Raw genomic sequence first — 72,089 nt, 5'->3', positions numbered from 1 at the left:
ATATATATATATATATATATATATATATATATATATATATATATATAAACCTAACAGCGTCCGTTGCCATGAATTTTGGAATGACTGATCGCGAGATGGAAAAAATGACGTTTTAGTCTCATAACATTGGTTAAGAAACGGCCGTCATTTCACAATAGTTTTTTATCAAAATGTTGCGAGAATCTCATTCTGTAATGGAAACGCGACAACTACATAGACTAACTTCTCAGAGTTATGTTGTGCAAAAGTGTTTATTACTAACCATTCAACTCCAGATTGATTCTTGAATCTTAAATCTTCGAGCATCGGAAACAATCCGTCCTCCAACGCATGCTTCATTGGACGCTCGTGTTTTGATTCAGATCGTGCTCGAAGAGGAGGGGCTATTAGCTGCTCCTCCTCCGTTTGTCAGTTTGTGAGAGAGGGAGAGAAGGGAGCAAGCTGCGCGCAGATCTACAATAAAATACAACTTTACCCATATTAAATAGTAAAAAAAACTGAAAATCAATCCGTGGCGGCCGCGTCGATATTGTGGCGGGCCGCCACAAATTAATGAACATATGGGAAACCCTGTATATATAACATTTTAAGCTTTCATTTACTGGCATAGTTTCGAGGGGCTAATGCGATTTCTTCTCTCAGTAATTTTTTGTTCTGTTTTCGAGAAGACCCTCTCAGAGGGAACGGATTATTTATATACAGTCTATTATTTAAAATTAAATTAAAATAATTTATTATATCATTATTACATAATTATTTAATTTCTATAGGCTATATTTTAACGCCCTGCAACGTCATCAAAGAAAGGCAAAGACGGGGTCGCGCAGATTATGATTAGTGGTGGGCGATTATCGGCGTTAACGTGAGACTCTTATCGGGCGATAAAAAAAATATCGCCGTTAATCTATTCTCAAAGTTGGGTTGGGAGCTGGGTCATTACTACGCAAGCTATGATGACTTTCGAGTTGACACGCACCCGCCTCCTCTCATTCAGTCCGATTAATCCTCTGAACATTGCGAACGCGTGTTCTGCTGGACTTTTGTTAGTATTGATGTGATGGGTCTGAATTTTGCGCGGGGTTGTACATAACGTTAATTCTACTCATTCCCGCAGATTTTGCGCTCGCATCTGAAGCGCACACACACATACCGTAATAAAGCCGCCTCTGACATACAAGTGCAAAAATTAGCTCCTTTTTCCAGCTTATTAATGGTCAAATACACTCAAAAATGTCTCAATGCCCATCTTGGTGAGTTTTAACATAAACACAGTCGTAACCAGCTCACAGGAACAGTGTTTGGGATCCATGCGTGCATCAGGTCTTAAAGGGACAGAAGTTATTTATTATTCAAACTACAAAAAGACAAACGATCACTAACGAGCACACATATTCTGAATGCCTTCAGCAGAATTCAAATGAGCCATTTTAATCTAGATTAATTCCAAGATTACAGTGAGATTAATCTAGATTAAAAAAATTAATCTATGCCCACCACTAATTATGATTTAACATAAATTAATATTGTAATGTACTTTACTTTCCAATTTAAAACCATATAATAAGCATATACATTTACAAAACACACAGTATGTATCTAAAAATACAATCAAAACATTGTCCATTAGTTTTATTAGTTTACATATACCTGACTATGAACAGATTTGAAGCTGCACCTGTCATTCAATATGAAAATACATTTTGATTTGGTTAACTATGTATAAATGTAGGCTATTCTTACTCAATGGTGTTTGTAGCATCTCATCTCATCAAAGATACATTTTCTGTCTTTTCTCAGTCAAGAAGGCACCAAATTCAAAAATAATTTCACATTTCTACTGCATAAACAAAGTTTTTTAAGTTTTAAACCCAGTTTAAATACACATTCATCTTCCCAGCGCTGAAGTGCCCCTTTAACATTTTCATAAGTAACTGTAATTTAATTACACTTTTTTTTCTCACAGTTACGTTTATTTTATAATTAAATTACATAACGCTGTTACATTTAACTAGTTACTCTCCACACTGAATGTGTGTGTATGTATATATAGGCTTTTTTTTTCTTTTTTTAAAGTAATCATTATTTTTAATAAAAGTAACAGTTTTATTGGTGTTTTGGCCAACCGTCAACCTCACCACAGGCTTAAAATCACATGAAATAACATTTTCAGGTCAACATTTACCCTCTTTTAACAGTCAGAAGCAAAGCATGACGGGAAGTAGAAATTTGTTGTAACTCATTCTGTAAAAGTGTGTATATGTGTGTAGATACATTCACATTAATATGGGAACATGCAATATATAGTAAGCTACACAATAAAGGATAAAACTTTATGAATATTGCATGTAATGCTATATTTCTTAATATGTTTATGTGTATTAATATGTACAGCCATACAAGGTCAATGCATATATTGCAGTATATTGAAAAATATAAGCACTAGTTTCCTATGGAAATGTATAAGGCTATGTAATTACATTATATTTTGCAAGTATATTCCCATATATTTTTGTTTCGTAATGTTAATGCTATTTGTTAACAGTAATATCAGCAACATTAAAAAATAATTAAACACCCTCAAATATTAGTTCTGTCCTCACAAACTGCGCATGCGTCAACATGCCCCAGGCGGAAATCGGTCGCGGTTTGCGGGGTTCATTGTCTTCCAGCAGGACCGCGAAGTGTCGAGCTCCAGGTAAGATTTGTGTTTGTCGTGCAGTGGCGTAGCGTCTTGGCATGCAGGGTATACTCGTGCATATGGGCCCGGGCCAATAGGGGGCCCCCCCATGGGGAACTTTTGAATAAAACGAGGGAATTAATTTTTTATTTGTGGCCACAATAAATATATATTTGTATTCATGTAATGTGTAGTAATTTCTTGTTTCTCCGTAATGTCTAATTCCTCCGTCATTTCTTGTGTGTGTTGATTATTTTTGGCATCCCGTGACTGCAGTAGAACTAGGTAGGCTAATCTGTCATTTTAATATATGACGCTGCTTTAATATAAGACAAGAAAACACATTGAGAGAGGTTATAGCGGCTAGACATCATAATTTCCCAGCTCGATTTTCAGCTTTGCGATCAGTTTCCGATTTGTTCAGAGTGGTGCAGCCACATGTAAAGCTGCAACTGAGGAGAAGAACGAAAGGGAACAGGGAACAGAGATTAGTGGAGAGATATAACAAAGACTTCTCCAGCCCTTCCACAACAATTGATCGCATTCAGTGCAGCCTTTCAAAGGCAAATCTTTGGGATGACAACAGTTCAAGATCTGACCAGTTTTTTGATCGTTGAGAATACCACATCTAGCTTCAGTGACGTGTACCTATTGTATTCTCTTTTTCTTACCATTCCTGTTCCCGTTACTTCGGCGGAGCGCTCATTTTCAAAACTGAAGCTAATAAAACATTATTCGCGGAGCATCACGTCGCAAAACTACCGTGATGTAGGCTATTGCTGCCACATACAAATTATATTTTTCCACTGAATTATGTCGTTTTAACGACATCTTTTCTCGTAATAACGAAATGTTATTGATGATGATATTTTCTCCTGGACATGTCGTATAGTGATGTGTACAAAACATGCTTTTATGTGCATATTTATTTAGAACATAGTTAATTACCATTCCCCTGTCACGTTGGGAGAGAAGGGCGAAATGTTTGAATTTGCATGGTGGTAGCTCAAAGTTTGTTTTTTGTTGTTGTTATTTTTCCTTGGAATTTTGTTTGTTGGAAATATGAACTAAATTTAGAAATGTGTTTGAAATTTAAAACGTTTAATAAACAAAATAACTTTTTTAAATGAAGACAGCATTTGGAGTGAATGCAAAATAATCTGTTCCCTGAATCCACGACATTTGTTGTTATAGAGTGTTTTTATTGAACATCTTATCAAACCTAAGATACACTTTACAATACATTTTCTTTTTATGTTAACCAACCCACCCAAGAACAATCCCCACCTGTTGCACCAATACACATATTAAATAAAAAGAAAACAGTCATTAACATATATTAGAAAAGAAAGCACAAGTACGTACAGTATATTACTCCTCTGAAATTGAGATTAGAGAGGGATCCATCTTTCTAATTTGTTCCAGAACCGGTTGCCAGATATCAAAAAATGTATAGTGTTATAATAATGATGAAATTGATTCTTTTATTCCCAATGCATGTACAGGAATGGGGCCTGATGTAGGGAGGTCTTGCTCCCAAATGTGTAACCAAGGATGATGCCAAATGTAGAGAGGCCTATGTCAGCCACACAATATGTTATGCATGATTTTATGATGTTGGAAATATATAGAAAGATATAGTGGAGGTTTTATAGAGAACCTTTATGTTTGACTTTATAAGAGTCACAAGTAGAATAGAAATAGCAAAGTGAAGTGAAGAGTTGTTTATATGGCCGAGAAACTTTTATAAGAAGTTTTTATTTTCTACAACTTTTATGTATAAGCTGTTTATAAGGCCGAAAAACCTAAAGGAGGTTTTTCTTATACAACTTTCATAAATGACTTTGTAAGCATGGAAAAACATGACAACATGATATTGTAAAAATGTTTTACTTTGGTTCATAGCAAGAATACAGACACATGATTTTCTAGAAATGTTTTATTTGGTTTTATAGTAAAGACACGGAAGCAAAGACTTTTGTAAAAATGTTTTATTTGGTTTTATAGTAAAGACACGGAAGCAAAGACTTTTGTAAGAATGTTTTATTTGGTTTTATAGTAAAGACACAGAGACAAATACTTTGTAAAAATGTTTTATTGAATAATTGAAATGAACACGCTGAGACATGTTTTGGGCAATCTGCTTTATTAAGAAGATGAAGAAAGACACTGAGCCATATGTACGAAAAATCATTTATTCATGTAAAAGACAAACATATGAAATGTACTTTGTATTAGCATGCATGCATGAAGAAAAGTATTGAACGAAGCAAGTTTTACCTCGAGCTGATGTCTTGCAGACGAGACGAAGAAGGAGGTCAAGGATCCAAGCAAGAAGAAGAAGGAGGAGAAAATATAGGGCATTATATACTAAAATGTTGAAGGAATTTAGGGAGTTGACAATAGTCCAAAATCTTGGATTGGATGACCTATGCCTATGTAATTGAATATGTAATGAAGAGGTGTGATGATGAAATGATATATAAGGTATTGACCTCTGTATGGAAATCAGAAGCTGATAGCGACATGCTGCTTCTCCATTGCTTGATGATCCGAGCCTGACATCTGCTGGTGACTCTCGTGAACTGACTTTTGTTACTTTGAGTTTTTCTTTTATGTAAATCTTTTGTTTATATGTAAAATCTTTTTGATACTGGAAAAATAAATCCTTTTATAATCAATCTAAAAAGAAAATCGTTTGCCACGTCTCTGCTTTCTAAACGAGTTGATCTGAACCAGACACGGAGGGGGTCTGTTCTTCTAGAGAGTGAGTATTAATTTATGTTTATGATCTAGTTAAGGATTTGACCTGCTTTACCTAGCCTGAGGTTGTAAACTAAAAATAGGTAGAAGGTGTGTAGGATCTAGGTAGATTGTACACCGAATAACAATAGGCACAGCCTGTTGTAGCATACCTTATTTTTTCCATGGTCAGATTGTATAAAAGATCAGTGAGCCACATTTTAAAAGTTGGAGGGAACTTGTCTTTCCATTTAAGCAGTATCTGCCGTCGAGCTAAAAGAGTAGTAAATGCTATGAGGCTTTTGTTGTTTTGATTTAAGTGAAAATGCTGCGGTACAATACCAAATACAGAGATCATAGCATCAGGCTCTATGACTGTCCCCAATGTGTCGGAAATAAATTTAAATATAGACTTCCAAAAATCTTCGAGTTTTGGACAGAGCCAAAACATGTGAGACAGAGTGCCTGGTTCGGCTTCACATCTATCACAGTGAGGATCTATGTCTGATTTCAATTTTGCCAGTTTTACTTTAGACCAATGCAGTCTATGAACAACTTTAAATTGAATTACTCGATGTCTTTGACATATTGAAGATGAGTGAATGTTTTTCAGTATAAATTCCCATACATCCTCAGAGATTTCTATAGCCAGTTCCTCTTCCCACAATCTTTTCACGTGAGCCAGAGGACCCATATTATGAGTATTCATTGCACCATAGATTTTACCAATGGCCCCCTTAGAGTATTGATTCACTTTTAGAACAGTCTCAAGAAGTGTCTCAGGTGGTAATGAGGGGAAGTGACTAACAGATGATGCAACAAAACTGCGAAGTTGAAGATACTTAAAGAAGTGAGTGTTGGGAATTTGGAATTTAGTTTTCACTTGCTGAAAGGTTGCAAAAGTGCCTTCAATATACATATCCTTTAGTACTCTAAGGCCATTTACAGACCAGACACCAAAAGAATCATCTATAATAGAAGGAGTAAACATGTGATTTCTTACTATGGGGGCATAGACTGATACATCATTAAATGAAAAATGTCTTCTAAACTGTCCCCATATTTTGAAGGAATGCTTAACCACTGGATTCAGAAAGTATTTATATATTGGATGAGGTGATGGCAATGTTGAGCAGAGCAATGCATGTAGAGAAGCAGGATGGCATGACAAATTTTCGAGGGACAGCCACTTAGGACCATCAGCACGTGAATTAAACCAATATAACATAGAACGAGCATTGGTTGCCCAATAATAGTACTGAAAATTGGGTAATGATAGTCCTCCATGCTCTCCGTGTCGCTGCAGAACACTTTTACGGATGCGTGCATTTTTCCCATTCCATATAAAAGCTGATACCAGCTTGTCTATCAATAGGAAAAACGATTTGGTTAAAAATATCGGGATACACTGGAACAGATATAGAAATCTGGGTAGAATATTCATCTTGACGGTGTTTATCCTGCCTCCTAGTGATAGCGGTAGTGTACCCCAGCGCTCAAAATCTTGTTTTATAGAATCTATCAGTGGAATAAAATTTGTTTTATAGAGGTTCTTGTAATTATTAGTAACCCATATACCTAAATGTATCTTTACTTAATTTAAATGGTAAGGAGTTAAATGTGATAAGTCTGGCTGCAGTGTTAATCGGCATAAGTTCACTTTTTTGCATGTTTATTTTATAACCTGATATTTTTCCAAAACGACCAAGTAATGACAATAGGCGAGGCAGTGTCTTAAGCGGATCAGACACATACAAGAGAGTATCAACCGCATAAAGGGACACTTTATGTTCAGACTCACCCCTCAGTATGCCTTTAATAGTATTATCGGACCGTATTGCCACTGCCAGGGGCTCAATCATCAGTGCAAATAATGAGGGGGATAATGGGCAACCCTGCCTAGTCCCACGGCTTAATTGGAAAAAGGATGATATGTTATTATTTGTCCGAATTGCTGCTACAGGAGAGGAATATAAAACATTAATCCATGATATGAATTTGGCACCAAAGCCAAATTTCTTCAAAGTATAGAAGAGGTAATCCCACTCCACCCGATCAAATGCTTTTTCAGCATCAAGTGACAGAAGCACCTCAGGTATATCGGGTGGAGTGGGATAGTGAAGGATATTCAAAAGTCTGCGTATATTGTAGAATGAATATCGATTTTTGATAAAGCCAGTCTGATCGTCAGACACTATTGAAGGTATAACAATCTCTAATCGACATGCTAAAAGTTTGGCAAATATTTTACTATCAACGTTTAACAATGAAATGGGTCGATATGAGCTACAATCTAATTTACTTTTACCCTTTTTATGAATTAAAGAAATAACTGCCTGTCTCATGGTTTCTGGTAACGGCCCTGAGATGAAGGACTCGTCATAGACAGCGAGTAAAATAGGGGAAAGTTCTGAGGAGAATTTTTTGAAAAATTCACTCGGAAAGCCATCTGGTCCCGGCGATTTTCCACTTTGCATGGTGGCAATTGCTTTCAATATTTCGGCCTTTGAAAATGGTCTTTCCAAATCTGAGGCATATTGTTCATCAATAGTGGGCAGAGTAAATTTGCTAAAAAATGAGTCAAACAGTGCCTCATTTCTACTAGATTCAGATGAATATAATTGCGAATAATACTCCACAAACCTATTATTAATCTCTAATGGATCAGTTAATTTTTTGTTATGTTCACCAATAATTTCGAGGATAGACTGGTCGACACTTTGTTGCCGTAGTTGATGAGCTAAGATTTTTCCTATTTTTTCGCCATGTTCATAAGACTTATGTCTGGATTTATTCAAAAGGTTCTCAATAAGTTTCTTAGATAACAGATTGAATTCTGTCTGAAGAGCCCATCGTTCCTTAAATAAATCAACCGATGGCGAGTGTGAGAGAATCCCATCAATTAGCAAAATATCACTTTCTATCTTTTTAAGCCTTTCCTTTTTTTTTTTCTTTACACGGGCACTATATGATATAATTTGACCTCTGAGATAAGCTTTTAACGTTTCCCAAATTAGACAGTCGGACACCCCTGGCGTCCGGTTATGCTCTAAAAACTTATTTATTTCCTTAGTAATAAATTTAACAAACTCTGAATCTGAGAGTAGTAATGTATTAAATCGCCACGGTCGATATCCACTGCTTGCATTAAGTCAAAGTCAAAGAGTTTTATTTGTCACATACACAGTTACATACAAGTATACAGCTGGCAGTGAAATGTATTTGGTGTTGTGCGAGTCACACCGAGTCGCCATTTGCGGCGGCATCTTAAGTTGGACAGAAAATACAGCATAACATGAGGATAGGTAGGTAGGGGTGAGGAGATGAAAAAAAAACAACCCCCAGACTATGCTCCTACGGGAGCACAGTTTGAGAACAGTAAAAAAACATCTCAGCAACATAAGCACACATTACGACATGAAACACGACTTGCAACAGGGGAGAGGAATTGTGGGGGTTGAGGTGTCCCAGCACAGCCAGGCGTCCCGGTCCTGCAGCCTTCTTAGGCGCTGGTCACAGACCCGCTTGTCAGACTGGGGGTACAAAGCGGCGAAGGTGAGAGATGGGTGTGTGCATAAGTGTGTGTGTGTCTGTAAAGTTCATGTGCATGTTTGTGTAGGCCTGAAGAGTCACGCCTGGCACCATAATCTCGGTCCTCCCGTTGTTATGGAGACAACCTTGATCAGATCCCAGTCCGAGTCAGCAGGTGGTTGGGGGATGAATGCAAGAGCGTCTTCCTGCAGTGCTCTTCTGGAGGAGTTGTTGTCTCAGCAGCGCCCTTGGCCAAGGCCGTGCTGGTTGAGGGAGCCGAAAGCAGATAAGATTGGAATTTGTTTGGTCTGGGAGCGAGTAGCCACAATTTATGACTACTCTCTTAGTTCGTTCTGGTCTCTGAAACCATTTTGCAAAGCAGTGAGCTTTTCCGTGATGATATCCATCTTGCGTTGCAACTCCATGATGTTATCCATGTTGCGGTTAGTGGTCCCAGTTTGGGAGATGACCGCTCTGCCCACTGCTTCAATCATGACGGGCAGCCTTGTGGAGCTTTGAACAGCTGTCACCGCTTTCTGAATTTTTCGATATCCCAGGGCAATGCCTGATCCAATCAGCAGAAACCCTGTTACCATGAATCCGAATAGGTAGATGTCTTCAATGTCCTCTACGGAAAGTGCCGCTAGACACACAACATGCCACCTCTCCCACGCGTCCATCGTGTAGCCAGCAGCAAACGTTCCGGCAGGGCAGTCAGGTTCCCCCGAACCCAAGCTTCTCGTCGAGAAGATGGTGTCAATTGCGTTGAGAGACCAGTTGATCAAATCCATAATTTTTAGTTCGAGAGCAGTGCGTGGAGAGTCTCCCAAAGTTTAAGACAGTAGACTAGACGAGACGAGAGAAGCAAGCAGGAGAGGAGGGAGTAAGGAGACGAGAGGAGAGAGGAGAGAATGCGACCGCCTTCGCTGAGAGCCAGAGGGAAACGAGGCAAGTTTAAAGTAATTAACAGTGGTGCATGGTCTGATATCACTATTGCCTGGTATTCACATTTACTGACTAATGAAAGTAAACTATTATCAACAAAAAAATAATCGATTCGAGAATATGTTTTGTGAACCGGTGAGTAGAAGGAGTAGCATCTGCGCCCAGGATTCTGAAAACGCCAAACATCAGTCATTCCGTAAGTTTTAAGAAGCTGATTAAGTACCACCGTTGACCGAGTTAGTTGCATGGTCTTGGGTGAACTACGATCCAGTGAGGGCGACAGTACACAATTAATATCTCCTCCTAATATGACTTGATGTGTATCTATATCAGGTATTCGGGAGAAGAGGCTGGTAAAAAATGCACTATCGTCCCAGTTGGGTGCGTACACATTCACTAGAACTACTGGGGTACTGTTCAGTCTGCCAACTACTATTATATAACGGCCAGCAGAGTCAGCATCAACTTTTGACACTACAAACGGGATAGTCTTTTTGATCAAAATAGCCGTTCCTCTAGATTTGGAATGAAAAATAGAGTGGAAATAGAGTGTGTCCTACCCATCCCCCTCTCAGTCTAAAGTGGTCAGATGTGTTTAAATGGGTTTCTTGCAAGAAGGCAATATCTGCCTTCAGTTCCTTAAGATGTGAGAGTACTTTTCAGCATTTCACTGGGTGATTTAGAGATTTAACATTCCAACTAACAAAGTTTATCTGGCAACTTGATACATCAGTATGAGCGTTCATTTATATTAGTGTTAAGTATTTATAATTTGTAGTAGTACGGATCCAGCCTAAGTAACATTTGTGCCACGTAAACAGAAGAGAGTCCCTCCACTAACCCAGAATTAGCAAAACAAAAAATAGGAGCAATCAGTTTAGTGCAACAGTAACTTCCCCAGTCACCAACTAGAACATGGTGAAAAAATAACCCCTCGCAAATAACAAATCCACACATAAAGTGCTTTTTTAAAGAACTCTAGCTCTGCGGCTTGCTCTGCACAGACATGTTTACAACATATTTTAAAATAACCCCAATATTGCAAATTAAATAGAAAAATAAAAGGAAGAGTGGAGCTTTTTATCTTCTAACAGACCTTAAGAGTGGTAGCGTGTATAAAAACAAAAAAAGAATAATAACAATAATAAAAAAGAATAACATTACATATGAACATAACAGTAATTGTTTTTTAAGGCCCTTAAAAGAAATTAACTGTAGTCCCACATCAATAGGCGAAGCTAAACCACCTCACGCAGAATGTTGCCCTTAACATACGCCATGGCCTCCGCTGCATCTTGAAACAGCTTATCCGTCCCGTTATACGTGATCCGAAATTGGGCTGGATGTAGAAGACCATAGCGGACCCCCTCTCGTCCTCGAAGTAGTTTACGGACCTCGTTAAACGCCGACCTGGCACGGGCTACACTCGGTGGGTAATCAGGAAAGATGAGTATGGTTGAGCCGTTGTGTTGTAGCGGACCAGATTCCCGTGCGATGCGGAGGATTTCTACACAGTCTTGATAGTAGTGTAATTTCGCTATAATCGCTCTTGGTTTGCCATCCATCCGTTTCGCCAGTAAAGTGCGGTGGGATCTGTCAATCAGCACGTCTTTATCCATTTTAAGGACTTTTTTGATCAGCCTTGAAACAGAAGCAGAAGTGCTTGAGCCATCTTCCTCAGCTACATTCATAATACGGATATTTGACCTCCGCATTCGACCTTCCATGTCCAAACATTTCTCCTGTAGATGTTGAACATTTTCCTCCAGCTTGCGCACAGAGTTTTGTAGCTCTGTGATGTCATCCGAGCATCCTGAGAGTCCTCTTTCCATGTCTGACACAGTTGTTCTAATCACTTCCAGGTCTGATCGAAAAGCTGATGTGTTGTTAGCTATCTCCTGCCTAACTGCTTGTAGCTCTGATCTAACTCCGTCAAACTCTTTAACCATGATTGACTTTAACTCGGTTTGGAAAAGCGTGGTCATCTCCGTTTTGATAGAGGACAATAACTCTTCCTTCATCTCCGTCGTCATATCAATCTTTTCTCCAGTTTGTTGAGCTTGTTCAGCCATCTCGAGTGTCGTGGTAGTTCCGTTGTTAACGCTAGGTGTGTCGGTGCTCGTCTTGTTAGCAGAGGCCTTGCCCGTAGATTTGTATTTACGCAAGTTGCTCGCCATTTACATTTATTTGGAAATAAATCGTCTTCGAAGATGCAGGACCATCTTGGATGGCCTTTTTGTACCACACAGTCGATTAAAGCACCATTTAGAAGGGTAAAAAAATATAAGTTTGTGCAGAGCTCTCTAAACTTGCAACCTACTCCATTGCCTGCTCGCTAGCGCCCCTCGATATTTTTTTTTATTATTATTATGAAAAGTGAGCAGCATGAGTAAGCTACATGGGGACATGGGGTCAGACATGATTTTGACAATTGAGTTTTGTTTTGTAGAAAGTATTTCTTTAAAGTGAATTTAGTTTTGTATAAACTGTATTTTAATTTTGATCTATATTTCATCAAGCTTGTATAGTTAATAAATAAGAAGCAAACCAAGACCGTCGAGAATGGAGTGACGTGCGGCCTGTTAAAATTATAGCGTCTTTCTCTTTTTAATACATTCCTTGAATATATGTCTTAATTACAGTAGGCCTAAAGTTATGATATTTGTGGCTGCACCGGGGTCTGTCATTACTAGGTTAAAGTTATGCCACTGAGGCGAATCATGAGCGGTTCATAAATATCTCTTCCATGTAGCCTACTTAGGGGGCCGGATTAGGGGGGCCCGTACAATTTATTGCCCGGGACTGACTTGCTACGCCACTGATAAAGTTGTTACTCGTTTTCCATATACGACTCACGTCTCTTCACAGATTTTTTTACCTGTGCGCCCTTAGTGGCTGTGATTTCCCCGGTTTTCCGGGGTGGTGTAGTCGACCATTGTAGGTGCCAATCATTAGTATAAAACAGACGAATATATGAAATTGGCCCTGGTGTTTAGCACCTCTTCTCTCCTCTCAGACCTCCCCGCTCGGTTTGCCACACATGCACTAGAGTTGAGATGTTTCATTAAACAGTGACCATTGTTTATAAAAATAAATCAAACCCATAGAGAACAACTGTAACATCCAGTAGTTTATACCAATCTACAGCAGATAATGCAAGCTACAGCAGAAAAGATGAATATCGCGCAAGAATTCGTGACAGGACAGAAGAGACTTCAACGACCTGAGTGCTGCCGTCACCTGACACCTTTGACCAAAATCAAACAATCTTCCGCTCCACAGGCCTGGCCCTCCGTCCAGCCCCCTGGTTCCACCTCCGCTCCACCTCCCTCCTGGACAGTTTAGGAGCGTCTGGAAGCAGCTCCTTTGAGGGGGGGCTATGTCACAAACACCAGTGAGAGTGCCCCTGATCACCACCTGAGGGCACTCCACCCCGGACTGTCACTCCATCACAAACTACATTACCCATAACCCTTTGCCCGGACTCATCATCACTCATTGTTTGCACCTGTGTCTCATTACCTCATTACCCCATTACCCCAGCCTATATAAACCATGTTCACTCTGTCATTCACTGCAAAGTCTTGTTTTGTGTACACTCCAATTCTTAGTGTTATCCCTGGTTTCTTGTCTCTGGTTTTGGATTACTTGCTTGTTCCGTGGATTACCCCTTTGTCTGTTTGTCCTGTCTTGTTTGCCTATTTGGACTGCTTACCTGTTATGACCTCTTGCCTGTTTTTGACTACAAGTGTGGATTACCCTTTTAATAAAGCTGCGTTTGGATTCTCAACCATTATCTCTCGGAGCAGTACGTTACAATGAGTTAATGGTTCTGAAATTTCTTCAGTTACTTTTTTACCATACTCATATCAATATTATTCCAGTCCATGGAAGATTTATTTTTACACTTTCTTACAATATCTATTATCTCATTCCTTGCCACTGCTCTAAGAGAAATAGAGCTGGGGTTTCTCTCCCAAAGATCCACAACCACCCCTTTCTGTAGTTTCTGAATCATTTATTATTTTTGCCAGATTTGGTCCCACATTTACCAAAAATGATTGAAACCATTAACCACATCTTCTTTGTTTTTTATTATCTTATAAGTTATCCGTAATATTTTATTGATAAAGATATTTTTATTTTTTATAATTATACTATTTAGAATGTTCCATAAACCTTTCATATTATTTATATTAATCTCTAATATTTTATTATAATATTCTTTCTTACACCTCATAATACTAATTAATTTATTCTTATACTTTTTATATTTATTTTCTGCTTGGGTACGATATTTAATAAAATGTCTATAAAGTGTTTTTCTTCTTACAGGCATTTAATAAACCTTTTGTGATCCATGGGCTATTTGTTTGGTTATGTTTGTTTCTATATTGTTTTACAGGACAGTTTTTGTCATACAATAATGTAAAAATATTTAGAAATCCATTATATGATTTATCAACATTATCCTCTTCATATACTATATTCCAATTTTGTTTCAGTTATTAATTCTTGAAAGCATTTATGTTTTCTGCCATTCTTACTCTTTTTTATGATGTGATATAACTATTATCATTAGATTTCCTATACTTACAGTGATAAACAATAAAAACAGGTAAATGATCATTAATATCATTATATAATAGTCCACTCTCTATGTTGTTATCCATAATATTTGTAAATATATTATCAATTAATGTGGCACTATGAGATGTGATTCTACTGGGTCTACTGATTGTTAGATACAAACCTATGCAATACATTATATTAATATAATCTTCTGTCAATTTGTGCTTTTTTGGATTTAATAAATCTATATTTAAGTCTCCACATATGAACATAGTCTTTTGAGATGTTTTTGTGAATAGTTTTTCCATTCAATCATTAAATATTTCAATATTTGATCCAGGAGTTCTGTATATACAACTCACAACAATGTTTTTTGACTTTTCCATACATATTTCTATTGTAATACATTCCAACAAGTTATCAACAACTGCTGTCATACCCACCACTACCTTATACTTCAGACTGTTATGCACATATATTGCCACACCTCCTCCACTTCTTGTTTTCTTTTTTTAGTGCATGGCAAATATGGGAAACATCTCAACCTGCTGTTTTTTTGTTTTTTTTTGTTTTTTTTTACTACCCCAGAACCAAATAAAGAATAATTATACAAATAGCTTAAACAACAACCCTACCCTAAGCATCCCAAATTATCCCGCAAAACCAAGGAAGAAAAAAAAAATGTTATCTCAGAATTCTGACTTTATAACTCGCAATTGCGATTTTTTATCTCAGAATTCTGACTTTATATCATGCAATTGCGACTTTTTATCTCAGAATTCTGACTTTATAACTCGCAATTGCGACTTTTTATCTCAGAATTCATACTTTATAACTCGCAATTGCGAGTTTATATCTCAGAATTCTGACTTTATAACTCACAATTGCGACTTTTTTATCTCAGAATTCTGACTTTATATCACGCAATTGCGACTTTTTATCTCATAATTCTGACTTTATAACTCGCAATTGCGACTTTTTATCTCATAATTCTGACTTTATATCACACAATTGCGAGTTTATATCTCAGAATTCTGACTTTATAACTCGCAATTGCAGCTTTTTATCTCAGAATTCTGACTTTATATCACGCAATTGCGAGAAAAAAAGTCAGAATTCTGAGATAAAAAGTCGCAATTACTCTTATTATTTTTTTACTTAGTGGCGGAAACGGGCTTCAATATATAGTTATCATTTATCTTCTTTTTATTCTTTCTTTACTACTGGGTTTATTGCATTACCTTATCTCATTTTCCTTATTGATATTTCTCCAGATCCCTAATAACTTGCACTTTGGCTTGCTCTGGTGTTCCATTCGTCTTGATGAATATTTTACAATTGGCTGTCCATGTGGATTGTATTTTTTTCTGTCTTCTAAGGAGTCGTTTTTCTTAGTCAAGTGTTCGTTCAGATACACATCCGTGCCCTTCAGCCATCTTCTTTGTTTCAACAGTTCCATCTTATGTTTCCTGTAAGTGAAACAAATTATTATGACTGGTTAATCCATCTTGTTTCTCCGTGGGAGAGTACTTTCAGTAGGAAACAGGTAACATGAGTGTGATATTAGAGGTGGTGTGTGACATGCATAATGAATGAATGCTGATGGGAAATGTGCAATCGCTACTGAATCTCTTGGTAACAAGCTTTTGAAAATGGAGGGGGAAAAAAGCCCACATTCTCTCAATCAGGGAAGTGTTTTCTAATGGCAGAAACCAAAGCCTTTATGAGACTCAGGAGAAGTGCTTCAAGTTCAATCCTTCATGACTGAAACATTAAAGAATGCATAAAAACGGTGCTGTTTATCATTTTAGCTACTATCATCTTTTAAATCATCATATGTGAAATATATGCTTCACGTGGCTTTTGTGTTCACTGTCATTATTTACTAAGATGCTGTTTGATTATTCTTCAAATGTGCCATACTGTGAAAGTCAGGTCCATATTTGAACATGAATTAGGTTTTCACCAATATTAACACATTATTTAACATTTGGAACGCACATGTTGTAATGATCTGTAAATCTTTAACAGAAATGCCCATTTCCCGTGTGATATACAGTCAGTATACTTTAAATTCATCACTACATCAGGTGTCAATAATTAAACATGGAGCCATTTTGTCTTAATTTTTCTCTCACTTCATAATCATAATCTGATAAACTTACAGTATGATCTCGGTATTATATCTCTGTATTTCTGGCTGTTCACATTTTCCTTTCTATAACACTCAGGGCTCTTTCTTTAAGTGTTTTTTGTTATGATGTTTGGTTTTGTTTGCTGATTGCTAATGTGGTTGCATGTGCATTAAGTGTAAATGATGTTTAATGCATCTCTGCTTGATGTTTCTGGAGTTAATTCAGGCTATAAAAGAGCACTGAGCAGCTCATAAACACCATCTTCTGATGAGCAGCGTCTTCAGTCTGATTCCCGGTAAGATCATGTCCTCTCTGCTGTGATTTATTGTGTCATTGTGTTCAAACGTCAGCACATGATGTTCAGCTTGTTGAAGAAATGAAAATAGAGTTGTTATATACAGCTTTGGAAGTTTTCTTTCAGGCCCTTTCCGTCGTAGTTGAGCCGAACCAGTTTTGAAAGTTAGACTGTTTTTTTCACTCAAACTACCATAGCTAGTTTATCTTTCCAGGTCATTATAATTTCACTCGTGGGATCAAATTGTTGTCTATAAACCTACAATAAGGAGGTTCTTGTTAAACTCTCTGATAAAAAAAAGTTAACTTACCCTGAGATGGGATGGGAGTTTTGTGTTTCAGAACAGCTGAATTGAGTTGGTTCAATCAACTCTGAGTAGACTGACTATATATATATTATGTATATTTTACGACTATTTAACTTTACCTTTGTAGCCTTGAGTGCTGACTTCATATGTTTGACTGAATTGTTTGCATTATTTCTTGTTTAGCTTCTTATACCTTTTACTTATACTTTTATAATGGCTATTATTGATCACACATAAGCTGACATTTAACAAAAAGAGACTGGGTTCTTTTTTATGTCATATTTAATTTTATTACAGTGATAATCATATTCACACTTATTGTCTGAACCGCATATTAATTATGTGTAATATTATAATTTAATGTAAATGAAAAGAGGCAGGGTTGTGTTTTATATTTTGTATTGTTATAAATATACATTAAGATAATCAAGGTACGTGTTCCCTGAACCACATTTGTGTGTCTATTAATATGTTTAAGATTGTTTTAAATGAATTAAAGTTCATGCATTACTTGTCGACTTGTCGGGACTGTTTTCCAAGATGGCTCCTGTCTGTATACGCGTAATGTTCTGTCTTTATAAAGTATCTTCTTATTAAACTGTTTGTACACTTACAAACTTCTCAATGCTTCGGTTTGCATGTAGGGACCCTCATTATGCTCCCGTGTTAGTGTGACGCTATTTTATTCTGTGCCCCAATTACTTGCGTTATAAGCAAATCTGTTTTTAGAGATAAAACTCTTTACATTCGATTTTCAGGAAAACGTATCCCAGAGAACGATCGACTCGACAACCATGTGTTAATTACCCCTAGGTTCATTTTTCACCTGAGTTGTCCTTTAACTATTAAAGGGCATATTGCAGGTTACATTTTTTTAGATAAATATATAAACTTGGATGAAAATACCATATGAAAAGGTAATGCAAGATTTAAAATGTTTTAAAAAGACATAAGAGCACAAATTTAGTAGATAAAGTGTCCGTTTCGTTGGCCGCTTGTAAAAAGCGCTTTTTTTTTTTCAAAATCAGTAATCACGTCATATTACGTCACGAGAGGGAGTCGTTCGCCGAGCTCTGCGTTGGCTCAGTGCAGAATAGGTTGGTATTCAGTACGATTCTGTGTATTTTACTTCTACTGATACAGCAAAGACCAGGGGTGCGTCTCAATCAGATCCCTAGTTCAGTAGTCAGGGCACTGATCAGGACATAAGTCAATGGGCTGATCCCTGATCAGTGCCCTGACTACTGAACTAGGGATCTGATTGAGACGCACCCGCTAGCATGCGCTTTGAGCTCGGCTCGAGCCTCGCGTGTTAGTACGCAGGCAGTGTGTAGCTTGCCTAAATGATGATATTAAATGAATAAACATCCACACGCGATTTTTCTTTGCCTTCGTGTTTACATTGATGAATACAAAGTATGTAAATTAACACAAATGAATATAGTCTCACACTTTTTCGAAAAAAAGTTTGGAATTATGTGCTGGTAATGTAAATATTTTATTCATGCCATGTATGTACATTCAAGTTCACTCAAATACATACTCATAACGTCATATACATCCTCACACTATCGGTGAATCGGCACAAAATAAACCCATAATACAGAATTAATGAATAAAGGATAAACACAATAACACTATAGTGTCTGTGGTTCAGCCGCCGGCGGGAGATGTGAAGGTCACAGATCCGTCAGAGATGCAGTTAGGAGAAAACGTGAACTCTGCACCGTGACGTGAGTCTTGTTTTTTAAACATTTGCAAAGTTACCAAATCAGTCGTGATGAGAAACCGCTAATGTTATATCACATAACGTTTAGTGTGGACGGATATTAATGAGTGTGATGGTCAAAGCCTATAAGTTTCTATTATTGGTAAGTAAATCAATAACTTACTAGATGACAATAACGTTACCAGCTTTGCTACTGCCTGAGACATGATAATAATCAGTACACTATTGTAATCTGAGCACAGTGTTCATATCGTTAGCTAGCGTAACGTTATATATATATATATATATCTATAAGCTAACACTTCTCTCACATAACGTTAGACACCTGCCGCTGTTCTCCACTGTTTCTCCTCACACAACAACTCAATTTGTCTCCTGTAATTGTTGTTCTGTCTAATCCTGGTCTGTCCCTAATTGTGTCATAATTGTATGGCTGTGGTCTGCCATATGAGTATTAATAAACATTTATAATGTCCTCAGCGTCTGACCTGTCATTGCGATTCATTGTTTTTTTTCACGTCCGGTTTTGGCATTTTTAGATGCAGAAGTAAAATTTTCTCACAAAAACGACTCCAAAAGCCTTAATAGCGTATTTATAAGTATATTTTATAGAAAATCTAGTTCCTACATTATTAAACTATGTTCCCTTGCTTAGAAGGGGATGTAGATAGATGGAAATCTCTTCCTATTTCATTAATTGGCCAGGTAAATTGTATCCAAATGACTGTTCTGCCAACATTTTTATATCTGTTTCAGGCATTCCCTCATGTGTTGCCAAAGTCTTTTTTAAGGACCTTCACAGCATTCTTTCAAAGTTCTTATGGAAAGAGGAAGTGGCGCGGGTCAAGCTAAGTTCACGGTTTATGACATTACAGAACGGTAGGCTCAAGTTGCCTTACTTTTATTTATATTATTGTGCAGCTCAGCTGCATTCAGTCTGGATTTGGTGATCAAAATGCATCTCATGGTATAGCTCTTGTTGCAATACCTTTTGTTCCTATAAATTGCCTAAATAAATTGAATTCTAATCCTCTGATTGTTGGTACCTGTAAAATTTTTGCAGACCTCAGGAAAAAGATGAATTGCAAACAGATGTTTTTTCAGGTCCACTGCATTTTATTATAATCTTTTTCTACCCCCAGCTCTTAAAGATGGCATAACCAAACAGAGGTACAGTTGTGGTATTCAGACTTTTGAAAAGCTTTATTAGTTGAGCAGCTACATCAAAAAATGTACCTCCCCTTTAAATGTTCCTTTAAATACCTACAAGTACATTCAGACACAGCAAGGTTGCCGTTTATCAAACCTCTCCCTTTCCCCTCTGAAAGCCATCCTATCTGATAAAAAAAAGACCCAAGAGTCTTATCTCATTTATCTATGGCAAGTTGTCCTAGTTAATAACTATTAATTTCTGCAATATTAAACCTGGAGTGCACATTTGGTGATGAGGAATGGGAAACCCTAACCCATATGTGAGAAAGCTCAGACTTTGTCTCTCAATAGTCATCATAAACTCATCCAATTTAATGTGATTCACAGAGTCTATTACACTCCAGTAAGACTACACACATTTAAACATATTCAACATTTAACACATATTCAGAGCTCTGTCCCAGATGTAAAGAGGACAGATGGACACTTTTAGACAGGCTGTGGTCTTGTCCTGACCTAGATGCATACTGGGATGAAATCATTGGTACAGTTGTTGGCACTAATATGCCCAGGCTTACCCTGTTAGGGGACACTTCATTACTGGATGAGGAAAAGGTGTTCAATATTAGCTCTTTTAGCAGCCATAAAATGTATAACAATGAGATGGAAGGATTTCTGCATACTAGGTTTTATGACTTTACAAACATAATTAAACATTTCATTTATAAACATCATTCAGTGTCTAATTCAGGGGGAAATCTGCATTTTTCGATTTACAATTATCTGGGTAAGACAAATAATCTTGTTTCTGTTATTTTTCAGTTTTGAAAGTTAGACTGGTTTTTCACTCAGCCTATCATTGTTAGTTAATTGTGTCCTTTCCAGGTCACCACAGTTTCACACGTTGGATCAAATAGTTTTTGTCTGTAAACCAGACATCAGATCCACAAGCTTTAAAATGTGTGTTTTTACAGTGTGTGCAGTGAATGAAGAGCTCTTCCAACACGTCAGTGTAAATGTGTGAAACATCTGTCAGTCTGTGAGCCGCCCCACAAACCTTCTGCTTTGACCTGCAGACGAAACACACAAACTACCGTCAGTGACGTAAGTTCTTCAATATTAATTCATTGTTTCATAAACCACTGTACAGTTGCAGTTATGCTTAATATTCAGCATGGGGTCAAATTTTTGCTCTCACGGAAAATTAATGCGGTCACGGATCAAAAAAAAGAAGAAGTGTGATTTAAAAATAAAAAAATATATTGCACAAAAGGAAAAAAAGAAAGGAAAAAACCCAAATATAATCATGAAGATGCATTTAAAAAATAACGAACATGAATAAAAATTTTAAACACATTGAAAATGATATTAAACACTTATGTTTAAGTCTTGTTATACTTAACAAGTTTCATGTAAATTAGGGCGGGCTTAAGCGTCACCATTGGTCCACTAATTCTAGATTGACAGCTCCTCACCTAGCCAATCAATCGAAGAGGGGAGTTGACATCACTCTAATGCGACTCAGGGCTACTTTACAGACAAGCACCACTAACTAGAATGTACATTTCCTGAAGGAAATGTGTTGTGCTTGCAGTGCACAACTACACTGTAGTGATGTGGAAATGAAGCCTCATGAAGCAGTGAGGCTTTACCCTGACTGTTTCGGGAAAAGATTCAAAGCTTCGAGAGTGTCAAGAACAGTGCCATCTGGTGCTTATTTAAAATAAAGCAGGCAGAAGTCTGTGGAAGGACCTCTGTCAGATGAAGCAACCACAACACACTCCATCGTTTCAATGCTATGTGTACAAATAAAAGCTTATGTTTGTGTTTAATGTGTCCAGTAAATAAATTAATTTACCCATTAAAGTGTGTCAATAAAATATAATATGAGCTTATATGATTCAATAAGATGTAACGTAGGCCTACTCTCTCTCCACACACACACACACACACACACACACACACACACACACACACACACACACACACACACACACACACACACACTAAGGACATTGTGTGATAGGATCATCTGTAATTAAATGTGCTTATGACACTTGGCAGTGATAGTGCTTGTGTAACAGTAGGAATGACAGTAAGGCAAATATTTTACCAAAATACAAAGACACAACTCCAACAAACAAAAAATAGTAAATAGTGACAAATAAATGTTTATCTAAATGTAATATATTATTTAACTTTCAAAGTACAGCACTCTCCTCACAAAACCATCAACCAGACTGAGGCAACAAGGACTTGTTAAGTAAGATCTGGGGGTTCGAACGAAGCTTCTGACACGCAAAGTGAAACGCGCACGTGATTGGACAGAAAGTGAGGCTTCATTTGTCATCGGTCACGTGACTCTAGGAAACCAATACACACCCCGATACGGAGCTTCACTACAAAATGTGTCGCATGCGCGATACGCGCATCGACGCTTCAGTGTCATACGTAACATCACTACTACACTGCCCCCAACACTTTTTGCATGTTTTTAGCAAGATGCTAACACGATTAGCATATTGCTAGAATAATGCTAACACGATTAACATTTTGCTATGATGTTCTTAACAAGATGCTAACATGATTAATGTGGCGGAGGGGATATGTTCAGTACTTAACCAAGGAGGACTGAGTGAGCAACAGGATCCTAGTCCTTCCACCCAATACTTTTAGTCTTTAGAGAGAATTTTCTTGTGGTGCCCCTCGTGCGTGGTGGGAACTGCGGCACTGGACTCAGTGTACCCTATTCGCACGATCAGTAGCAGCATTTCTCTGATTAAAGTTCGTTTGAACAGATTAAACTAAAACTGTGTTTGAAAACAAAGAAAACACAGGAGTTTTCCACTCTTACGGCAAATCACTTGCTTACCACTAGCAGGCCTTCTGTACAGCTGTACGCGCACACACAGACATGGCAGAAAACGTGTCTGTCACGTTCAACAATCAACTCATTATTAGGGTTGGCTGAAGCGAAACTGACGTTTCGGCACTTTGTCGAGATCCCGAAGTGCAGATGTTTCGAAACACCGCTCCGAACTGGGATTCGAAACAGGACGTTGGGCTTTGCGAGCCCTGGCCCATGCATGTCCGATCACGAAACGCAATGAACCAGAACACCACAAAGGGTTCCCCAGCCTGTGATAGCGTGCTAATGTTCAGTTAGACATGTACACATAATCAATCAAACGATCTTTAACGATGCAATACTATCACATATTTTTAAAAAATTTACTCACATTAGTGTGTTGCTTCATTCGTTCATGTAATCTCATCCTGTCTGCAAATCCAGTCTCTTGTTTACAAACGAATCTGTGGTTAAATGAAGGAACAAACACGCAATGTCTTCCCCACGTGAGCGGGATATTAATTAAAAATAAAGTTCATCCATGCATTCACAATATTGGAATCCGAACAAAGCTTATGCGATATCTTTACTGCTTAGAAATTCAATGCGGTTTAGCTCTATGTAGGCCTATGTCATGTCAGTGGCATGAGTCGGTGGGCGGGGCTACAGAATCAGGCGTTGTTCTTCTTCTGTTGACACTCTCACGTCACATTCTGTGATCTCTCGTTTTCTGGACCTGGTGTCTATAAAAGCTTTTCTTTGACTAACAAGGAAGTTTTCAGCTCTGAAACGTACAGGATATTCTTATATTACCATGACCTTTTATACATCAAAGGCTCAAGGGAAAGCTGATTTCTCAATTCATGACCTCTTTAAGAACAATAAATATCACATCCTTTAAAACTTTTCCTCAGGTAATGTTCTAAACCGTGACTTTAACTTCTACCGAAGTCATTTTCTGGCAAGATATCTAAACTTTTACTCAAGTGTGTCTTTCGAGTACTTTATCCACCACTGATTTTTATTATATTACCCAATTGTTCCCCCGGGTTACACATGTAACGTATTTGAATAATTTTAACATCACACAGATCTTCTCTAAATAAAATGGAAAGCAAACTGAGGAAACTGTTTTTCAACAATTACACAGAAAACACATTATGCCATACATATTTTCCCTGTTGTGTTTAATAAAGAAAAATATATTTTTACAATAGGAAATGTTGTCGTTTTTAACTAATGACTGGTTTGTCTTTTAGTGCTGCCTGTCAAGATCTGGTGAAACAATGGCAGAACAAAACGCCAGCATCAACGGATCGACTGGAGGAAATAATCATAGTGAGATGTGGGATGAATTGGCCATGAAAATTATGTTTGCAGAATCAGTATTTATCTGGATGATTTCAGTCGTTGAGATTCCAATCATGATCTTGACTCTGTTTGCGTTGTGTGTTCTTATCAAATCTCATCGCTCTGCTCCAGTTTTTGTTATTCATTTGATTCTTTCAGATCTCGTTCAGATCATTTGTATATTAATGAGGACATCCGTACACTTAAAATTCTCACGTGAACTGTTTAATGCATATTTTTATAGTTTTATTGTGGGTCTGTATTTTATGGCATGTGTTGCTGTTGAACGATATCTTCTGGTTTCTCATCCTATCTGGTACAAATCTCATCGCTCACTGAAAGTCTGCTGTGTTATTTCTGTGATCGTCTGGTTTGTTCCTCTGATCTTTGCAAAAGTAAACTCTGATTTGCTGTTTAACGATCTGCTCATATTGATCGCCTGTTTTATCCCCTACCCAATAGTCATTCTGTGCTTTGTTGGCACTTGGCGCGGTCTTTCACACTCAATATCTCTTACTCCTCTAAAGCGCAAATTAATTTTGGGCAGTTTGTTCCTGGTGCTGCTGAATTACACATTTATCAATGTCCCCAGTGGAATCCTGACTTTTATTCTAGTGTTTTTTCCAGAGTCTAGGGACAGTTTATTATTAGTTAAACTTTTCCTTTTTTTTAAATGCCTCTTGTATCTGAACCCACTGGCTGACTGTATCTTGTACTTGTTCTTGAGGCCTGATGTTGGTGGTTTAATGAAGTCTGTTCAGTGCTGTTGTAGAACTGACAGATGTCAGAATCCGACACACAGACGGGATGAACACTCACGAGACATTAGTGGCACGTTTGCCTGCTGTGTTTCAGTGCAGGAGCCTGCATCTCATTCACGGACCGCCTGCAGTTCAGTTTAAACAGCTGAAATAGAGCTGCACTGAATAATCAACTCAATGCCTTTCATCGCACACGCACTTCCTTTCTATGGGATTTAGCTTTATTAGAGGTTAAACCCTGTAAACTTAACGCTGATGCTTCTGCTGGCTTTCTGTAGCAGCAGTAATTCATCATTCGATGGAGAGGAACAAACGTTTGCCTTCATAAAGAGCGTCTGCATTGCAGTCGTGGGGAAATGCTGTAGGAACAATGTTCCCCCGCAGTAAAAAAGGCCAAACCGTCTGCAGGATCCTCCAGAAACGAGCGTGTTCAGCATCAGTTCTGCAGACGCACACATGCTCATAAAGAAGCTTTATTCTCACTTCAGCTCCTCCTTCAGCTAGACTGACAGATGCACAACATCAATAATTGAAGGTCATATTCCTGCTGGTCAGCTGCTGTTCATAATGCATGTACATTTTTCCTATAATCACTATTTACTCTATTAAAAAGATAGTTCACTCAAAAATTAAAATAATTGACTTGCCTTCATGTCGATCAAAAGAGGAATCATTTCTTCTGTGGAGCATAAAAGACAATATTTTGAGATTTTTTTGTCCTTACATTGGAAGTCAGTGGACAGTTTTGGGTGAACTATCCCTCAAAAGACTTGATTTGAAGTGCATGAAGTACTAAGTTTATATAAATATTATCCAGGAGTGTCTATAGAAGTGTTTCGTATCGAGTCAGAGACTGTCCTGTATTCTCTCTGTTCCATCATTAATATAATTAAAGAGCTCTCAGTTCTCCTGTATGTGTGTCTGTCTGTGCTTATTTGACCAATAACAGCTGATCTGAACTGTCAGTGTGTCATGGTTTTGGGTTTTGTCATGTGTTCCTGTTTGTCGTGTGATTCCCTTGTCCTCAGGCACGGATTAACACATAAGGCTTGTTCAACTTCATGCAGCGATGCGCAGACCGATCAGCGGCTGACTTGAAGCAGTGTATGCCGGTTAGAAATGTTGTCTGACTTGAGGTATTGCGGTGTCACATGTCTGTCCTGTCTCATTGAGCACTGGTGGTGTTTTGTTATTTTGGGCCATGTGCTCCTGTCTGCAGTCTTGACCCCACCCTCCTTGTCATCTAATTAGTGATTAATTTGCCCACCTGTTGTCCTCGTTACCTGCCTTGTTTGTCTCCTATTTAATCTCCTTCCGTTTTCTGTCTTGTGCTGGTACATTGTTCAATGTTACGTCTTCCGTTCCTTGTGTTCCCGGTAATTATGTTTCAAGTTGGGGTTTGGTTATTTTATGTTTGATTATTTCCCCCTCGTGGGTTTTTGTTTTGTGTTTCTGTTTATTTTGTGTAATAAATACCCTTGTTCCTGCACTTGAGTCCTCGCACTAGTCTTTCCTGTTTTGATTGTGACATGCGGACAAAACGTGACTGTGACGTATGCCATCAAAGTGCCGCGAGAGCGATTCGAGAACAGCCGGCTGGTGCATTTTGTGCAGTTTCTCCAGAGCGGCTGCACGAGCGCTAATGACGACACCGTTGTCCCAAACTTTATTCTCGTACAAACAAACGCTCAGCTGTATTAAGCAGTACATTAAATCATTAATCATACCCCAGTAGGCTTGGGTGGTAATATGGTATACTGCGGGATCTAAAAATGGCAACGGTATCAGTTTCAATACCGTCATAAAAAAAAACCAATGCACTTGTATAGGAGACAAGGATTAAATATAATTTATTTAATGCCCAGAAATGCGTATGCGTGGTTGTCATCGCGTGACAGCGTGGAGGAGAAAGAGAGAGAGAGATGGGGGAAAGATGGCGAGTCGCGCACCGAGTGACTTTGTTTTTCGAAAAAGAGCACAACTTCTGCAGTTTGGCAGTATTTCGGGTTTCGACCGAATGAGAAGGGAGCACAAATGGCGGAACGAGTGAAGGACATGCCCTGAATGAAACGCACATTCACTCTCTGACAGCAGAGGGCGCTGACGGAACAGCAGAAATGCAGCCGTTTCCCCGGTAACCCTCGTAAACAAAACTCATCACATAACCAAATACTTAATACTTAAAGACTTAAGGCTATTCATTTTCAAACTAAAACATTTTATATTTTAATCTGGACTAAATTACATGCCCTAGATATTGTTTGAATATGTTCTGATTGTTATTCAGTCACAGACTTTACAATAAGGCTCTATTATTTAACATTAGTTCATTCATTAATAAACTGACAATGAAAAATACTTCTAAAACGTGTATTAATCTTAGTTAAATGTAAATTTCAGCATTTAATAACATTATTAATATCAAAAGTTGTAGCTGTATTATTTAATGGACCTGTGCTAACACTAACAGTTGCTTTTTTTAACTAACATTATCAAAGAATAATAACTGTAAAAATGTAGCTATTTGTTGATGTTAATGCATTAACTAGCGAGACCTTATTGTAAAGTGTTACCTATTGTTCTTTATAATTCTTTAGCACTTTAATCTGTTTTAAATATTTGTTTACTTTATACATTTGTGTGTATTGCTTTAATGTATTTAAATGTTTGGTTCTTTTTGTTATAAGAAAGTTATTAAATCTGTTATAGTATGACAACACTTTTTTTGCAATGAATTTCAATTTCGTGATAATTTCGTGATAAAAGCTTCGGCAATTAATCGCAACACGAACATTTGAAACCGGCACATGCCTACTGTCACAATGGAGAGAGGACCCAAAAGCAAATGCAGGTTACAGTCTTTATTTGAACAGCAGATAATGGACAAATTAGGCTGTCTGCCGGTAACGTCTAGGCGGACGCAGATCAGGAGAGGGTAACAAAGAGACCAGACATCAGACAGGCGGGATGCCTGGTGCGAGAAACTGCTGCCGGAGAGTGCATGATAGGAAACGCCGAACTCTCACATCACTTGGCAGACACGGCGGTGCTGAAGAGCTGACTAGTAGAAAGCAGACTACAGGGTGAAATCCTCGTCAGCCACACACACACACGGAGAAACAGGACTAGACGAGCAGGACAATGACAAGGCATAAGTTACAGACATGCATGACCAAACAATAACCCGACAAAGAGAAGAGATAGCATGAGAACTAAATAGCAAGATGATCAAGTAAAAGGAGGAACAAGTGTGAGAGGTGCGGAGCGCGACCGCTGATTAAGATAGCAGACAGCTGTGAGAAAGCAAACGAGCAGTAAAGAGAGAAAGGAAAACAAGAGGAATCAAACCAAACTGCTGACAGTAACCCCTCCCCGATGGCCACCCCCGAGGAAGACTGACGGGAGCGGAGGAAGTCCTCGATAAGCGAGCAGTCCAGAACATCCCTTCTTCTCTCCTCTGGTCCGTATCCCTCCCAATCGACAAGATAATGATGCCCCTGACCACGGGGTCGGACATCTAGCAGCCTTTTAACCTTAAATACTGGGGTGTAGCGAGAAGAGCAGGGGGAGGAGAGGGAGGGGAACGAGAGCGAACCGCAGGCTTAATGCATGAGACATGGAAAATAGGATGGATGCGCTTAAGAGAATGTGGCAACACACACACACACACACACACACACACACACACACACACACACACACACACACACACACACACACACACACACACACACACATATATATATTCACTACCCATACACGTGATTTTATTTAGTTAAATATAAGCTGTTTTCACATGGATTTTGTCATATAATCACATAATATGCATATCATGATATATACAGTGATCAAAATTAGCATATTGATCATGCTTAATGTCAATGAATGGATACAAACACAATAGTTTATACTATTGTGTTAAAGTCATAGTTTGTAGACACAGGCTACAACTATACACCGTTTTTATTTTAAAAAATATTAATAAATGTATAACGTAAATTAATAAATTTTTCCCATTTGACTGTATAGATATACACTAGCGGCCAAAAGTTTTAGAAAGGTAAGATTTGTTTTATGTTTTTAAAGAAGTCTCTTCTGCTCCCCGAGGCTGTTATTAAAATACACAAAAAAATCAATATTGTGAAATATTATTGAACCGTAAAATAACTTTATTATTTTAATATATTTTAAAATGTAATTTATTCCCATGAGCATCACTTAAAACTTCAGTTCCAAAAGGCCAGTTACAATTATATTTAATTTAGACATAGGGCTGGACCAGAATATTTGAATATTCGTTCGATGGGTTGGTATTCGATTTTCAAATTTGTGATTCGAATATTCGTTGTTGTTGTTTTTTCGTGAACACCTGGCATCCCGCTCAAAACGGCTCTCATTCGCGCTTGCATATGTTTACACTATAAAATCACTATAAAATACAATACTTTTTTTCAATTATCTTATAGCCAAGCCATTTTAATAGCCTCGTTATACTTAATAAATATATTTGCTTCTTCTTAGTGTTCAGTGCACCAGAGCCAGGGGCGTTTCCAGCATTGAAGGACATCCGGGGCTTAGCCCAGAACATTTAATGCAAATACAGGGATCACTCGAAGAGGTTTTTTTTTTTATTACAGTCAGTAACACTTTACTTTCAGTCAAAATACATCTTTAACATTATCTTCAAGGCAGGCTAACATCCTCTCAGTGCTCAACTGAGCACAACCTTTTTTTTGGCTATGAAGAGCATAACCATTGCTCAACTGAGCATGATAACATTATACATCTTTAACATTATGCTCAATACATACACACAGAGTCAACATACAACATACACTATTCACCTCTTGCTGTCTATCTGGTATGTCCTTCTATATTAGTTATATTTCTCTCTCATCACTTGCTGTAGTCTCTCATCCACTTGCTGTAGTCTCTCATCCACTTGCTAGTCTTTCTCATCAATTGCTAGTCTTTCTCATCACTTGCTGTAGTCTTTCTCATCACTTGCTGTAGTCTCTCATCCACTTGCTAGTCTTTCTCATCACCTGCTGTAGTCTCTCATCCACTTGCTAGTCTTTCTCATCACTTGCTGTAGTCTTTCTCATCACCTGCTGTAGTCTCTCATCCACTTGCTAGCCTTTCTCATCACCTTCTGTAGTCTCTCATCCACTTGCTAGTCTTTCTCATCACCTGCTGTAGTCTCTCATCCACTTGCTAGTCTTTCTCATCACCTGCTGTAGTCTCTCATCCACTTGCTAGTCTTTCTCATCACCTGCTGTAGTCTCTCATCCACTTGCTAGTCTTTCTCATCACCTGCTGTAGTCTCTCATCCACTTGCTGTAGTCTCTCATCCACTTGCTAGTCTTTCTCATCACCTTCTGTAGTCTCTCATCCACTTGCTAGTCTTTCTCATCACCTGCTGTAGTCTCTCATCCACTTGCTGTAGTCTCTCATCCACTTGCTAGTCTTTCTCATCACCTTCTGTAGTCTCTCATCCACTTGCTAGTCTTTCTCATCACCTTCTGTAGTCTCTCATCCACTTGCTAGTCTTTCTCATCACCTGCTGTAGTCTTTCTCATCACCTGCTGTAGTCTTTCATCACTTGCTGTAGTCTTTCTCATCACCTGCTGTAGTCTCTCATCCACTTGCTGTAGTCTCTCATCCACTTGCTAGTCTTTCTCATCACCTGCTGTAGTCTCTCATCCACTTGCTAGTCTTTCTCATCACCTGCTGTAGTCTCTCATCCACTTGCTAGTCTTTCTCATCACCTGCTGTAGTCTTTCTCATCACCTGCTGTAGTCTTTCATCACTTGCTGTAGTCTTTCTCATCACCTGCTGTAGTCTCTCATCCACTTGCTAGTCTTTCTCATCACCTGCTGTAGTCTTTCATCACTTGCTGTAGTCTTTCATCACTTGCTGTAGTCTTTCATCACTTGCTGTAGTCTTTCTCATCACCTGCTGTAGTCTCTCATCCACTTGCTAGTCTTTCTCATCACCTGCTGTAGTCTTTCTCTCATCACTTGCTTTTTCACTTGCTTTGCTGGGTATCATTAAAGGGTATTTTCTTGGTTTGAGCATTGCAAATCGGTTCATGACACTGTTATGGTCTGTGACACACACAAGTCCCCTCTCAATAGACATCACTGCCAGGTAATTGAGCCTCTGCTGACCCATGGTTCTTCTCAACCATGTGTGTAGGCGACGCAGAGCACTGAATGATCTTTCGCAACTGCAGCTGCTGACAGGAATCGTTAGTGCTGCTTGAAAGACTGATCTCAGGCTTGGGAACATGTCAGGGTCAAGGAGCTTGTATACACTTGCCATATCTGAAATGACACCTTCATCTCTTCTTTTGATCAGGAACTGTCTAGCCACTGCAACCTCTTCTTTACTGACCTTCATGTTATAATGTTTGGCAATCAGCTCTAATGATTCTTCACACAGGAAGTCATTTGCTGCTGGATGGCAAGCTTTGATGCCTTTCATTAGCTCTGCACCAACACCACAAAATCTCCCCTCCAGCTCACTCACCATTCTGTCAAGGCATGGGTAAAATATGTGATTTCTTATCTTATCCAAAGTGCTCACATAAGCCCTTGTGCCAGTGGTGGACTCTACCACATAGTCATCTAATCGCTTCTGCTTGCGTTTTTGAGAACCTCCTGGAGCTGGGGTCTCTGACAGATGGTTGGCCTCAAGAATTTCTTTGGCCTGATTATAGAATTTCTCTGCCATTTCCTCTGTCCGCATGGACCTAAGTGTTTCAAGGACCGCATCTTTATACCATGTAGCTTGTGCTAAGTCTACATCCTCTTTTTGAAGGTACTTGTGAAGTCCCTCTGTAGTGGACAGCAAAGCTTTGAACATCACAAGCATATAGACATTTGAAAGTCTTGAAAGTTTGGAAAGCAGTCCAATTGCTGTGGTGGTATTGGTCAATTCTGTGAGGCACTTCAACAATTCTGGCAGATTTGCAATCACGGCAGTGACTGATTTGAGCTGGCATGCCCACCGTGTCTTCGAGAGCTGAACAAGCTCACTCTTCTCTAAGCCCAAGGCTTTTTGCATGTCAGAAAAAAACTGATGATTAACTAAAGACACACTGAAGAAACAGTACACACTCTCCAGTGTGTCGAAGAAATCAATGGCTTCTGGCACAGCCCTGCAAGGAGGTGTGTAGCTTTGGAGAAAGGGGTCGAATTCCTCTAGAAATTTCATAATTTCTAAGAAATTTCCCTGATTGTCAGAGGACTCTTTCTCATCATGGCCACGGAATGTGAGGCCTTGCTTTCCCAAAAAGCTAACGACAGCAGTGATACGACGAAGGTATTCTCTTCTTTCAATTATCTGGTCAACATTGGCCACATGCATTCGCTCAACTACACTGCCATGTGATAAACTGGCTTTGTAAGTCTTCCATGCAAGCATTGAAGCTTTGTGTCCTGAGCTACTATCATGCTCTCTAAAGCTGTCCAAGGCTCGTTTCCAGTTAGAAAATCCAACAGAGCTGGTTATCACATCTTTGTTAACTCTAGACACTTGTTTCCCAAAGAGCCTGCATGCAAAGCAGAAGGCTGCATTTCGGCTAGCAGAGTACTCTAACCAGTCAAATGTCTCAAACCATTTTTGCTGGAAGGACCTTCTCTGTAGTCCAAAGGTTGTGAGAGGGTATTCTTTTAGTTTTGCTCTGGCTGGGCCTGTTTCTACAGTCCCTAAATCTTCCACTACAGTACTAGCGACCTCAACTAACTCAGCCTCTCTCCTCCCTGAATCATCTGTGATGCAAAAGAACAGATACAACACATAACTAATTGCCAATCAATCAGTTTCAAACAATTTCAGCTTCAAACAACAACTAAGTTAAAGCAATACATGAATGACTTCAGTCAAAGTTCATTGACACACCATGGCATCGAACTGTATATCAATGTTTCACTTTTAACTTTCTCCAAAGTAAAATTGATTTACCACTAACCAGTTTCCATGTCTGATCCTGGCACAGCTGCTGCTGCTGCTGGCTCCTCCTCAGTCTGCAGCTCATCTTTGCTACCCTCTACAAAACCATGTGTATAAGTGTATATTTACTACAAACTAATAACACATAAGTCACACATACATGTTATGTTAACGCTTATTGGTTATATCCTTAGAGAAAACAACATCTGATAAACAAGGAAAGTATTCAGTAAAGTGGGATAAAACTAGGAATAAAACTTTTTCGTAAGCTACCCTTATGAAAAAGAAGTATACTTCAAGTTAATTTTATGAAGAAGTATACTTAAGTAATGTTGAAGTATATTTAAGTATACCAATATCAATGTGTACTATTTCAATACAGCTTGGGACTAAATTGGCCCACTTTTAGTATATAAAAGTATATGTTTAAGTTATAAGTGTAAGAGTAGTAAACTAGGCTAGGTAGGTGTCTCATTTTTAATGCATCTGTACTACAAGTTAACTCTTAAGTAGTAGTTTACTATTTTAATACAAGTAGTATTTTTTGTTTATGAAAGTACACACTGAAGTGTACTCTCAGTAAACTATTAGTTTAGTAGTGTATACTGCAAGTATACTTGCAAGTTTTCTTTAAGTCAACATAGCCTTTACTTATAGTTCACTATTGTTGTATTATGTTTGCACTTGCACAGTATACTTTTGTGTTTAAATGTAGATATTTTTTTTTATAAAAAAAAAAAAAACTTTAACTGTACCTTAATTTTAAAAACATGTCATTAGCTTCATGTTGCATTTTTTATCAACACTTGATTGTTGGTAAGTTTCATAAAGAAAGGCAACATTTTAAACAAAAAAAAGTTGAAGACTACACCTTGATCAGATTCAGAACGGATTCAGAATAATAATAAAAATACAGATGGAGTAGATCGAGTCCAAAGTCCAAACCTTCACAGACAGTAGTTTTCTAGGCTATTTGTGGGTTAACTTACCCTTCATTTCATCTGGTAATATTAAGCGTTTTATTTATTTTTTACTTTTGATTTACACACTGTTTAATAATTGATGATGATCACATTATTTTATATTTGATTGAGCATGGATTGAGCAATCTTCTATCACTTGCTAGTATTACTAACTTCTATCAGATGCTAGTAACATACAAGTGATGCTAGTACCCTAATAGCTAGTTAAACAAATAGACATACAGTGAAAGAAGACAGCCAGATGATGATCTTTAGATTTAAAGGATAAAAAAAACTGAATTCTTACCCACTGACTTCTTTCCAAAAAATCCCCAAAGTCTCGTTTGCTTCATTTTTCCTGCCCGCTGTCTGTTGTTATTAACACTCTCTCAGACACTTGACTTTGCTGCTAGCTCCTCCCCTACCTGCTGCATATTCAACAGGAAGAAACGACAGCAAAGAAATGTAGCCTATACTCTAGGCTAGATTATTTTTAAGGTCTATTTTTACAGGCTGTATGCACTATGCAGTACAACTTATGATTTCGCGGGTTTACATAGGCTTTAAAAAAAAAAAAAAGGGGAATTTTTTTTTTTTTTTTCTCGTTCGGGAATCGGGGCTACACTCAAAACATCCGGGGCTGAAGCCCCGGCAAAATCGGCTGGCTCCGCCCCTGACCAGAGCGCACAACTGCACAAGCTTATGTGGCAGAAGCCGTGTCTGAGCTTGCATTTTGGGTTAAACTGCGTTCGTTTGACATTGTGGAAAATAGAATAATATAATCAAAATGTATTATCCTTTTTATACGTTAGGGATGTGACGGTGAAAAAATATTCCCTCAGCGTTTCCCTCAATGCTGTGCTTGTGCGCTGAGCGGCTGAACGCATGCAGCTCTGCGCCGCGTTTACTTTCGGTTTGCCAATTCAGGGGCGGGTTGCTTGAATTGTGGGTTCATTAGCTATTATTCTATAATGAAAAACATAGCAACAAAACAGTACAATGACAAACTCCCTTAAGTAGGCGCTTTTACATCGCTTTAAAACCAAATATTCCGCGATCATCTTGTAATGAGAGCTCCTCGCTCTCGTGTAGAATATTATCTGACTGCTGCTGCTGATGTGCTGAGACGGCCGTTAGTTTGGCTCGAGTGGCACGTTCAGTTTTTTAATTGTAGTTAGTCTTAGACCCTAGCCTGGCCGTGTCCTACAGCTTACCAAAACTATCGGCCCGAGTCCCGTGATTTTTTATTTTTTATTTTATTTTTTTATCCTCCCCATTAGGCCTACACATCGTTGCAGCCATTAAAATAGTTCAGTTTTGTTTATAATGTCAAAGTTGTTATATTTTGTTTCGTTTCTTTATTAAGTTAATTTAGAAAAATGTTTAAAGCATTTTTTTGTTTGTTAAATTAAAGTTTTAGTTGTTTTAAAGTAATGACCAAGCGGACAGCAGCTGACAGTGAGTTAACCGCATGTTGGATCAATTTAGCCTCTCAAATCAACACTGGACTTGTCTTACTTGTAATGAAATCCATAGATAGGCTATAAAACACTTCAAGCATCACAATGTTGGTTTAAACATTTAGCCTACTATCACCACCACCACCACAGTAAAAAGGCATTTTTGACAAGCTGAGGCTGATGCTGCTCGCAACGGCGCAAATGAAACAAATAAAATGAAGTGACGTGACGTGTTTTTTTTAATTAATTAATTAATTTTTTATTTAATTTGTTTTTTTATTTTAGTGCCATATAGAACCTTTTTTTTTGAGTAAACATTCCTCCCTATTACACATTGTTGCAGCCATTAAAATAGTTCAGTTTTGTTTTTAATGTCAAAGTAGTTATATTTCGTTTTGTTTCTTTATTAAGTTAATTTAGAAAAATGTTTAAAGCATTTTTTTGATTGTTAAATTAAAGTTTTCTTTTTTTTAAGTAACGACCAAGCGGACTGAGTGAGTTAAAAACACGTTTGATCCATTTATCCTCTTAAATCAACACTTAACTTGTCTTGCTTATAATACGTTTTTTTTTTTTTTGAGGAAACGTGTTCAAAAAGAAATAAATAAAAATTAGGCAGGTTGTCTTAACTTACACCTCTCCGCAAAATTAATATAAATCCGATCTTCAATTCTTGCGCTATATGCACATTTAACGGAGTTCATGTCAACGAAAGCAACAGATATGAGCTGCATTATAGGCTATTCATCAGCTCATTTCAAGATCAAAGACCGTAATATCAGAACGAGTGACCTAAGCACTGTAAGAGCATTGAGTCTCATTAATGAAGATGATTGTGTTTTTGAGCATCTAAGAGGTTCGGCAGTTTGCGTGTTGGCTTGCTTTACTCATTTGCGGCGATACTCTAAACACTGCGAGCCATCTTGACAGTCGTATTTTCATAGTCTCATGTTGTTTCCACCAGCGCTGCACACCTCATTGTTTCTTTTAATTAATGAATGTCTAAAATATAAAATGAAGGAAAAAGCCTGCGTTTGAGGTATGACGTGAAAATTGGCCCGAAGCCCGGCCCCAGGGGCAGAAATAGGGGCTCTTAGTCTGTTCTATAACTGAACAGAATTATTTTTACTAGCTACTATAATATATCAAAACTGGGACGTAACAGATCTGTGTGTTTTGTATCACTAGTTCATTGCCCGTTCGCGGAGCATATAAGCCCTGCCCGCGTGAGGCGCGCCGCTTCTCCAGATTCCAGCCTTTATTAGAGAGAAGGATATGTTCAGCTCCTTCCCTCCGAAGCTTCGAATATTCGATGTTGATCACTACCAAAGCTTCGAAGCTCAAAAAATGGTATTCGGACCAGCCCTAGACATTTGGCACATTTTAACAAATTTACCATTTTCACACTGTTTCCTATTGACACAGTTTGCCACATGAACACTCATACCTGTGCCAAATAAAATAATTGGATCATTTTTTTACTCTGACATATTATGGGGGGCAATGTGAAACACATGGATCATATGAGAATATCAATTAAAAAGTTAGCAATATGAAAGGCAATTGTTATTGTGCTAGTATCAATGTGAAATGATGATGAAAAAAATAAACCCACAAGATTGACATTTGACAATACTGTACTTGGGCCCATTGTACATTCCAAATTTAAAATGAGTTGGTGTATGTATATAAACAAAAGATTACAGACAAATTTTAAAAAGTCAGGTCCACACCTATATTCAAGTCACACAAACTGGATGCCAGTGACATTTCATGTCATTGAAATCAACAAACACAACATGTAGTTGTGACATGAACAGTAAAGGTCATTGTTTTGTTTATTGAAGATTCAACAAGCACAAACAGTGGAGGAATCCTGGGAAGCTGTACAAGAGGCAGCCTCCAACCTCATACTTTTAGGGTCCCTAAGTGTCATTAGATGACGTGATGACATTTTGGAATCTTCCTTGAAGTTTTATTTGGAGGGGAGACTAGAAGCACCCCTGAGACAGTAAGTGTTTTTATTATTGTGGCAGTTGTTTCTGGTACTTAACCTTTTGTACAAGTAAATGCCCTGAGTGCTGTTTTAAAGGGTTAGTTCAGTTTAGTTCAGTTTTTTTTTTTACTTTTGCTGATAATTTACTCATCCCCATGTCATCTAAGATGTCCATGTCTTTGTTTCTTCAGTCGAAAAGAAATTAAGGTTTTTGATGACAACATTTCTCCATATAATGGACTTCAATGGACTCCAAACGGTTCAAGGTCCAAATGACAGTTTCAGTGCAGCTTCAAAGGGCTTTAAACCATACCAGACGATGAATAAAGGTCTTATCTAGCCAAACGATTGCTTTCTACTAGAGATCAGGCAGATTCATTCGTGCATGATCGATATATCTATGACCACGTTGCTGTTTTGACCTCACTTGGCGGAAGTTATGGCAGAGCTTAGAGATTCAAACCTTCATCTGATAAGAGGAGAAACTAGATAAGACCTTTATTTTCTGTAAAATACAATTTAATGACATGAGAGTATGTCACAAAAGTTTTGCTATGTGATTAAAAGTATGAACTTGCTAAAACTAAATTAAAAAAAAACTTTCCTTACAGGACCAGTAAATATATTTAAGGCTGAATATAAGTAGGTGAAATTAAAGGAAAGAAAAGGCCTGCCTATTCCACTTAATGTATGTTAATGATTTTCTAGATTTCATTTTCTTAATTCCTTTTTATATTTCAGGTGGAGATGCTGTGCTAAAAGAAGATGACCGGGAAGTTACAGTCACATTTGAAAATGTGCTAATGTTTGCCACTGGGACTGACAAAATTCCAGTCCTGGGCTTTGATTCAGAGCCCAGGCTGGAATTTATACATGATCTCATAAGTGGCTCAAAGAAAAAGTTTCCCGAGGCAAATACATGCGCCTTGATTCTGAGGCTTCCGATACATGCCTCATTTGAGAGCTTTTGCGAGCACATGATTTTGGGGATTGTACAGTCCCCACATTTCGGGCTAGCTTAGTTGATTGATGTTAATTCTTGTTCTTTTTTATTCTCATTCTTGTTGCTTTTTTATTTTTGTTATTCATGTTTTATATATTCATGTTTTTATTTTGTTATTCTATTAAATGTTTAACAACATTGTCTGTTTTGTATTTTTTCAAGTATTCACAATAAAAGTTTGTAACCATAAAATATGGTTTAAATGAGTATAGCTGAATACATAAATATATTAATTCAACATATAATAATAATAGAAAATAATCAAAGTTTATTAATAAATTGATCAAAAATGAACAATTTATTAGGTGCTTATAGGAAATGTGAATAAAAATGTCTTTAAGGAATCACTTGCATAAGTCAAAGTGTCAGTCGCAGAATGTAAAGGAAAACTTTTTGTGAGTTTTGAATCATTGACTTAAAGTGCCAATTGAATTTAAGTGTCACATTTCTATTGTTTTTTTTTTTTTTTTTTTTTTTAACTTAACTGCTTATTTTGAGTTTGAGGAAATTGTTCTCTTGTCTGTAAAATAAGACACAATAGTTAATTCAGTGAAATTGGCATATTCTAAATAAATATAATAAGTTAATTACCTTTTATTAATATAATGGTTAAACTCAAGTTGATTCACTACACTGACTTATTTCAAAACTATTTTTTCTAATTATTACTAAAGAAGACTTGTCATTTGCAAGATTTTCCTTCACCTAAATAACTGCTTTGTTTTGTTGTTTGTCTTGTAGTAAAGTGCTAGCATTTTGTATTTTAAGATCAGGGGCTTCATTTTTTAAATGTTGCATCTATTTTTCAGGCTAATTTTAAAACGTTTGCTGCATGGATAAGGTACATTAAATATCAGTCAAAACCCCGAAACTGCTGGTTTACTTTTAATTGCGTACACTCATAATAAAAACAAAATAGTCCTTTAATTTGTAAAACATTTCCTTTAATTTGTGGAGCGCATCAGTCAGTGTTGCCTACACTGTTTTTTGTTTTGTTAATGTGTTAATTATTTAAGTTAAACATTTTGTGTAAGCCAATTTATTAAGTATCAATGTATTCCTTATAATAATAATTATTATTATTATAGTATACTATAGCCTACACACTACCGATCATATCGTGAGAACGGTGAGATGTTTTTATGTTTTTAAAGAAGTCTCTTCTGCTCATCAAGCCTGCATTTATTTGATCCAAAATACAGCAAAAATAGCTAGTATTATTGTGAAATATTTTTACAATTTAAAATAACTTTTTTTCTATTTGACTATAGATATTTATAAGTGTGATGTATTCCTGTGATCAAAGCTGAATTTATCATCATTACTCCAGTCTTCAGTGTCATATGGTCCTTCACAAATCATTCTAATGCTGATTTGCTGCTCAAGAAACATTTATGATTATTATCATTGTTGAAAACAGTTAGCCTACATTTTTTCAGGATTATTTAATTAAATAGGACGTTCGAATGAACAGCATTTATCTGAAATATAAAGCTTTTGAAACATTATAAATGTTTATACTGTCACTTGAACAATTTAATGCATCCTATTTCTTTTGTAAAGTTCTATGCTCCCCCAAAAAACTTATTTTTAGCTTTCCATTTGAGATAAATGCTGTTCTTTTGAACTTTCTATTTATCAAAGAAACCTAATTTTCTGTTGTCCTATAATTATTAAATACCATGCTGATATTTTCACATGTAAAAATAATAATGGGTTACAGAAATGAAAAAAGTAGATTAATCTGCGGGGATAAATAACTTATCAGGGACAATAACTATTATCGGGATAATAATAATTATTATTATTAATATAACTAATTATTATTACTACTGATTATCAATTTCCACACCTGCAGTAGGCTTCTCCGACTCTGCCACAAGGTAAAGTGTGTACGCCTGCTCAGACCCTGACGTGGCGGTAAGCACTTTGCACGTCAAAGACCATCTTTATAAATATGAACTTTGTCGTAGATTTTATAGTCCCTTTATAGTACACACACTGTAAGATAAAAAATCTGTGCGTAAGCACGTTTTAGAAATCATGCCCCTGGTCTCCATGCTAAATTTTCTATTTCTTCCACACCAGAACCTACATCTCCAGTAGCTTAACTATTGTGTTGGAGTACGCAGGAACTACATTGGATCATCATATGAACTTTATTCTATTCTGCATTTTATTCTTAATATTGTTCATGAAGCCACTGTTCTTTCTAATTCAATTAGTAATAATGGTGCATTTAAGGAGATTATAGACCACTTCACACAACACCCGATTAAACAATGTCAATCTATCATTACCATTCACTGTTTTCCTAAAAGGGAACAAGCAGTGAAAGAAGGCTTCAAATAATGATAATTAAAACCAGCAAAATGCTGAGCAAACAATAAAAAACAATGGAAATCAAACAGCGATTAGTGGTTAATCAAGAGTTTTCACAATTTATCTGAAATGAGCAATTGTGTTTATCATATTTTTGAGGGACATGGAAAAGTCTTCAACAAGTCTCCATGTAATTGTTATGCTCCAAAGAAAAAAAAAGAAATGTTTTAGGCAACATAAAGATCCCAATCCTTTAACCCTATACTGTTCTGGGCCGGGTTTCCCAATAGCGATGTATCTTAGCTCTAAAGAGCGCGTTCTACGAGCGAAGTTACGATCACTCGCAGCAATTCCACGTGCGTTTCCCAAAAATGTACTTAACATGAACGCGCGAGAACGCGCTCTAAGTGCTACTTAAGAGTCGCTGTCCATTTGCGAAGTGCTGAAATATAACCTTATATGGAATCGTTTCCTCTGAACGTTTCACCTAATAATTGTCATCTGATGTGGATTAGCAATCAAAACACGTCTATATAAAGCAACTACCTACAGGCTGAGGCACTGACAAAATGGCCGAACAAAAAAAAACAAGAAAAGATACCTTTCAAAAAGACGAAATAAATATCCTTCTAGAGGAGGTGGAGCGGAAAAAAGATATTATTTTCAATATATATATATACAAAGAGAAACAAAACATCTGGGAGGACATTGCTACCAAATTAACAGCAACCAGGGGGGTTAAAAGATCGGGTAAAGAGGTCCGCAAGAAATGGCAGGATTTTGCAAGCCTGGCAAAAAGGAAGAGGGCACCGCAGAAGACTGCAATTAAAAAAACAGGTGGTGGGACCAATGAGTCCCCCCTTCTCACAGCAGAGGAAGAGAAGGCCTTGTCAATACTTGGTACAAGTGCTTCAGATGGCATTAGTGGAGGTATTGACATCCATGGAGCAGTAGGGTTAACTCAGCCTGAGCCTAAGCCAAGTCCTTCATGTTCAGAGGAACTATTTTCACCTGCCATTTCCCAGCACCTACCATCTCCTACTTCTCCAAACAATCCTCCCAGGCCTCAGCCTCCATCTTCAGTGGTCCAGACTGCAGCCACAACACCTCAGCAGTTTGATAATTTGTGTAATTGTAGTCAGGACTTAGTTCAGCTGGAGAGGGAGAAACTAGATGTCTTGAAAGATATTAGGCAATCCCTTAAAGAAGCCAACAAAAGGGATACCAATTTTCAACAGCAGCTCATTGAGCTCAAGAAGGCCAAGCTGGCATTAGAAGAGAGGAGACTTGCTCTAGAGGAGATGAGGTTTGCACGGCCCTCCATATCTGTGCCAATTATCTTGCCAGAAGAGTCAGGTAATATGATTATTGTTACATGAGGATTCATTAAGTTTCTGTAATTTCTTGTGTAATGTGACATGTTTTCTGTATATGCATGTCCTCTCACTGTACAATGTCTTTTGCAGGTCCTGGGGAACTGAATTACCCAAATGAATAAACCATGTTATTGCATTGTTTTTGATGTCCATGTGTTTGTTGAACCACACAAGGCCTAAGGCTTAATGAAATAGCATAGGAAATCTTATGGGTTCTTCCAAGTGTTTATGAAGTGAATGGTTAATTATTATTTCATAAGCATGTAAGTTTCAATATTACTAATATATAAAGTCTATATATTAAGGGTGAAAGTAGCACACATATATGTACTTCTTATAGCTAATACACTTCTACAGGTACAGACAAAAAAAAAAGTTTATTGCAGACATGTTTCACCAGCACTGTTCTATGTATACATATTAAGAAGCACAAATGCTGGTCATTCCAAACAGAGGATAGATTAAATGAATATATAATCTATACAATTTCTAAGCATGCCGCACCTTCACTTTCTTCAGGGCAGGGCCTAATGTAATTACTGAAATTGGTGACAAGCAGTGGGATATGTGAACATTATCACAGCCTGATAAGCTTCACATGGTTCCTTCAAATTAGTTAGTATTTGTAGAGTTTACACCTCAGTAGACTTGCAAAGGAAATCATAGCTGCACTACAACGCGTTCTTCAGTTAAGGGTCAGAGAAAGACAAAGACAGAGACGACCACGAAGTAGATTGGTGACATTAAATACCTTCATTAGACAGCATCAAAACCCCTTGGATATCCTTGATGACATGGCTATAATTGGGAGATCCCGTCTGGCAAGGGGACAAATAGCCCAAATGCTGAATAAAATTGGACCTCAGCTGACGCGTGCTACCAGGAGAAATTTTGCCTTGTCCCCTGAAGTCCAACTCTTAGCAGCATTGAGATTTTATGCAACAGGAAGTTTTCTCCAGGTACTTGGTGATGGGCTTGGATTAAGTAAAGCATCAGTGTCAAGAGCTGTTCAAGCGGTCACCAATGCATTACTTCCACTTGCTGTGGAACACATTAAGTTTCCAGCATTAAGACAGGACATCACAGAAATACAACAGTATTTTGTAACACATCGCATCCCACAGGTCATCGGAGTGATCAATGGTACCTTGATCCCGATCCTTACACCATCTGTGGATGGCCATGTATATATATGCCGCAAAGGTTATGCAGCTGTCAACTGCCAGGTGATCTGTGACCATAAGGGTTTGATCACAGACATTGTGGCAAGGTGGCCCGGAAGCACATACGACTCCTTCATGTTCACCAATTCATCTGTGGGTCAGGAGGCACAAAACTGACAGGGACAGTGGAGGCTGCTTGGGACAGTGGTTACCCATTGAGGCCATATCTCTTCACCCCTGTGGCTAATCCTATGAATGACAGGGACACAGATTTCAACGAAGCACACCGTGTTGCACGTAGTATTGTGGAACGCACAATAGGGAGGTGGAAGCTGCGCCTTCGGGCTATTCACCAGTCCAGCGGTGGTCTTCTGTTTGCTCCACAAAAGTGCTGTGCAGTAATAATAGTAACAGCTACGTTGTACAACATTGCGGTGCAGATGAGAGTGTCCTTACTTAACAGGGAAGATGAAGAGGTGGTGGAGGAGGAGGACGAAGATGGCATGGGACCACATGCTGGCCAACCAAGAAATGTCCAATACATGGCTGGTTTTTGCGCACGTCAACAAGTTATTGACAGATTTTTTTTTAGTTTATCTCTATTTTTCCCAGTCTTTGGAGTATATTTCCTACATTACTTATTTTATTCTCTTTTTTTTTGCTGTCATTTAATTCAGATGTGTATTTATAATTTTTTTGTTTGTTACCTGCCCTCATAAAAAAGTGTACAATAAAGTACAATCAAAACCTTATATTATCACAATGCAGTTGAATAAAGTTGAAGGTGTAATCTGCCGGTTGTCCTGTAGGTGACCTCATAACTCTGTCTTCTTACGATACACTTAGGAGCTTTATGATTACTCCAGAGCATGCGTAGATCTACGATCATTTTCAAGTGCTACTTAAGTTACGATGCTTTTGGGAAACAGACCTTAATATTAAGATCACTCGTACGATCGTTTTTACGATCAACTTAGGCTTACGATGCTTTTGGGAAACGCAGCCCTGTTCAACAGAGTTGAGTCATCGGTATTATTTTATTCTAGGTAGCCTATACTTTTATTCCAAATGGACGAAACTGCTTTTGAACTGATTGTGATTGGTAACAATTTAAAAACATGCCCATAACACTTGCATCAATTGGCTATATTTCTAAATATGCAAATGTTCAACCCTCACTCTGAGTGTGGATGTTCTGATGTCCACATAATGTCAAACATTACAAATTAAGTGCAATTAAACATAATATAAACAATCGTTTGCTCTTGTTCTAAAGTGTAAAAACAATTGTTAGGCAGCTGGCGCCATCTACTGCCATTTGTTATAGATAATGTAGGCTACATAGGTTTATAGTCTATACTTTTCATAATGTATTTTAATGGTGTTGTTCACTAAAACATGATTGCTCACTTTAGATTATTGCCTTGGTTATATATTAATAAGTGTATTTACCCATTGTATGGTCAACTGTGTTACATACAATTCTTACCATCCAGTAAAAGCTCAGAATGAATATTATGTGTATAGATTATAATTACTGAATTTATGGGTTCATCTTAAGTTGTTGTTAATAATTGTGAAAATAAAAAAAAAAGTAAACTGGTGTATAATTTGCACATAGGCCTTAATCTCCAGGAGAAAGTGAGTGTTTTGTTTTTTTATAAACATCTTTTATTATGCTTGTGAACAGTACATATATGACATTAACGATTTACCATTTTATATACACTGCACAATATGTATCAAGAATATATTAAATGTCATCAGAACACATAGGAAAGTAAAATCAAAATAGTTACTATAAAATAGCAAAGGAGGGATGAGAAAAGCTAGAAAAAACAAGGGTAAGGTATTACTTTATTTATTTAAAAAAAAAAAAATTTTATGCAAAAGAACAACAAGTATAGGAATAACAAAAGACAATAAGGGTTACAAACAATAGCTACTCCAAAAGCAAACTTTGTTAGCTTAAAGGATTTACATCATGAAAGAATCTTACATGCAATACAGTATAAGTTTTTTAACGAGTTTACATACATATCAAGATCTTTCCTGAAGGTATTACTTTATTGTTGTGGCAACGTATTTCTCCACGACGTTGGTGTCACATGTCTGTTGTGGCGACGTACCCCTTCTCTCACGTAAAAGTACACGACTGTCAACTTAGGTTGGTTATCCGTGGCACTATCCACCCGCCATAGCGCTAGCTTCATTTTCTTTCCAGAATGAGTTTCCAAATGCCGTTTCATCTCTGAGTGATATGTGAAACTCTTCTCACACTTCTCACTGACACTTGTAAGGCTTTTCTCCAGTGTGAATTCTTCTGAAGTGATACTCAAGGTTTACTCTGTTTGTGAAACTCTTTCCACACTGAGGGCAGATGTAAGGCTTTTCTCCAGTGTGAACTCTCATGTGATACTCAAGGTTTACTCTGTTTGTGAAACTCTTTTCACACTGATGACATACAACACAATTCTCTCCAGTGTGAATCCTCATGTGATTATTAAGGTGTGCTTTATGTCTGAAACTCTTTCCAAACTGAGGGCAGGTGTGAGGCTTCTCTCCAGTGTGAACTCTCATGTGAGTCTTGAGATTTCCTTTCAGTGTGAAGCTCTTCCCACACAGATGGCAAGTGTGAGGCTTCTCTCCAGTGTGAACTCTCAAGTGGGTTTGGGGATAGTGTTAAGGGATCTTACATTATTATATAAAATGGTAAAAGGGAAATTATACATGTATCTTTATGATATAAAAAGATTTTTACTCGTATAAAGATTTGTATACTTAAAAAAAAAAATTTAATGACGGATTGATAAATAAATTTAAAGTTTTTTATCTGTAAAAGCGTAATAATGCTACGTTTAAATGGTGCCAATACATCCATATTTTACATTTTAGCACAAACATACAAAAACTTACATTTTGTCTCTTTGAAAGTGAGACCAGGCTGCAGTATCATGTATGTACCAGACAGAATTGTATGCATATTTATGTAAGTGTTATCGCATGCTCTGACAGTGTTATTCATGTTTATATCTCACATTTTAAACAGTTTGTCAAAGTGCTTAAAAATTAAAATCGACAATTAAATTCAAGGAAAGAGTAAAAGACAAAATAATCATTGTTTTTGAGAAAGGTTGCCAGCCAGCCCCCCAGCACTTTTGATCATATTCACAAAAATTTCATGGCCCCCCCAATATATATTGTTGAATAAATACGTCAATATATAAAATGAGTAAAAAAAATTATTTAAAAAAACATTTAATCTGGTAACTTTAGGCAGTCTTGATTTTTATACTGTTGAATGTCTGATGATCGCGCTATTTAACTAATATTATTATTTATTTCATTATTTGGCCACAAGCGACAGACTGTACCTCCTACTTCTGGTTGTAAACGCCCGGCTTTAGTGGCAGAAACTTCCTGCTGTGCAAGTATTGAGCAATAGACGCAATACATGGGCATGAATAGCATGTGTTACACATCTAGAAAGGAGCAGGCATTGTTTCTGCTGCAACACGTTTGCAAGCAAATCGGCAAGGAAAGATATAACAGTATAAAGTCAATCACGAGGGGAGCGTCTCAATTCTTGTGTGTCACCTGCTCGTCTCTGCATTAGAGAAAACATTCTTGCAGATCTCTATTAAAATAAGTAAACAGGAGCCCAAGACACACTGTAAGCACTTTCAGATATTTAGTCTAGATAGATTTCCACCTCTGAACAGAAATATATACAATTCTCAATTTTTAAATGGTGGGGGTTTCGTTTTAATGACTATTCTTTACACTAGTGCCACATATAAAGTGTGATATTCTTGCTCATGTACGCGTCACTTGCAATTCCAACTTCCCGGTCCAGCCCTAAACCTTCAGTGGATTACAGGAGTAAATCGAGTGAATCCAGTGGGAGGAAAATGCTGTTGTGGCTTGAAAATGCGTTATTATACTGCTAAAATACTGTATATAAATATTGCTGCAAATATAAACAGTGACAGGAGACTTGAGTGTGTGTGTGTGTGTGTGTGTTGACATCTTGAGTGTGTGTGTGTCTCTTCCTTAAAAGCAGTTTCACTTCCTTCACTGAAGAAATGTCAGTTCAACTCGACAGTTCAGAAGAGGAAAAATAAAGATCTACGAATGGTATCTGAGGTGAGTGTTTCATCTTTCTTTAGCTGTTTTCATGTGCGTTTGTGTGTTATTATGTGTCATTGGGGACTTTAATGCAGTTGTGGAGTAATTCTGATGATTTTATTTAAACTTCCTCATCTCATGATCGAACAGAAGATCAAGTGCGTCTTTGTATTGGTACACTAATATTACAAAAAGCTTAACAATCTCACTAAATTGCTCCAAACATAAGATTGTTGCATATTGTAATGGTAGAATAAGTTCAATGAAATATCGTATTAACAAAAGAAAAAAAACTGTGATATTCATTTTTGTGACACTCTTAACATTTAATATACATATAAATTAATATAATTATTTGCTATTACGAGTTTAACTGTTTTTTTTGGAGTAAGATCTATTTCTCTTAGCTTACATAGCCTATTTTACTTCACTAACCTGCAGGGACGTGCAGAAAGTTCCTAAGGGGCAGGGGCTCAAATGTAAGAAAGGGGCAATATGTAAAAAAAAAAAAAAAACTTAAAAAAAAAACTTACAAAAAAAGTGTGGGCATGTTTTTGTGAAATATCAGGACACAAATGTGTATAATGACATGGGTATGACATAGGTATTACAAAAAGAGGGTGAAATATGAGGACGTTCCCCATGTCCTAACTTTTCAAAATGCTTATAAATCACACAGAACAAGGTTTTTTTCACAGAAAGTGAACTGCACTGTCTCCTGTGAGGGCTAGGTTTAGGGGCAGGGGCAGTGTAAGGGGATAGAAAATGCGGTTTGTACGGTATAAAAACCATTACGCCTATGGAATGTCCTCACATTTCACAAAAACAAACATGTGTGTGTGTGTGTGTGTGTGTGTGTGTGTGTGTGTGTGTGTGTGTAAAGTTTGGATACTATTTTATGTTTTTGCAAAGTCTCATGCTTATCAAGCCTGTATTTATTTAATCAAAAATACCAGAAAAAAACAGTAGCCTAATATTGTGAAATATTATTACATGATGTTCTTTTTAGCTTTTTATTAATCAAAGATTTATATAAGATTTAGCATCACATATCAAACAAGAGCTGCAAGTAATCTCTTGTAAAGTTTCTCTTTGCCTTTTGTTGTTTGATTCACATTAATGGGTCAATCGTCACCAGGTTTATTAGATGCTGCCCCTTTAAGACGAATGCAGATCTAATAATATCATTCTCCCATTGATTTCTCCCAACTATTTACGCCCATTTAAGCTAAACTGTGTTTAAGTGAATACTCTCCAAGCCGGTCATTTAGAGATATAGGGTATTTTGTTGTGTATTTCATGGTTTAGTTGCGCACACAAAGCATATGTGCAAGTCGGTCCGTTTCGCAGTGTGCGCACACACACACACACACACACACACACACACACACACACACACACACACACACACACACACACACACACACACCCGCCTTGAACTTGAAAACATCGTCTATTGCGCAGATTATTGTGCTTTTAATTTGATCAAACACGTTCTGCAATTTAGCCAAAGTGGAGAGTGCATTTGACAACAATCTCAGATTGTGCTGAATCTGACGTTAAATGCATCTTTGGGGAGAAATGACAGTGCGCGCTATGAAAGGAAGGAAGTTGCACTAGACGATGCGCGGGCATAGTTTATAATAGTTTTACCTCATATCTTCTTTTTATTATACTTGGAATCGAAAATAAAATAAGATTAATATCACAGCCCTAAAGTATAAGCAGACAAAATTTTTGTTTAGTTCTCTGGCCATCATCAATCTCTCTCTCTCTCTCTCTCTCTCTCTCTCTCTCTCTCTCTCTCGCCTGAAACGTAGCCTAACTTTATGGCCTACATGTCCTGAATAATGAGAGGCTAAGGGAGGATTTCATGCACTTAGTCAAGACTTTCAGAAAACAATTTCAATATGACGTTGGCTGTTGTGTTTTTACAGTGTGTAAGTGAATGTTGTGATATTACTGATCATGTGAAGATTTTGCTGTGGCGCTGCGCCAATACATTGTAGGGGAAACACTGAGCGGCATACAAATGTTGGTGTCGACACCAATGTGCATGTCCACTCGGTCACAGGGTTTTTCCTGGGTCAAAAATGGTCTTCGGTGGTGTCTGACAGACATGGTCATCCACACACAAAGTAAAAAAGTACTCTACCTACGTGATCTGTGAGCGCAATACTGACAATCAATTTAAAATAAATGCAAAGAAACCATTTGTAATTTTTGCTTATCTTATTTTGACATCTGATATTATGTATGATCTCTACCTTGATGTTTGTTTCTTTTGATCCTCATTTTTTTTTTACAATATTTACTGATAATTGTTTTGGTATAATCATATCAATATTAAAAAGTAGCATTAAAAAAATAATGCTACTTTAATGATGATATATATAAAATAAAAAATAATGCTACAAATAGCCTAATTTTCTACCATATACAATTTTGTACAATTATCAACTAGCTAACAACTTTGTTCTGGTCTCACCTCACTCCAGTCTACACTAGATTATATTTCACTACACATTGTCAACATAAATAAGCTGAATGACTGTGGATGATTAAACTAATTTTTACTATCCACTCTTGCTTAATTGGGTAAGCACACTTGTGTTCTCATCTCAGATGTGTTCTGACTAGGCTAAATGAATAAACTGATTCGTTCGTTCAGTGTTGGACGGATCAGTTGTTCTAACCAGTCGCTAAAATGATTTGATTCAAAGGAGTCATTGGTTCGCGAATCGGACATTAGCAGACGCTTTGTGTGCGAATCCCGGCTGTTAGAACATCGCAAAAGATTTGTCAATACAGAATACACTTCATAACTGAAAATAATGTTTTCCCGTTTATTGAAACTATGGTTTATGTCAGCTGGTCAGAGAAGAGTCAATGTTTTTTGAGCGCAGTTCACACCCAGTGGGAATTCAAGGAAAAAATTGTATGCAACATGGATTCGGTCTTGCGACCTTTTGATTTTGATTAATATGTGAAATATGAGCCAATATGTGAAATATGAGAAGACATCGACAGAGAGAGCGCGCGCGGGGGAGGAGCTCTCTGCTCGTTCTCTCTGTCACTCAGTTAACACGGCCGTATCACAAGTGCAAAAGTCATCTATTCTACACTCATAAATCACAATAACTCATCAAATAAGGCTTTGGCGGGCCAAAAATTTGTCTTGGCGGCCGCCAAAACATTTTCAATGCAGGAAAAACCCTGGGTCAGCCCTCGTGTCCGGCTAGGTGCCCCATGTGCATGGTTCCCTCGCTGGGCGACCCCCACATGTGTATTTCTACTGTAAGCCTCCTTGAGCATGTGTCTTTCCCTTGGCAAGCCATTGCCACTCCTGGGGAGTAAAAATCTTTCCTCCTTCGGCGGGTTTCCCCAGAGTTCTTCCATATGCAGCCCCTCCGTGGGTCAAATGTGTATCCTTAAGTCCTCCCTGCGGGCAGGCACTTGGCGCATGTTTCCACGTGGAATATGCTTCCCAGTGTACCTTGGTATTAGACATGTGCCGGTAAACGGTAATACGATATATCGCAATAATGAACATGCACAATATTGTTATCGTGGGCACTTCAAAATACAGTGAATAATTATTTCTTACGAATTATTCAGATTTTTAGAATGCATTTTAAGAATACTTTACCCATCAACCATTTAAAACGAACAACACGTCAAAACGAACGCACACTGATGTTAGGGTGGCCATTTCCATAACACCAAAAAGGAGGACACATTTTGCTGCATTTAGTGAGGCAAGAATAATTGCGTAGGACTCGCATGTGTACTCGCATGGTGTACTCGCATGGTGTACAATACAATTTTGTCCATCATATCGATGGTATCGTGATACAGTGATTCTGAAATAGCTACTCTATTCATTGCCAGACAAATTTGATCTACATTATATCTTGATCTAGACCTATGTGTAACAGAAGAGGCAAAAAAGTGTTTGTTCACAGTATTTGTACTTACTTATTTAAGATATTGTGATGTCTGTTTTGAAAACTGACCACTGAGATGAACCTGTCTTGCAAAGTGCACAGTGCCTGAAAACATAACATTTCTGGACTTCTGTAAATAACAGAAATACATAAATAATCAAATAATGAATGCGAAAAATAAATAAATACACATTTCCGTTCTTAAAGAAGTTCACCTCTGCAGCAGCTCAGGCAGCTCTTTGCAATCTGAAATGTGTATTTATTTATCGCATTCATTCTTTGTTTATTTAAAAAATGTATGTATTTCTGTTATTTACAGAAGTCCAGAAATGTAATGTTTTCTAACACTGTGCCAGATTATTTGGTTATGTATTTCTGTATGACTGATGATGCTTGACTGCATGATTATGATATACTTTACAAAGCTCTGCAGCAGAGATTTTGTCATCCTGAGGTGATGTTGCTTCTCGAAAAAATGACCTAAGGGAAGACTTACCTACCTGCGGCTCGTCGGTTACTTTTATGTTTTTCCGTGCTGTCATGACGGTCAATGGCAGTTTTCCCTTGACTACTAACGTCCACTTCACAGCGACCCAGAGTGCTTTTTGATATAAATTTGTGCTCTTTTGTCCATTCCGGATAAATTAGGTCTGAGCGTCTGACATTAAGGTGTGATGTGACGTAGCCAGCACAATGTGGAGGTTTGTTTACGTTTTTAACCAATGATATATCAGATATTTATTTGACACTGCTTTCAGCCAATTATTTGTTTGACAAGAGGTCATACGGCATTAAACGCTGTGCTGCTGCGTCCCAATAAAGATTCTACAGCAGGGTTTTATAGGCAGATTCAGCGCAACTCCAAAAAGGAGGACAAATGAGTGTCCGGCTTGAGGCTGTGCCGGACGGCGGACAGGGGCCTTAAAATCCGGACTGTACGGCCAAAATCTGGACGTATGGCCACCCTAACTGATGTAAACAAAACCCAACGAGCCGAGCACAAATGGCGGAAAGAGTGAAGGACATGCCCTGAATGAAGCGCACATTCACTCTCTGACAGCAGAGGGCACTGACGGAACAGCAGAAATGCAGCCGTTTCCTCAGTAATCCTTGTAAACAAAACTCATCACATAACCAAATACTTAATACTTAAAGACTTAAGGCTATTCATTTTCAAACTTAAACAATTAATATTTGAATCTGGACTAAATTACATGCCCTAGATATTGTTTGAATATTTTCCGATTGTTATTCTGTCACAGACTTTACAATAAGGCTCTATTATTTAACATTAGTTCATTCATTAACAAACTGACAATGAAAAATACTTCTAAAACGTGTATTAATCTTAGTTAAATGTAAATTTCAGCATTTAATAACACATTATTAATATCAAAAGTTGTAACTGTATTATTTAATGGACCTGAGCTAACACTAACAGTTGCTTTTTTTTAAACTAACATTATCAAAGAATAATAACTGTAAAAATGTAGCTATTTGTTGATGTTAATGCATTAACTAGCGAGACCTTATTGTAAAGTGTTACCTATTGTTCTTTATAATTCTTTGGCTCTATAATCTGTTTTAAATATTTGTTTACTTTATATATTTGTGTGTATTGCTTTAATGTATTTAAATGTTTGGTTATTCTTGTTATAAGAAAGTTATTAAATCTGTTATAGTATGACAACACAAAAATTTGATACCGGCACATGCCTACTGTCACAATGGAGAGAGGACCCAAAAGCAAATGCAGGTTACAGTCTTTATTTGAACAGCAGATAATGGACAAATTAGGCTGTCTGCCGGTAACTGGCCGTCTAGGCGGACGCAGATCAGGAGAGGGTAACAAAGAGACCAGACATCAAACAGGCGGGATGCCTGGTGCGAGAAACTGCTGCCGGAGAGTGCACATAGGAAACGCCAAACTCTCACATCACTTGGCAGACAGACACTGACGTTACGTCTCTGTTCCCTCCTGAGGGAACGAGGGTTATATTATAACCGGGATGACTTTCTTTGATCTCCCTGGAGCTGATCTTTGCCATTTTGGCTATTCTTCAGTTCATTCGAATGGTAGTTTTCCGTTTTCTTCCACGTCTTTCTGGTTTTGGTTGCCATTTTAAAGCATTTTATATCATTTAAGCTGAGCAGCCTATCATTTTCTGCACTTCTTTATATGCTTTCCCCTCTCAACATTTTAATCAAAGTAGGCTGTTCTTCTGAACAATGTCTGGAACGACCCATTTTACTCAGGATTTTCAGAGAGAAATGCACAGGACAACATTTGCTGCATTTGTCCTTAAATAAGGGCCACTTGTTTGAAACCACTGCTATTATTTTGAACACGCCCTTTTCAATTAATGATTCAATTACACAAAATCAGCAGCATGCATGTCAGGACTGCTGGGTCTGTTGGTTTTCTATTACTCTACTACACCTACTAGTAAAATATTTGCCATGTAGATATATAATTTCTACCAAAAACAGTGATTGATCTGGTTAGTGATGTTGGACTGATATTATTTTGAACACAAAATAATATCATCCATACAGAGACATTTAATAACTTGTCATATATTTTAATATTTGCCGCTTACGACTATTTTATTTACTTGTTTATTTTCAAATAGTGCCTGGTAACAGCGAAGCTAAACCTTTTTCTCATGTCCAACAGCGGTGCGTCAGTGAAGGACGATGGCATCTGCTGATCAGCATCGTGACACACTAGATGAGGTGGAAGAAGACAAGAACGGTAATGAAGAAAATAATATCAGTAATGTTAAAGTTGTCATTTAGGAAATGAGATTAATCTCTGTCTTCGTTCCAGTCAAGATGAGCAGCAGCGCTCACACTGGAGTCTGTGTTGATCTGAATGCTCAGACGGGAGCAACTGTAAATGCTCCTGTACTCTGTGGAAACACCATCACATCAGTGATCTTCAACTACAACACTGCAGGAAACGGTACTGTCACTATAGCTGTGCTTCAGTGGTGTAATGTAACAAAGACTCAAATTTTTGACTGTAATTTACTTGTTACTTGTTTTTATATTTCTGTCAACTTTTACTTTTGCTTTAGTTTTAAAGCTAATGCACTAATGTAAAAGTACTCAAAAGTATTTTTACTTTCAAAACTTAAATCAAATACGTTTAATATGAAAAAAATTATTTTCATACTTAAGTACAATAAATATACTTATACTATACTCACATACTTTAAAACTATTAGCTACTCAAGTAATATTCTAAACAGTGACTTTAAGTCATTTTCTGGCAAGAAAATCATCTCTACTGTTACTCAAGTGTGTCTTTCGAGTACTTTATCCACCACTGCTGTGCTTACTGACACACACACTGCTTATTAGCAGGCAGTTAATAGCTTGATAAGTGAAATAAATCTCAGTGATTGTGTTTTCCTTTTAAAGTTCATGTAAGAATTAGATTTCTCTGGTCTGCTTCTGATTGGGAAGAATCGCCACACGAACAGAATCCCAAATATTCAATCTTTATTGAGCAGTTTACACATGTTATACTTCCCATAGAAAAAAGTGACACCCCCATCCCAGATGTTGCCCTTCAGAGGTTGTGCGTAAATATTAAACAGGAACAAGCTGACTAGAAATAAGAGGAAAAGAAACATATAACGAGTTGTTTTTCACTGCAGTTACAAAAGAGGCTGTGTGACATTTCTTCACTCATACATATTCTCTATTGTGAATGAACATAATGAAGTGAATGGTGACTTATATTACACTCAGGAAGAGAATTAAAGGGAGGGTTGTATGAGGCTGCTAAATCTCTCAGCTCGATTTATGGTCAAGTTGTTCATAGGCAGACATGCTTTAGCTTCAGTATTTTCTTGAGTGTATCTGTATATTTTTCAAAAAAAAATTCTCTCTTCTCACAGAGCCACAAACGATCCCAGAGATAGCGGAGAAACTCACAGAAGAGCAAGGTACAGTCTTAACAGTGTCGACCAACACCAATAGACATGAGTGCCAGGTTTTGTTCTGTTAGGCATCTGTTAGTGTTGGGCTGTTTATTTTCACTGTCTGAAAATAATAATATCAATATATATACATCTGCACTTTACTTGAGAACCCGCACTCGTTTTAATAAACTTGTAACTAAGGTTCAGTTAAATATTTATCCACCCGATTAATAAAATAAAAAAGTATGACTGCAAATCCATTAAAATAATTTACTGTTTACGCCAAACAACTAATAAATTAATCTTTATCGCAACATTTATTATGATGAATAAATCTACATTTTAACAGTGAAAAGTAATATACAGGCAGTGATGCATGTGCCACAAATTCTTAATAAAACTTATTCATGATCATAATATAAGAATAGCACTTATCATTCTATTCATTTTCTGTCTGTCTAATTTATTAAAAAAAAAAAAAAAAAAAAAAAAAACTTCTGTCCTGTGTGTTCTGTGCTAGATTATCTGAGACTTGTTACTGCACTTGCATACTGTTGCACTTGACTGTTCTACAACCCCAAATCAGAAAAAGTTGGGACATTATGGAAAACGCAAAAAAATAAAAAATAAGAAGTGATTTCTAAATTTACTTTGACTTGTATTTCATTGCAGACAATATGAACACAAAATATTTCATGTTTTGTCTGGTCAGCTTCATGTCATTTGTAAATATGCATCCTTTCCTGTCATTCAGACCTGCAACACATTTCAAAAAAAGTTGGGACAGGAGCAATTTAGGGCTAGTAATGAGGTAAAATGGTTAAATAATTATGTGATTTGAAACAGGTGATGTCAACAGGTGATTGTAATTATGATTTGGTACAAAAGCAGCATCCAAGAAAGGTCTAATCCTTTGGGAGCAAAGATGGGCAGAGGATCGCCAGTTTGCCAACAAATACGCGAGAAAATTCTTGAAATGTTTAAAAACAATGTTCCTCAAAGAAAGATAGGAAGAGATTTGGATATTTCACATTCAACAGTGCATAACATAATTAAAAGATTCAAGGAATCTGGAGGAATTTCAGTGCGTAAAGGACAAGGGCGCAAGCCTAAGCTGAACAACCGTGATCTCCGATCCCTCAGGCGGCACTGCATCAAGAATCGTCATTCATCTATAAGCGATATCACCACATGGGGTCAGGACTACTTTGGCAAACCTTTGTCAAGTACCATAATACGTAGTTACATCCACAAATGCCAGTTAAAACTGTACTGTGCCAAAAGGAAGCCCTATGTTAACAGTGTCCAGAAGCGCAGTCGACTTCTCTGGGCTCGGAGGCATCTGGGATGGACCATCACACAGTGGAAACGTGTACTGTGGTCAGATGAATCAGTATTTGAGGTATTTTTTGGGAGGAATGGACGCCGTGTGCTCCGGACGAAAGAAGAAAATTATCATCCAGACTGTTACCAGCAACAAGTCCAAAAGCCAGGGTCTGTCATGGTATGGGGTTGTGTCAGTGCCCTTGGCAAAGGTAACTTGCACTTCTGTGAAGGCACCATTAATGCTGAAAAGTACATAGAGATTTTGGAGCATAATATGCTGCCTTCAAGAAGACATCTTTTCCAGGGTTGTCCATGCATATTTCAACAAGACAATGCAAAACCACATTCTGCACACATTACAAAGTCCTGGCTGCGGAGGAAGAGGGTACGGGTACTTGACTGGCCTGCCTGCAGTCCCGACCTGTCTCCAATAGAGAATGTGTGGCGCATTTTGAAGCGCAAAATGCGACAACGAAGACCCCGTACTGTTGCCCACCTTAAGACTTGTTTGCAGGAAGAATGGGACAAAATTACACCTGAAACACTTCATCACTTGGTGTCTTCAGTCCCTAAACGTCTTTTAAGTGTTGTGAAAAGGAATGGCAAAATTACAAAGTGGTAAATGCTTTACTGTCCCAACTTTTTTTGAAATGTGTTGCAGGTCTGAATGACAGGAAAGGATGCATATTTACAAATGACATGAAGTTGACTAGAAAAAACATGAAATATTTTGTGTTCATATTGTCTGCAATGAAATACAAGTCAAAGTAAATTTAGCAATCACTTCTTTTTTTTATTTATTTGCGTTTTCCATACTGTCCCAACTTTTTCTGATTTGGGGTTGTAGTTGCTTCTATTGCTCTCATTTGTAAGTCGCTTTGGATAAAAGCATCTTCTAAATGACTAAATGTAAATGTAATAGGCTTAGTTTCTATTAACATCAAAGGCTGTGTGCTTAATATGTAGCTCTGTTTGACACATTATGTATAGGGGATCCCTGCTCCATGTCTCTATCACCTAAGGGGCCCTTACCCTGAAAAATGTTAAAGACCCCTGACTTAAAACAAACGGAATTTAAATTAGTATTAGTCAAGGTGTTTCCATCACCATATATGTTTTCAACTTCAGAATAATCAATGTAAGATGTGCATGTAAACACACAGAAAGAGTGTGATTAAATTGAATATAGCAGAAATCAGTTATCATCAAACATGTGCTGTAGTTATTTTTTTTATGTGAACTGCAGACCAGGTTTTATAGGTTTCATTAAAGTTCCCCTGTAGTCAATAATTGTATCCCTTAAATCTCATCTTTGATCACCAAAATTACATATTTAAATGTTTTTACTTGGAAAAAAAACAAAAAAACATCATGCCTTAAAAACACGATTACTTAGTCTTTGGTGTCTTTGCCCCTCTTTTTTAAAGGCCAAGCTGCTCTTCATGATTACACCAAGACCAGCTGCAGACTGAAGGACATTTTAAAACAGGACTACGAGCGGATATTGGTTGGTAATTCACAGACAGGTCATCGGGAAAAGCTGAACGATATCTACACTGATTTATATGTGGTGGAGAATGAGACTGGAGGAAGAGTAAATGAACACGAGGTGAGACAGATCGAATTGAATCATAAGCAATGTGATGCCAAGGACTCACCAATTCAGTGCAATAATATTTTTAAAGTCCATAAAAAGGTGCTGACGATGGGGATCGCAGGGGTAGGAAAAACGGTCTCTGTTAATAAATTTATCCTTGACTGGATTGAAGGAAAAGAAAATCAGGATATAGCCTTAATTTTTCCTCTGCCCTTCCGTCAACTAAACCTGATTACAGAGAACTCGAGTCTCATGGGACTGCTTCACGAATACTTCTTTAGTGATCCTAAAGAACTGCCTTCTGTTCCTAAAGGGGATGGTAAAGTCATGTTCATTTTTGATGGGCTGGATGAATGTCGCTTTCCTTTGAACTTTAAAGAGGGTGGCAGATTTACAGATGTCCACAAAAAAACAACAGTGGGTAAGATTGTTACAAGCCTGATCAAGGGACATCTGGTTCCCTCTGCTCTCATCTGGATCACATCCAGACCAGCAGCAGCCGGACAGATAGACCGAAACTACATTGATCAGGTGACTGAAGTGCGAGGATTTAACAATGAGCAGAGAGAGCAATATTTCAAAAATAACAGCAGTCCTGAGGTTTCTGAAAACATCATCAGTCACATCAAGAAATCCAGGAGCCTGTACATCATGTGCCACATCCCTGTCTTCTGCTGGATTGTGCTCACTGTCCTTCAGCCTCTACTTGCTCAACAAAACTACAAAAAAAGCAAAGACAAAACTCCCACATCTCTCACAGGGATGTACACAAGCTTCTTAATTTCTCAGCAGCAACAGATGGAAGAAAAATACAGTGATAGTCCTGAACTTAAACCCAATGCCAGGTCTTTTTATGAGATTATTCTGAAGCTTGGGAAACTGGCCTTTAAGCAACTGGAGAAAGGAAACCTGATTTTCTACAAAGAAGATCTTGAGGAATGTGGACTAGATGTCAGTGAAGGGTCAGTGTTCTCTGGGTTATGCACTCGAATGTTTCAGGAGGAAAAGGCAAGAAACGTTTTCAGCTTCATACATCTCAGTGTACAGGAATTCCTTGCTGCTCTATATGTGTTTTTGATAAGCAAAGATAAGAAAACAAACCAATTTCTTGAATCCTGGACAGAAAAACTGGCATGGAATCTCTCCAAAAAGTCACTGTTTCAGCTCCATAAGGCTGCAGTCAACAAGGCTTTACAAAGTCAGAATGGACACCTGGACCTTTTCCTCCGGTTTCTTCTGGGTCTCTCTCTGGAGTCCAATCAGAGTGACCTGAAGGAACTACTGCCAGGACTGGAACTCAAAACAGAGAACCTGAAAAACACTGCTGACTATATCAAAAAGAAAATTGAAAAGGAGAAATCAGTGGAAAGAACCATCAATCTCTTCCACTGTCTGAATGAAATGAAAGATGACTTTGTGGAGGAAATCCAGAAGAATCTGAGCTCAGGAAATCTTTCAGCACAGAAGCTCTCCTCTGCTCAGTGGTCAGGTCTGGTGTTTGTGCTCCTCATGTCAGAAGAGACTCAAGAAACATTTGAACTGCAGAAATACAGAAGGTCTGATGAAGCAGTGATGAGACTGCTGCCAGTGATCAAAAACACCAGAAGAGCACTGTAAGAGTCTTTTTTACAATCATTTATAATCTTTTTTAATTGGGCCTTAATCTTACACAGGTGATTTGCTGGCCAAGACTGTATCAATGCGTATCAATGTGTGTGATGATATTAAATGCCAATGTATATCCACCATCAGGCAGGAACCTGAGTATTACCCATTTTAACATTCTTAATTATATAATAAATTAAAGACACTGAAAAAAATGGTTATTTAATAAAGAGACCATTTATTTAGCTTTGCTTACATCACTTTAGTCAATGTTATTTTTCCAAATTATGTGTACTTCAGATTATAAACCCTACCTAATAAACATTACTATTGCATTACTGTTGTTTTGTTCTCTACACAGGCTGCAGTGCTGTGATATCACTGCTGAGTGTTGTGAGAGTGTGTCTTCAGCTCTACAATCCTCAAACTCCTTCCTGAGAGAGATGGACCTGAGTAACAATGACCTGCAGGATGCTGGAGTGAAGCTTCTTTCTGATGGACTGAAGAGTCCAAACTGTCAGCTGGAGATACTGAGGTAAATGTTTGTTTTTTTAATAATTAAAGAAATACTATCACAATAAATGGTTTTGTCACAGAATGTGGCATCTGCTCTCAATGGAATGCCAGAACAAGAGACAAAACAAAATTTTCAAGAACGTGATTTTCTTTGCATATTTATAGGGATGTCTGTATTTTCAGAGTTGAGAAGTATGACCTACGTGAACTCCATAAGTCTGAGAAAAATATTGTTAGGGGTGGAGAGATGGGAATGGACTGTATGAAGATTTAAATTGCAATGTCTTACACAAGTATTAAAACTGTAAAATGTTGGTTTTTCAAATACATCTATTTCAATGCATGGTTTGCTTCCAATAGCACTGAACAAGCTAGTAGCGCCATCTAGTGGCTGTGTTCCTGACACCATTAATATCTCAACCAGGGTTAAAAATTAACACCATGTGCCAAATGGTAATGATATTAAACAATGTTACTCACCAGTTGGCTGGCAATTTTTTTTATGAATTCTAGCAGTACATGTTTGAGACAATGGGATATGGCTTAGTATGAATTTTGAAGATTGTGATGTTTACACAAAGCAGGTCATGGTCCTGTTTTTAGTGTTTTAGGTCAGCTCGATTCACAGTAAATCAACAGTAAATTTCACCTTACATTGCATTCGTAAACCGTCATAAAAGCTTACTGAAATGATTCAGACAAATCAATACATTAAAGTTATCATGCAATTCTTCTGGCGAGATTATTTTATTTAGCAAAATATATCACCATTCACTGATGCATCCAGGTTGCACTCACTCACCATTATAAGTGTTACATACGGAGAACTGGGCAGAGAGCAGGCCGTTTTCAATTCAAAACAATGAAAAAAAATTATTATTCAATGGAAATTACAATTTAGTTTACTATTTACACAGTTATAAATGAACAATACCTAATGAATGGCTGAAATAGGAATAAGTGTTCAAGTCATGTGGACTGTTGTTGTGTGTCTGTAGATTGTCTGGCTGTATGGGGACAGAGGAAGGCTGTGGTTATGTGTCTTCAGCTCTGAGTTCAAACCCCTCACACATGAGAGAGCTAGATCTGAGCTACAATCACCCAGGAGATACAGGAGTCAAGCTGCTCTCTGAAAAAGTGGAGGATCCCAATTGCACACTGGACAAACTCGAGTATGTGAAGCATATTCTTTTGATGAAAAAAAAACATCTGCACTTCTTACAAAACAGTTAGAATTTTTTTTTTTTTTTTGCTAAAGTTCTTATTGAGAATTAAGGATTTAACCCTAGATATGCTATTGCATGCTCTATTCTGATTGGTTGATGAGTTTTCTAAGGTGTGTAATTTATTTATCAAGTACTTACTCTAGAAATTATTTTATTAGTTCAATAGAAAATCCCACAGCTAAAGTAGTTCCAGTCATGTCTTGACTACATTACAGTTCCATATCATTGCATCAAATGATTTCACTGATTTCAGCCTTCACCTTAAAGCTTACAACAGCAAAAAAAGAAAAGAAAAAACACAAAGACACTGACCAAACAAATAAATATAACAAACAATAAGATAATAAATATAAACTATTTCCATGATTTACCAACAAAATTACCTTTTATTCTTCATGGAAAGTGCACTCTTTTCACACTGGATCTGATCAGCTTCATGTAAAGTATGAATATTTGTTCTTAAAGCCGCACTAGGTAACTTTTGCTCTCGGGCTCCCCCTACAGTTGTGAAACAGTATTGTCCTCTACTACTGTCGTAAACGGTCACTCTACATCAGGGGATGCATCGCACGTGCATTTGTTGACATGACAACTATGATAGCCCTGAACTCTGCAGGAGTTCACATGCAGGTGTTCTGCTTGCGTCGCGTGTGAAATGTCTTCATCCCAGGTACAGTGGCATATGTTTCAGCATGTCATATGAATACAATTTCATGGGTTTTATTTTTTTCAAACGCCAAATGATCGCGATGCTCACGTTTACAAGCCAGCGTCATTATAGTAGCCTAGTCTATTGGTTCCCGTTTTACAGAATCTATATGATACTTCAATTCAATGTTTGAGTGGTAGGTAATAACCATATATCGTCAATATTATAATATCAAGCTACCATAGATGAATCTGCAAATTCGAAAAATCGATTTGCATTAAAGCTTGAGGAAAGACAAATAAACCAATATCACAGACATGTTAGGTATCCTAAAATATGATTTTGTATTTATTACGTATTTACTTGCAAGAATGTAGCCCCTCCTCCTCCAGCTCACGTCAACGAGCAAACGCTGGCCCAATGTTGATCCTCGTCCTGCCTTTAATCCGATCACTTTCTCGTTTTCTCTTTTTGCTTTCCTCAGACAAAACCTTTGCTTTCTTATTTTTCTGTGCTGCTTCGGCCATGACTATAACATTCGGCAAACAAATGATTTGCGAGCGATTTTTTCACGCACGTCCGAATTTAAGGAAGTGGGGATGGTGGTGGAAGTGACGTATATGCAGTAAAGCAGTCTAATTTTGTAGTTCTTTTTGTTCTCGGGTTACTACCCGAAACCCGAAGTTTAAAAGTACGATTAAAAACGATACAGACCCCGTCAGGCTATGGCAGACGTGTCATTCAACCTATTGTAAGTCGATGTATCATCACAAGAGTTTTGAAAATATATTATGAAGGTTGAAAAGTTACCTAGTGCTGCTTTAACATAATGGTAACTTTCATCTTGTACACAACACAGTTGTACTTGGACTTTATAGGGTTAAAATATTCAACATAAGTGCATCATATTTCCAGGTATATGTATTGGGTTTGTGTGTGTGTGTGTGTGTGTGTGTGTGTGTGTGTGTGTGTGTGTGTGTGTGTGTGTGTGTGTGTGTGTGTGTGTGTGTGTGTGTGTGCGGAACTACAATAGAAAGAGAACTCACATGTATCAAGTTGTATCCAAAGACATTATTTACATGAACAGTTTACATAATCTTTGGAGACATTATCAGGTTAAATGTTATAAAAGAATTAAACTATGAAATCATATACCACCACCAACACCACCCAGTGGTGAGAAATGGTACATACTTTCAAACCCAGAACTGCTTATAAAGGTAATTTACATGAACTGCACATAAGCATAAACATCTTGTATATAAACTTCAAATAAAGAAACATTCAGTTACTATTATGTGTAACATATAGACAATAAAATACTTAAAAAATACTTATTTGCAGCTGTATCATACAAATAAATAGTTAAAAAATCATACATTGTGATTTCTGGATTTTTTTTTTAGATTATGTCTCTCACAGTGGACATGCACCTACAATGACAATTTCAGACCCCTCCATGATTTCTAAGTGGGAGAACTTGCAAAATAGCAGGGTGTTCAAATACTTATTTTCCTCACTGTATGTGATTTAGTAAATGAACTGTGTTTTCATGCTTTGGCTGGCACTGAGCCAGAGGTGGACGGGCTCAGCGGTTGACATATATCATGCAGTGTTTTCAACCATATGTTTATGCTAGGTTTCAAACATTTAAATACACATAACTACTTGTAAAAACAATACAACTACAGTTTGTAAAATACACATGTGTCTATGGAAGCACCAATAACAATCTATTCAAATATAATTTACCAACGTGTTATTCATATCAGATACACATAGTGTAAGTAGCTATAAAGTTTACTATTCTTCTCCCAGTTCACCGGCCACTTACTTGCAAGTATTTCGGGAGAAACTGATGAATTTGCGTGCTGTAAATCCAACTGACAGGACTCTCTGAACTGCGGTGCAAACAAACATGGCGGCTCCCATCTCAAGTTATAGATCAAAATCAAGATTTCAAGTAATCAAGAAGGTTAAAACTGCAAAACACACTCACTTACACATATTTGAGAATCGGAATATCAGATAGTTGATGACATGGTCAGCAAGTTTAGATAATATTTTGAATAAAAAAGGAAAAACGTAATAAAAGCGATACATCTGTCATACAGCGCTATTTTGGCTGTGGTGAGTCACGTGACAAGCATGACGTGTCACCATGGAAACAGTAGGGTGGGGAAAAAAACTCACTCTGGGAGGTCAGATAGAATATTTTAAATGTATGCATAAAAGGGTTCAAATGTGATTTTTATAAAATACATTTTAACAGTTAATCTTAACTTGATCGGTCCTTGGGTTCCAGCTGACCCCACTGGACTTTTCCTTCATTTAAAAAAATCTCAGGGGCATGAGACTATGCAACTTTCCCTAAATAATCTATCTAAACATGCACAAAAAAGCTGGGCTTGATTTGGTTGTTCTAAACTTGTGTAAAAAAAAAAAACTGTTTAATTCCCTTGTGGTCAGATTGACGACGCAGCCGTATACCAGGAAGTTTTAGAGCACTTCATGCTACCTGCTACTGACCAACTTTATGGAGATGCAGATTTCATTTTCCAACAGGACTTGGCACCTGCACACAGTGCCAAAGCAACCAATACCTGGTTTAAGGACCATGGTATCCCTGTTCTTAATTGGCCAGCAAACTCACCTGACCTTAACCCCATAGAAAATATATGGGGTATTGCGAAGAGGAAGATGCGATATGCCAGACCCAACAATGCAGAAGAGCTGAAGGCCACTATTAGAGCAACCTGGGCTCTCATAACACCTGAGCAGTGCCACAGACTGATCGACTCCATGCCACGCCGCATTGCTGCAGTAATTCAGGCAAAAGGAGCCCCAACTAAGTATTGAGTGCTGTACATGCTCATACTTTTTATGTTCATACTTTTCAGTTGTACAAGATTTCTAAAAATGTTTTGGTCTTAAGGATTCCTTCTCCAGTCTACTGTTTTCCATGTGTGTCCCTCCAAATACCTGTAAGAAAAAGATTCACCACCACAGTAAAAGATCTCCAATGGTTCCTGGGGTTTACAAATTTATATTGCTGTTTCATTCTCAACTTCAGTAGCATCACCAGTCCACTAACCTTCTTTCTCCATTGAAAACGCCCAATTCACTGTCCTGGTCCCCTGAAGCCTCTAGAACCTTTGAACAATTAAAGCAAGCCTTCTGCACATCACTGTTCCTAATCCATCCGGATCCCAACAAGCATTTCACAGTGGAGGTAGATGCATTTACCACAGAAGTTGGAGCAGTGCTCTCACAGCAGCTGGGGACACCTCCAAGACTCTTCATGTACCTTCTTCTCCTGTAAATTGAGCCCGGCAGAAAGGAATTATGATATCGAAAATCGAGAACTCCTCAATCCCCGAAAATCGAGAATTACTGTTAGACCTGCAACTTAATTTTTAGCACTGTTCTTACTTTATTGCTAAATATTCACTTGTATTCAATAATGTTTTAAATTTGTATCATTAGGCTTGTAGTTTTTGGTGTGGAATATCAGTTGGAATCGAGAATTGTCAAATTTCACTGGTATCTATAATTTTGGTTGCTTATTTATTAGACTACAATGTTACATCAGTCAAAACAATGAAAACAATAAGTATTACACATGATACTCTTTCACGGTCTATGGACCCCCTAAAGTAGCCATGGCCACCCCCGGCCACCCCATGTATAAAAGTCTTGTTCCGCCACTGTTTACTGTGATGATCACATTATTTTACATATGCATATGATTACATATGATATTGCTTGTTTCTGCCTCTTCTTTTCATGTTTAGATCTGGAGATTCTGTACTCTTTTAGAAGATGTGTAATAGTGCCCCCTAGCGTATAACAGTGAAAACATGGAAAGACAGAAAATTCTTTGTTTGGAGTTTAAGAGAGATGTTGTCATACCATCTGTGTCCCTGAGATGACAGATTGCTGATACGTTTATGTGCGTTACTCACTGCAGTCTTTCAACTTTTCTGCAAACGTCATCTTCATGCAGAAAGTACTTGCACTGAATCTACATCGTTAACTCACTGAAGCAATTGCATGTTCTGCTTTCTCTGCACTCTAATTCTGTGCACATGCATCTGCCATGTGAGCCTTCACTCGGCATTCTCCCGCCCTCTTCGTCACTCTCTGCTGCTCTTTGTCACTCTCTGGCAATATCACTCACTGGCAATATCCCAAATCCTTGTGGGGACCTTTTTTTATAAATCAAATATAATTTTTTCTTTTGTGAAAATGTAAAGATACAGAAAGTTTTGTGTGATGGGTAGGTTTAGGGTATGGTTCGTGTGTGTGTGTGTGTGTGTGTGTGTGTGTGTGTGCACGTGTTTGTGTGTGTGATAGTAGGTTTAGGGGTAGGGTTAGTGTAAGGGGAGATAATATACAGTTTGATTGATTGGGTCACTGTGTGTGTTTTGTAGTGTGGATCATGGAGGAGAGATCAGGATTACAGCAGGACTACACAAATGTAAGTCTACACACTTTTCACAAAAATACTTTTAGATAGTAGTATAAGTAGGCAAATTTGGACGCAGCAACACACACAAACACTTCCAGAATCCTGTGTGATCTGTTTGGTAACCATGGCGATTTCAGTCAGAACCTCATTTAGGACAAAAGCTGTTACAAAATGACATTTCTTAATTATCGTTTGTTGCTTGGAAACAGACCTGCGAGTTGAACACTAAACTCAAGATTTTCTCACTATGATGAGATTTATAGACAGGATAAGAATCATAAATCAAGTTAAGATTTGCTGCTGTAATATGAATTTGTGAAAAATCCTAAATGAACTCGTCAGATCATAAGACGTTTCTGTCTTAAGAAAGTTTCTGTAATAAACCCTGATGTGTTTTCTCCATCAGATTTCCATCAGAACACTCTGGATCTTAACACAGTGAACAAACTCCTCCGTCTGTCTGAGAGGAACAGAGAGATTACTTACACTGGCATAGAGCAGTTCTATCCTGATCATCCAGACAGATTTGAACATTGGCCTCAGGTGTTGTGTAGAGAGAGTGTGTGTGGACGCTGTTACTGGGAGATTGAGTGGCGTGGGAGTAGTGTGGATATATCAGTGTCATATAAGAGCATCGGCAGGAAGGGAAACGGTTACGAGTGTTTGTTTGGACGTAATGATCAGTCCTGGAGTTTAGACTGCTCTTCTTCCAGTTACTCCTTCAGACACAATAACACAGTGACTGAACTCCCTGTAAAGCCCCATAGCTGTTGTAGAGTAGGAGTGTATGTGGATCCCAGTGCAGGAACTCTGTCCTTCTACAGGGTCTCTGACACAATGAGCCTCATCCACACAGTCCAGACCACATTCACTCAACCGCTCTATCCTGGGTTTAGGGTTTATCATGGATCAGTGAAACTGTGTTGATGAATCAGAATAGACTGTAGGGAGATTCTACCCATAATGCTTTGAGCTGCATGATAAACCAGTAACAGTGAGATAAAATTAGAAATATCTGATCATCCTCCAAAATGCGATCATTTACATCTCATATCATCAGTAAACCGTTATGTGACCAAGGCAAGAACTGATGCTTTTGTATGACATTCCAAAGACATTCTGCCCAGCTTCATCCACCTACACAGAAAACCCACCCAAGGGGATCACCCTATTACACTTGCTTACCAGTAATGGGTGATATTTTGTCAGATGCCTTTTCAGTTTGTTAGGAACCATTCCTTCATTCGACAATTTGTCCCCACATACCAGACACAGAGGAAGAAGACATGATGTATCTTTGATAAAGGTGAAGCCATATGACAAGTAACTGTCGACGTGATTCGTCTTCTTGCTGCTGTTCTGGACTTCTACATGAGGATGAAGTTAACCCCCTCGAGTCGGCCGTCGCAATCAACTCGGTTTTTTATCTTATCATTGCCAGACTCAACACTAAAATAATTTGTATCATTCAGGCAAGTGTTATACATCTTTATAAACTGTTAAGTCTTAACTTTTATTTGTGTACAGTCACAATAAAAACAAAATGTTGTGCTTTTTGCCAAATAAAGAAAACAAACATGAGACTGTCACGGTTCATGAATGTGTGTGCATGGGTGTATGTGTCTGTGTGTATGGGTGTGGCCGCTGACTACCACTCAGCTGATTATCAGCTCCATCTGCCGCTCATTTTATGTCTATTTATACTCATTTATGTGTGTCTTGTGTTAGTCAGATTGTTGGGTTTTGTTACTGTGTGTTTGTCAGTTTCCTGGTGGTTCCTGAGCCCTTGTGAAATTAATAGTGTAATTGTGTTATTCTTTTGTGTAGGCTGGTATTTCCTTCAAATTATGTTACATTTGCTTTTAACATAAGAATCAATAAGAGTTAATAAGACTACAAAATATAAAAAAAGCATAATTTTGGGAGTATGCTAGGCTGACTAATCATAACGAGCCAATCATAACCTTCGAAATTAAATAATAGAACATTTCTTAATATAGATTTTCCATTTTTCTTATAATTTATCTGTTACACATTTCTTTTCTAACATGGAGCGAATGTAACACAATTATTAAAGTATTACTTGTTCTGATTTTTGACATTCAAATAAATTAATTAATGTTTTGTTTTCTTGTTAATAAAAGGTACAAAGACAGATATTTCTCTGACGCAGTCAAGCCCCAGATACGTGGGCTACTTTCTGATGTCCTGGCCACTGGACTAGAGCAGCAGGATGGTGAGGCAAGTTTGGCTGCAAGCGGGTCCGGACCCCCAGAGAAAGTACCACAAACTGACTCCTTGCATGCTATGTATGCTGAGTTGTTGGATGGAGATCGGGAATGTGGTGGCAGGGTCATCAGCATCATTGCAATTTAATCTCTACCTGTCAGAGCCAGTTATCCCACAAAGCAGCCAGCCACTTGTTTATTGGCAGAACAATAAAAGCAGCACAAACCTACCTCTGTCTAGAAAAACTAATGGCTGACTGACTCAAAACAACAATAGTTTTGCTATAACCTTTTTTGTTGTTACAGTTTTTCTGTTTTTTTTGTTTGCAGATGTTCTGTCTTTTATATTTTTTTAATTTTATATTCTACAGGAAAGTTGTATTTGTCAAGCCCTAAGCTGTTCCCAATAACCAAGCACAGGCAGCTAAGTTAATATGCTGGACATGTTGCTTGCAAATAAATACAGTTGTCAATTCATGATACGTTGTCTTCTCTTAATTGTAATACTTAATGTTCATTGTTGTTAAATATAGTTTAATAAATAATGCTACATGATAAATAGAAGGATTCAAATAGACCCTGTAATCGGTGATCGGTATCGGTAACGGGTGATACAGCTTCCAGTAATCGGGGATCGGTGATCAGCCCCAAAAATCATGATTGGAGCACCCCTAGTCATCACTATACAAGTCGTTATTTAGGTTTTTTTTGTGCACAAGAACTATTCTTGTCGCTTCATAAGGTTATTGTAGACCCACTGTAGTGAGATGGACTTTGTAACAACATCTTTAGTACCTTTTATGGGTCTTGAGAGTGCAAAGTGCATTGTGCCAATGGAGGCCTTTCTAAAATATCTTCATTTGAGTTCCGAAGATGAACGGAGGTCTTACGGGTGTCGAACGACATGAGGGTAAGTAATTAATGACAGAATTTTCCTTTTTGGGTGAACTAATCGTTTAAAACCAATTTCACAAACAATTTAAAGTCCCCAGACCCCTGCAAATTAAGAGATCTAATGTTCAATTTTCCCTTGTTTTGCCTTAAAGGTTTCAGTTTACCTTGCATATCTTGATACATTTAGAAGGAGTCTCTCGCATGTACCACGGCAGGCCAAGCAATGCTGCAGTCCTCATCCTTTGGTTTGATGTCTGTAAAATATAGGATGGTTAAAGTATCTGCTTTATTGGTTCAATCCTTTGTTTTTCCTTTTCATTTATCCTTTCAACCCCTCCCTCTGTCTTGAAAAATAAAACCATTAATTTCAAATATGTACACTTGTATACTTTTGTTGTAAATAAATCACCAGTGATGTGGTACAACAACAGTTGTTTGTTACCTTTTTGTTCAGCACCAAAATAAGATTTAATAGTGGATATAACCACCTCATGTCACTTAAACCAGGAGTGTCAAAGGGTGCTTTCACACTTGTCTCGTTTGCTGCGGTCTGGACTCTGAGCCCGAGCGCGATTGTTCCCGGCAACCCCTGCAGTGTTGGTCTGGTTTCACACTCAACTGGATTCTATCGAACACTGGTGTGTTATTACGTCATCACAAGCGTGCATGACGCATGATAGAAAACAGAACATGGGTCAATATATCGTTTTTTTATTTTTTATTCTGTGCTATAATGTGCAGCTGAGTGAACAACACAGGTTTATTGTGGTGTGTGGTGTGTGTCGTATAATGTGGGCTTTTGCTGCTTGCACACTAACTCTTTTGAGGAGACAGTGGATTTCAAAATTTGTTTTCCTGATTCCACACGCTATGTGAGAACACACTGAAGGCTCACTCTTGCTCGTATCCAAGGTAAATCATCAACACTATCATCCCTTACAAGTGTTTTATTTAACTAAACTACCCGAGTTCACATGACAGCGTTCACATTATGATTTTGTCATGTGGACTCGGTGTGCACTGGGGTACCGAAGCCAAGACTACCTGGGGGAAGTGGTCTCTGTTCGGTTGCACTCGATCCGTGAAAAGGGTTTTGAAAGGGGCACCTCACTGACTCTCTCTTTTTAATGTGTGTTGTAAGATGAGCAAAATACTGTAAAATACTGCAAGCCTCTGAAAAATTACACAGGTCACAGTTCACATTCGATGTTGCGTTAAGCAATTTTGAGGAGGCTTGAAGACATTGACTATGTTAGCAGGTTAAATGCTTCTTCAGAGACAGATATGCAATCCTTATAGATGCATGGGAGTGGACAGTGACTTGCCTGATGGCAGTGTTTAAGCTTGTAGTGTGTGATTAAGGCACGCTGGTTGGGCGAGGAAAATCTGCAAATCTTACAACACCACCTCATCGATTTCTGCTTCTACTCTGCTTTCACTATACTGATCCTGCAAATAAAAAAGTAAAACTCCATCCAAGTACACATATACATGTTACATTCAGAAATATTCACTGAACATAGGGCTGCACAACTATTCAAATATCTAATTGCGATTACGGATGCCACGATAACGTAATTGTTCAAACAAGAACACAGCACAATAATGTTACGTTCAAACCAGGGCTCTGAACCGGTTCAAGGAACGAAAACGAAAACCGGAAACGAACGAAATTTTAAGAGGAACAAAAACGAAAACGAAATCAAAATCAATTTGAATCGTTCTGAACAGAAACATTAATTTGAAATGGCCATTAACCGGTTAATAACGTTATTTTATCGTTCTTTTAATATTTTAATTTGGCAGTGACCAATCATGAATTGAGTAGTACAGCATGTGACGTTGACGGATCAAGCGTGAGTGAAATGCCTGCGCACCACGCACCAGTTATCTATGAATCTACCGGTAATACAAGTCAGTATTAGCGCACATTTTCATGCCTCAAGTACGTTTTCTTTCCCCGCTGAGGTCTACAATGAAAGCGCAGGTATTGGAGGACATTCTTTTCGTACGTTTAAATAAGCAGTACGGACTTTAAGCTCAAATAGACTGATTTAGGCTAGTTTATGGATTCCGTTTAAGCCTATCCAAGTAGGTTAGTAGCATCTATCAAACATTTTTCCTATAGTCTTTCAGATTGCCAATACAGGACAGGTCAATGTTTTCTATATAGACGGTTGTTGCTTCGTATAAAATGGTATGTTATATTGCATTAATGATCGAGCTTTATTAGCTGACTGAATTTGATTATGTGATGCAAGGACGTGGTGCGCAGTGTTTGCTTTGAA

At 37.7% G+C, this 72,089-nt stretch overlaps 1 protein-coding gene across 1 annotated transcript; it reads left to right on the top strand.

The window, feature by feature from the left end:
* Positions 1-46,715: 46,715 nt before the first annotated feature.
* LOC307124332 (NLR family CARD domain-containing protein 3-like) lies at positions 46,716-69,383 on the top strand. Its single transcript, XM_079813427.1, has 10 exons — positions 46,716-46,931; positions 47,346-47,428; positions 54,035-54,112; positions 54,188-54,322; positions 55,266-55,313; positions 58,043-59,825; positions 60,179-60,352; positions 61,332-61,505; positions 66,642-66,688; positions 67,086-69,383. Exons 3-10 carry the CDS (start codon positions 54,055-54,057, stop codon positions 67,604-67,606), a joined length of 2,940 nt encoding a protein of 979 aa, XP_079669553.1. The 5' UTR covers positions 46,716-46,931; positions 47,346-47,428; positions 54,035-54,054; the 3' UTR covers positions 67,607-69,383.
* Positions 69,384-72,089: the final 2,706 nt, after the last annotated feature.

The sequence above is a fragment of the Gobio gobio genome, assembly GCF_949357685.1.
Source record: "Gobio gobio genome assembly, chromosome: 1".
Lineage (NCBI taxonomy): Eukaryota > Metazoa > Chordata > Actinopteri > Cypriniformes > Gobionidae > Gobio > Gobio gobio.
Note: the sequence above shows the minus strand (reverse complement) of the source record. Positions and strands in the feature narration are given on the sequence as shown.

What these genes read in the sequence shown, in the direction of transcription:
- LOC307124332 (XM_079813427.1), top strand. Translation starts at nt 54,055, where the DNA reads ATGGCATCTGCTGATCAGCATCGTGACACACTAGATGAGGTGGAAGAA. An exon ending in GAAACTCACAGAAGAGCAAG is followed by an intron (nt 55,314 to 58,042) that starts GTACAGTCTTAA and finishes TCTTTTTTAAAG; the next exon opens with GCCAAGCTGCTCTTCATGAT. An exon ending in TGTCAGCTGGAGATACTGAG is followed by an intron (nt 60,353 to 61,331) that starts GTAAATGTTTGT and finishes GTGTGTCTGTAG; the next exon opens with ATTGTCTGGCTGTATGGGGA.